At 29.1% G+C, this 60,948-nt stretch overlaps 2 protein-coding genes across 3 annotated transcripts; one reads left to right on the top strand and one right to left on the bottom strand.

Moving 5' to 3' along the window:
• Positions 1 to 245: 245 nt before the first annotated feature.
• Positions 246 to 42,222, bottom strand: LOC122511275 (proto-oncogene tyrosine-protein kinase ROS). 2 transcript variants are annotated; one of them, XM_043626425.1, is made up of 20 exons: positions 41,855 to 42,222; positions 35,678 to 35,734; positions 20,656 to 20,715; positions 18,026 to 18,116; positions 14,067 to 14,296; positions 13,435 to 13,674; positions 13,203 to 13,350; positions 12,594 to 13,087; positions 12,178 to 12,464; positions 11,667 to 12,032; positions 9,642 to 9,945; positions 9,184 to 9,507; positions 8,475 to 9,073; positions 7,729 to 8,370; positions 6,279 to 7,660; positions 3,006 to 3,431; positions 2,609 to 2,838; positions 2,066 to 2,536; positions 1,544 to 1,907; positions 246 to 1,410 (listed from the first exon to the last, which is right to left on the bottom strand). In XM_043626425.1, exons 1-20 carry the CDS (start codon positions 41,984 to 41,986, stop codon positions 548 to 550), a joined length of 7,710 nt encoding a protein of 2,569 aa, XP_043482360.1. In that variant the 5' UTR covers positions 41,987 to 42,222; the 3' UTR covers positions 246 to 547. The 2 variants fall into 2 exon arrangements, with proteins under 2 accessions (XP_043482360.1, XP_043482361.1); XM_043626426.1 differs by lacking the exon at positions 35,678 to 35,734.
• LOC122511219 (cAMP-dependent protein kinase catalytic subunit 1-like) lies at positions 16,885 to 17,949 on the top strand. Its single transcript, XM_043626350.1, has one exon. The coding sequence runs from the start codon at positions 16,885 to 16,887 to the stop codon at positions 17,947 to 17,949; it is 1,065 nt and encodes a 354-aa protein (XP_043482285.1).
• Positions 42,223 to 60,948: the final 18,726 nt, after the last annotated feature.

Here is a 60,948-nt window from a genome sequence, read left to right as displayed (position 1 = left end):
TTAATATATATCGTTCTCATTGAATAAAAAAAACTACTAATTATAATTTAACTAGTAATGATCACGAGTTTTACTCATTCAATTTGTAACAATTTTTTATGATCCTGAAGTTCTGAATGTTCAAATGAACGAAAATTGATTTCTTTTTCAAATTCAATTTTTATTGCAATAATATGTAAAATTTGATTTTATTTGAATTTTAATAAAATTTTTTTTTATTATTTATTTTTAATTTTTTATGAAAAAAATTTAATAAAAAATACTTCCTTCATTTAAACAATCAGAATTTGTGAATCATCAATTTATAATTTTACAGTATAAAAATATCATTTGGCATACATTCACTAATATTAATGACTTTTAAGACTTTTAAGATTTTTTCTCATTAAAAATGGCAGTTAAAGTGGCACCTTTGCAATTTCTTGAAAAAGAAATATTTTTACAATGTATTTTAATAGATTATTCCTAACTTTTAATTCAAATCAATAGATCAGTCTGAATTTGCAACTTCATACAATAAATTGACTTTTTCTCAATTTTATTATTTTTAAGATCCATTTACCCTAAGTGCATCAGTATTTACAATTGTATAGGTAATGATTCTCTCATTATCATCAATATCAGGTGTCTGTTGCAGTAAGTTTAATAAGGCATTATTTATCATTAGAGGAATTTTCGCTTTCTGTAAATTGCTTTTTGGAATTTTCGATAAATTTAGAATCTTATTATTTTTACTGTCTAAATTATATTGACTAATTTTGCTCGAAACTTTCGTGAATGTTTCGGAATTAATTATCGAAGAACTCGGTCTCGTAATATCTAGACTTGCATTTGATTCTCTAGAACTGTTTATATTTTCCTTTAGACTTGTTTTCAATTGACTTGAACAATTCTCAATTGAACCTGCTTTTGTTTCTTTCCTTTCATTTCGAAAATATTTGGTAAATGCTACAGAATCTTTATAATTACCGGAAATATTTCTTGACTTACGATTGTCAAGGGATCGGGATTTTTTTCGATAATTTACCAAAGAGTTTCTCTTTTTTTCCGGAATGTTCAAACTCGTTACAGAGAGTCTTCTTTGTTGGGATTTTTTCTGTAGGATTTTATTTACAACTTGTTTGTCTACTATTTGACTCTCTAGATTCGATAATTCTTCGTCTTTTGTATCCGTTTGTTTTATGTGTCTTGAATTTTCGGATGATTGGAAATTTTCATTTGCATTTTTATGAATTACGGTCGATTTTGGCACTTCGTAGGCACATAGGGGATTTTTTGGGGAAATAGACCATTCGTCTGGATTTGATAGTAATTCTAAATATTTTGGGGCTAGTGCTGGTGAAATTATACTTTCCTGAACGATGGACTGTAGTTGTTGGCTTCCTTCTGAATTGTTTGATTTTTTAGAACCTACAATATTAAAATTAGAAATCATGTAATTTTAATTGTAATTTGGCTTTCTCATAGAGGAAGGATTGTATTTTATAATTTTTAATGTAAAATATATTTATTTTTGTACCTATCACGTAAAAGAAACACTGACCGATTTGTGACAAGTAACGACTCGAGAAGACTTGAAGTAAACATGAGTCTTCAGTGGTAACTCTCAAGTTGATAATTTCTTCAAGACATGTTTTGAAAGATGGCCTCCTCTCAATACAGCTCCAGCAACTCAGCATTAATTGGTGCAAAGAGTTCGGGCAATTAAGAGGTTTCTGCAACCTTCCGCCACTTCTCACGTAATGAAGAACTTCTTGATTCGTTCTGGCCGGATATGGTTGTTGCCCCAATGATGTTATCTCCCACATAAGGACACCAAATGCCCAGACGTCGCTCTGAGACGTAAATACTCCATCCACGAGTGATTCCGGAGCCATCCAACGCACTGGTAATAATCCTTCTCCTTCCTAATTAAAATTTATTTTGCCTTAAGAATTTATTTTTTTGTTCTGATGTAATGAATTTAATGAATAATTTTTTCCATTAATGAATATTAATCGAAAATTAGATTGGTCTACTTAATTCAATTATTAGAGTAATTAATTAGATTTGGAGGGAAACGCACCTTACGATAATAGTCATTTTTATAAATATCTCGAGCGAGACCAAAATCGCCAATTTTCACGACCCGGAGTTGACGATCATTGGATGATACCAAACAATTTCTACAAGCGAGATCGCGATGGACAAAATGAAGTTCTTCGAGATAGCGACAACCTCTGGCTACATCTTCACATATTGATAATAAATCCTGGAGAGTAAGAGCACTGGGACATGAAGACTGAATAGCACGATTAGATCTCAAATAACTTAACAAATCGCCAGCTTCCATTAATTCTAGGACCAGCAAAGGCGAATCCGTTTCCAAACAAACGCCTAATAACAAGAGAACGTGTTTGTGTCGAAAATGACTCATTAGTCTGGCCTCTTGAATGAATTCACTTTTCTCTTGAGACGATGCTCCTTTTCTTAAGGTTTTTATTGCAACTGGCGTAAATCCCGGTCCATTCAAATCCTTCGCAGTTCCTTGAAAAACCTTGAGAAAGAAAATCCATTTTTAAATACAATTCAAAAATTGTATATATTTTCTAATTCGAAAATGACAAACCTCTCCGAAAGCACCACTCCCCAAAAATCTGCTCAATATTATTTCATCTCTTTTTAATTTAGGTAACATCTCATCATCTTGACCAACTTGCAGCGTTGATGGTCCATACAAAGCATTCGATTGAATAAAATTCCCTCGAGGAATTTCTCTCAGAGTGGCCAATTCCATGTCACCAGGTATTCTCGGTGATAAAATTGCCTTCTTATCTTCTTTACGCTGCTTATAACTTCCTAAAAGGATTCGAATACAATAAATTATCTGCTTTCATAATTAAAATTGATTATAATTTTTGTACTTTTTAATGCAATTGTACAAATAAAAAATGTTATATTGTTATAAATTAAAATATCAAATTTTCGATTTGTTAAAATAAAAAGATGAATAAAATAAAACTTACTACAGATTAGAAAACAGAAGCTGAATAATATGACGCTAATGACAACAGAGGAACTCATGATCAGAATCGATCCAACAGTTGGCTGTGAAGTCACTAGATCATTATTACTATAAGTTAAATCTATTTCTTCACTTGATTCACTCCAATTGCCGAAACCGTGAACGTTATTAGCTTGAACTCGAAAATAATATCTATAAACCAATTCCGAATCAATTGTCCAGCAGTTATCAGTTCCATTGTAATACAACTTCCATTTATTAATTCTATGACTCTGTCCAAAATTATTGAGATCATTCACTATTCTTCCCTCGAGACGATAAAATATTACTGTCGAACCATGAGGTTTTGCTGGTTCCCAATTTAATTTATATACCGATTTTCTCAGTCTTGAAATTGTTGGTTTTCCTGGAGCACTTGGTACATCGCCTAAAATAAAAAAAGTTTTAATGTTTGTTTCAGTTTTAATGTAATATAACAGGCTTCGCACTCATCTACTAAAACCAACTATTTATTACATTTTACGATTTTCTAATATTTGGATACTTTTTTTTTAGATTTGTGACACTAAAAACCTCTTTTTTTGAGAATTTGCACTATTTTAAATGGACTAATAGTTGAAATAAAAAATTTTTAACCAAACTCTTTGAAGTGACTCAATTATTTTCAATATATCTACTATTTTTAATAAAGTTGACCAAAAAGAATCAATTATTTAAAAAAAAATGTTGAAACTATTCTTTGCAAACAATCAATAATTTTCATAAATAATCAAATTTTCAATTACAGTGGAACTTCGATTTTCCGTCTCTCGGTCTATCGTCACCGCGGTTATCCGTCACTATTTGAGTTCAATTTTTTTTTATTTTTATGAAATAACATTCAAAAATTTATTGATTGGTTTGTGCAACAAAACGATTCAAATTGTACATACGACCATGAAGTAAACAAAAAAACAAAAATCAGACTTTTTGTTCAGAAATTACTTTTTAAAGAAGAAAATATAAGATATTACGTTTTTTTAATAAAAATTTTAAAGTAATTAAGTAGTCTTTTTGTAAAATTGTTTGTTTGTTTGTATGAAGGTGTTGGTCCAATGCCTGACAGAAAATCAAAGTTCAACTATATCTATTTAAAATTTTTTAATAAAATTTATAAAATTCTTCGCAGAATTTCAGTTATTATTTTCAAAAATAATAAAATGTTTCACAAAAATTCAATTATTCTAAAAAATTCTTATAAAATTCGTTGCAAAAATTAAATTAGTCTTCTTAAAAATTGCAATTAAAATTTTTTGAAGATAGTTATATTCTTGTGAATAATTTAAAGAGATTAGGTTAAATTTCCAATTGTTTAAAAAAATTTTTTTTAAATTCTTCGCCAGAATTCAATTATTTTTACAAATAACACAACTCATAGCAGGATTCGAACAATTTAAAATAAATTCCTCGAAAAATTTAATTTATTCTTAACAATTTTATTAAAATTCGTCAAAAGAATTTAATTTTAAGAAATATTTAATTATTCAATAAATTATTTAATTTTGTATTTAAATAATTGAATTCTCGCATAGAATTTTCTAAAAAAAATTGATTTAAAAATGAATTTTAGTTAAAATTCTAAATAATAATTGAATTTCACAAGCGTTATAGAACAAATTTGTTAGAAATTACTTAAATTAAGTAAAAAATTACTTAAATTTCAAAAAAATTTTAAATTCTGTAAAACTCTAATGATATTTAAATTTTTATTTTAAAAAATTATTAATTTATTATTTTATTCAAAACAAGTATGTAATCCCCGCTTTCTCGGCGCGTTTTTGAGACGCAAAGTATGCCTTTACTTCAAGCAGCAGTTTTACGGTCCTAGGACCGTAAAACTACTACTTGAAGCAAAGCCATTAGAGGTGTGCAAAAAGCTCGAAACCCGAAGCTCGAGCGGGTATTTTCGAGCTTTTCATTTTTCGAGCCGAGCCGAGCCTATTCAGTTCGAGCTCGAGCCGAGCTCGGGCCGAGCCGAGCTTTATAAAAAGCTCGAATAATTTCGGGTACTCGAATTTTTCGGGTACCCGAAACTTTCGGGTACTCGAAATTTTCGAGTACTCGATTTGATTCGAGCCCTTGAGAAAATCCAAAATTTTCTACATTAATTTTTAATTAAATTTTTTTTTTTCAAAAAAAAAATTTTTAATTTAAAAGCTCGAATTAAATCGAGTACTCGAAAATTTCGGTTACCCGAATTCATTCGAGTACCCGAAATATTCGAGTACTCGAGTGAATTCGGGTACCCGAATGTTTCGGGTACTCGAAAATTTCGGGTACCCGATACATCGAGCTCGGCTCGGCTCGACTCGAAAAAATTGCGGCCCGGCTCGGCTCGGCTTTTCGAGCTTTTTGCACACCTCTAAAAGCCATGCTTTACCTCTCAAAACGCACCGAGTAACCGCGGATTACATTCTCGTTTTGTATAAAATGTCGTGTGTACCTCGGACGCACGCATTTCTTTTCCTCGCTTGTTTACAGTACTCGGCTTCGCCTCGTACTGCAAAATCAAGCTCGGACGAGAAACTTGCGCTTTGCGTCCTCGTTGCACAATGTACTATTTTATAAAAAATTATTAAAGTTTTGAATAATTTAATTTAAAAAATTCGACAAAAAAATAATTGAATTTTGTAAGAATTACAGTTGTAATATTTTTACAAATAGTGAAATTTAGAAAAGGTTTCACATTAAAATCGTTTAAAACATTTTAATTCCTGTAGACTAATAATTAAGTATTTAAATATTCATTTTAAAAAATTATTCAAGTTTTGAATGTAATTTAACTTAGAAATTATTATGAGAAATATTAGTCTTTTGAAAAGTTGTAATAAATTTTTTTAAATATATAACTATATTCCAGTGAATAATTTGAAAAAATTAAATTAAATGTCCAATTTTTTTGGAAATTTTGTTAGATTTAACTGAAAAAGAATTTTAAATTATCGTATTATAAGAATTTAAAATTAAAATTTAGAAAAGTAATTGAATTTGGCAAAAAATTTGAATTGAAGTTATAGTGTAGAATAAGAAAGAACTAAATTATTTTCGATGAAAATTAGAAAAAGTCGGTGAAATAAAATATAGAATTAAATTTTTCTGATAGCTACTTTTTTACTACTGTTTTCAGTCTTAAAGCTACTTTTTACTACTTTTTTATAATTAATTATCGAGTGCAAATAATTTTTTTTTATTTTAAATTAAAAATTTGTAATTCTTTCTTAAATTCTTTTCTTACCAAGTGTTTCAAAGATGAATCGATCATCACTCGGCCAAGTAAATATATTACTATCGAGATATTTTATATTCAATCGAAATTTATAGGAGTTTTTAGGTTCCAATTCGATAATTTGAAATTCTGCTGTATTGTTAATAATTTTGGAAATGTTGGCAATTTGCCATTCTGCTGAAGACACTGACGAGAATTCGAGAGAATAATTAACAGTCAAGTTAATGGCAGGAGACCAAAATATCCTTAGTGCTCTGGTGAATTGTTTGACAGTTAAATTACTTGGCTCGGGATACATTTTCAGATGTTGATCGAAACTTTGATTGTAATAATCCCTAAAGGTTGGATTATACGCAAGAACGGAAATTTTGTATTCTTCATTGGGAACTAAATGATCTAAGATGACTTTTTTTTCTTTTTCCTTCGGTGTTCCTTCGGTTATATTGTCTGTGCACTGAACAACTTGAGTTGTTGTTTTTCTAAAGAAATTAACAATTTTAATGGCTGTATAATGAATTTCGTAATAAAGTTTATCGGCATTTAACGTTTCTGGAGGTAACCAGTAAACTGCAGCAGTTGTTGGTGTTAAAGATTTTACAGTCACATTTCTTGGTCTTGACGGAATTCCACTTCCGGTTTTTAAAATAACACCAAGACTAAAATTTCCATTTTCACCATAATAGTTGCTTAAAGCTAATTTAAATCTATATTTTGCAAAACTTTTCAAGTTTTCAATTTCTATTTCTGTATCGTAGGTTTGTAATTGTTTTTCCTCTTTGCTATTTTCTTCTAAAAACTCGGAAAAAACGATGGTATACAGTGTGGAAGGTAAGTTGTAATTTTCACAAATTTCACGAACTGCTTTGGGCATTTTGATTCTGATGCTACTTTTAGTTTTGGAAATTTCTTCAATATTATAAATAGTTTGAGCTGGTGTCAAACATTTAACATCAGGATATGGTTGCAATGATTTTCCGATGGTTTTTATTCGTTTTGCATTCACTAGTTGATGTTGTTTCACTGCTTCATTGTCGGGATATACTTTATCGACGAAATATAGTTTTTTACTTTCTGTATTTGACCAGTAAATATTCTTTTTGTCCACGGTTAGAGAAGTTGGAGAAGGTAATTCTTCACTACTGATGACTAAATTACAGAAACATCCGTCAATCTCCGATTCGTAAAGATGTCCTTCCAATGATACCCAATAAATTATCGGATTATGAGGATTTATATTGTCAATTGTGAAAACAGGTCGAACTATTGGTCTGAAAGGACAAGAGCAATCTTTGACTTTATTGAAAAAAGGTTTCACATTCTCTCCGGCTATATCAGAGTACATCATTACTCCACGATCTTGTTTGCTGTTCAATTCCACCCAGAACAATTTTCTGAAAAGAAAATTTATATTTAAAATTAAAAAATATAAAATATTTACTATTCTGATTATAATATTTACCCTTTTGAGGGGGAAATATCCAAATTTACAATTCTGTTATTTCTCAGGATTATTTTTTTATATTTCAAAATTCCAGAAGACCAAGCTGATAAATCCAATTTCATAACGTAACTTCCATTTGATTTCTTATAACTCGATTCGATCCAGAATAAATTTCTTGAAATCCAGTCGACACAAATACTGTTCGCCGGATTATTCAAGGAGAGAATCTTTGTCGTATTTTCTCCATTTATATTCATTGTGACCAACTCTTGCATTTCGTTTATCAGAAATATTTTCTCATCAGCGGCCAGGTATGTTAATTCTCTAATAGAATGTCGATTAATTGAATAATTAATTTGTTGATCCAAATCCGAAATTTGCACCATATCCGTAGTTACAATTAATAATTGAAGCAAGGGATTTTCATTTTCAGTCGATATGCTTATTACATCCGTATTCGGTCCAACGCCAACTTCCGTATAGGCCTCCACTTGGAAATAATAAGTCATTTTTGGTAAAACATTATGCAATCTGTATTCAAGTGTTGAAGCTGGAATATTAATTGAATCGCAAAGAAGAATTTCGGCCTCATTCATAATATACCAACATTTGACGATGAAACCCAAAATAACTCCGTTTGAAAATTGTGGCGAATCCCACCTGAAAAAAATACAATTTGTATTGGTAATTCGAAAAAAAACTTCAAATTTGATATTTTGAATTTTGATTTCATGTAATTTAATGTAATTTTTATTTCAATTTACCTGAAGATGACGTCAATTTCCTTCACATTATTCAAATGACCAGATTGAAATTCTACAAAACCTCTTGAATTGAGTGGCTGACTTGGAGTACTCTGGGGTGATCTCAACGTTTTTCTGGTGTAACGAGCACTTTCCCAGTAGGTGAATACTTTTATCTTGATATCCATTAAGCTGTACGGTTGAATATTTGGTAAATTATTGTAAGCAATCGATGATTCCGTTGTTATCTCTACAATCGAATTTTTGCCCACATCGACAAATTTTACTTTATAAAAGACAATTCCATAATTTGTATTATTAACAGGATCCCAGGATATGTTGAAATTTGTCCAATTGCCCTCGATTTTTATGCTCCGATAATTAACCGAATTCGGCAAGACTGTTATATTTTCGGAATCCAAAAACTTTGGGAACTGATGAAGAAGTGGATTTAAGATTGAAGTCATATGAAGACCAGATAATGTTATTCCATTGATTACTGCCGTATTTTGTCCTTTCATATCTCCGATTATTGCATTTCTATCGTCTTGAAGCCATAATAAATGTTGAGAGAAGTAACATAGAGGACCTTGGATATTTGTGTACTCCAGAATCGAAATCTAAAATTTAGTAAATTCTTTAATTCAAATTCTTTAACTTAGATTTTTTGATTGAAATTCTTTAATTTAATAATTAAATTAAAGAATTATTCTTAGATTTGGATACGAACCTTTTCTGGTACAATTTTCTGGTTCATGGGCAACTTTTCAGAAGTGGGAGCTCGATACAAAATTGATACATTTTCATAGCTTCTGATAATCCAATAGAGAAATCGATTCTCCAAGTCTAAGGACAAGCCTGTGACTTGTTTGTCACTGAATATTTCATCCGAATAGTAATATCTTCTTTCTTGGCCATTCAATCTGGCGACTTGGATGGTAAAGTCAGTCGACCAGTATAAATAAGCTTCTAAGGAATCTATTACTAATTCTTTGACATTGGCCAGAATGGATATAGGTTCTTGATCAGATCCATTCATATTTGACCTCATTATCTAAAATTAGATTTTTATTTATTTATTAATCAATTGTTTCCCTTGCAATGAAGAAATAGAATTTTGTCTCGTTAAGAAAAAAAATAAAGATAGAGAAAAAAGCTGAAGGAAAATTGAATTATTCGTAATCTTACAATTTGTTGCTTGGGATTTGTCCAATAGAGTTTTTTCGATATCCAATCAACTGCAATACAACTGACGGAATTAATATTCAACGATGATTTCTGACGACTAGTCATGTTGTATTGATAAAGAAGAGAATTATTTCCCACAAAGTACAATAAATCTTTGTACCAACTCACATCCAAAATGTAATATTCAATTCCTTCTTCTGTTAAATTTGTATCGTGAATCAAAATATCTAAATTCTCTCCAGTTATATCGCTTATTAAAAATCCTTCATTTGTGGACCACAAGATTGAGGCTTGGAATTCATCCCTGGAAAGATAGTGAAAAATTAGCACAAACAAAATTTCATCTATAGAATTTATTTTTAAGAATTATTATCAAAAATTTTTTTAATTTAACTTAGAATTTTAATTTTTAAGTTGAGTTGCACAAAGAAAAGGATAGATTGTCAGCTAAGAAAATCTAATAAAAAAGCATGGATATAATTTAGATAATACAAATTTCTGGATTGGTACATATTTGTTAAAAATGAGCTAATTTACTTGTATAAATAGATTATTATTCATTTTAAAACTTAACTATGAAATGTCATAAGTCACTATATTTTATTATTACATTTTTCTAAAAAGTTTATATATATTAAAAATTTATTACTACTTAATGTAAAGTATACTTTCAATGTACTTTCATATTATGTGCTAACTTTTTAATTTTATAATATAGAAATATGAAAAATTTTACCTTCAATATTGAGTTTCATATGATTTTCAGTGATTTTAAGCACTTATTTCTTTTTAGGTGCAAGACGAAAAAATCCAATTTTGGTCTTAATATTTAAGTTTGAACGTCTTTTCCATTCTATTAAATTTTGGTGATGGAGAACGAGCTACTTTGTAGTTTTATTAATGTTTAAAAAATCTGCTTACAAAAGCGAGTTTGTTGGTTAAAATTCAAGTAATTTTATAACACTGAAGTTGGCTTGTCTCAATAAGTCTTGCAAAAATCTACTTGCATTTTAACCAATAAATTCGTTTTTGTAGCTGATTTTTTAAAGTAAATTTATAGTAAAAAGTAGCTCGTTCTCCATCGCAAAAATTTAACAGTATGTAAAACAAAGTCAAATTTAAATATTAAGACCAAAATTGGATTTTTTCGTCTTGCACCTGAGAAGAAATAAGTGGTTAAAATCACAGATTAGTAGAATAGGCGTAGCGCTTTTGAGACTAAGGAGAGCAGAAAGGCACGAAAAGAGGAGTTTATTAGCCTTATATGCTACTTATGAAGCATATGAAGGGATATGTATAGTGCTGGAATAGCTGATTAAAATGTAAGCACTTTAAATAATTTTTTGGTATAAATTTCAATTTTTTGATATATATACTTTTTTTTCAAACGCGTTTTTCTCAAAACAGGATTTTTGAAATTGCCGTGCAATGTAGCTTAAAAAGTTATTGACCGATTTCAAAACGAAAAATTGGAAATTGTTCGTTATTAAATTTATTATTAAGTGAACTAAACTTGAAAAGAAAAAAAAGTTTTAGGTACCTTTTTTTAAATAAAAAAGTTGCAAAAAAGTAGGCAAAAAAATCGAAGATTTTTTTAAAAGTAGTGTCAATTTTTCAATTTTCAATATTTTCACTTAAAAGTTAGTTCACTTAATAATAAAATATTTATAAAATGTGAATAAACTTGTTTTTTGCTTTCGGGCAAAATTTGTGGGCTCAGGACTGCACGGCAGTCATGAACTCCGGCGGAGCGCTCTATATGCAATAGCTCCCAATTTGGAAGATGTTTTATATAAACGCTTAAAAAAATATGAGTTACAGTTAAATATATGAACAACATGATGGAAATATTTTATTTAATTAAAAAAAAATTCGCGAAAAACAGCTAAAAAACAGCGTTCTAATGTGGTTTCCCCCCTTAATCAATATTTCACATTATTTTTATTGTTTAAAATTAATATTTCATCTTATTTTAATGTTTTATTTTAAATTTAGAAATGTGTAATTTGTTTTGCTCATCTCGACCTTAAGGTTTGTCCTTTAAATTCCTTGGACCATGGACTCTTCCCAGCAATCGAGTAGGCAGCAGCCTTGATCGAATAATTGGACTTCTCTTTTAAATTGAAGATTGATTGTGTCAAATCAGAAATTCCTATTTGATGAATAGTTTCCCCGGAGAAATCGTCTTTAATTTCCAATTCGTACATCCAATTTTGCCAAGCCCCTCGTCCTTGTTCTGCAAGCAAATAAGGCGCCTGCCAAGATATTTTTGCCCTCTCCGAACCCAAAATTGCTTGAACATTCGTCGGAGGATTCACCGGAACAGGAATCGGTTGACTCGTACTCATTAACGCATGAACACTTAGATACATTTCTGAAAACTTAATATATCTGAAAGTAAGAATCGTTAGACTTTTATTATCTGCGTATAGAATTTTTTATCAAATTTTTTAACATTTTTTTTTCATTTTAGTTAAATTTTTCTTTGATTTAATTTTAATTTTTAAATTCAATTAATTAATTCAGTTTTTTTTACCTGGGAAAAACATTGTGAAAGTATTTGTCCTGTCCAGAGTGGTAGCCTTCAGTTAAAACTTGATATCCGTTCGTCCAGTAAAATAGATTATTAATCACAGTCAAGGACGAGACATTTTTAAATTTTGCTTGTTGTGTATTTGCTCTGAGATCGATGACTTCCTTTCCATCCAAAGAGACAGATTTCACTGTATTTTCAGAATGATAAGAAACAAGGAGGCGGAAATTTATATGGTCAACAATGAAGGCTCCTAAATTTGAATGTTCGAGAATCAGGAATGGTTGAACCTGATTCCAAATAGAATCATGAATAATAAATTGACTGATTAATTAAAATTAACTAACAATAAGAATAAATTAACTAATAATTTTTTCATTTATTCATAAATTCTTTAAAATCTTCAAGACAAAAATTACCTTTCTATTGCCACTATTATCAATATCGGCCAAATCGAGTCTATAAAAACCTCGACGAGTGATCCAGAATAAATATCCATTGTAAGGATCAACTTCAACGTGAGATGGTTTCGTGAGGAAATTCGGCACAACAACAGTCAGATCATTGCCAACAAAATCACATCTTGCTATTTGCCATAGAGACATATTTTTCATTTGTCCGACAATGTAGAGCCGCAAATTGAGCCAATCAACAGACATGCTTAACGGTTTGAAATTAATTTCATCTGAATTTAGTAAAATTGTCGATTTTGAAATGTCAGAAATTGTTTTTCGATATATAAAGCCCATTGAATCGGAGATGAAGATTTGCTCCAAAACGACGTGAATTGCAATTCCTTGAATAATTGAACTGGTTTCATAAATTATACTCGGTTCGTCAAAAATATCGGATCCTTGTTTCATTATTGAATGCTGACTTCCGAGAATAAGGAGAGGTTTCTCTGTGTCCTTAACTGAAAATTGGAAATTTTTTTGAAATTTTCAAAATATTCTTCCAAAAACACAGTTATGTAAAAATAAAATTAAGAAAAATTTCTTTTGCTTTCAAATAAGTGATTAATTAATTACCAACGGACTCTGATGATGTGGAGACGTGAATAATTGCAGAAGGACCATCGCCTTCGGCATTTCTCATTGAAACACTCACTGAATAATTTCTGCTCGGTTCCAAATTCCGAAATACGTAATAATTCAAAATTTCCGTAGCTGGTACTTCCTGAAATGAAAATACATTTTTAGTAAAATTCTACTTGGAAAGTATTTAGTAGAAATAAGAAGAAATTAATTAGTTAAAAAGAACCTTTGACTGCAATTCTGAATCTTCATAAAGTTTCAAAACGTATGATAAAAGTGGTCCATTGGAGAATGGACCAGCTTCCCAGGAAATAGAAATCCGATGGCTGTCAATAGCATTGGCTCTTAAAATTCTAGGAGCAGAAATTGGAACTCCAGCAGGTTTTGTTGATATCACAATGCTTGGAGTGGAGACAATCATTTCAGCATTATGCTCAATTGATCTCAATAGCAGAGCGATTCGAAACTGAAATTAAAAACTAATTAAATTAAAAGATATTCTAATTGTTCATAAAATTAATGATCCACAGGATTTTAACTTTTAAATTAACGAATTTAAAAAAAAAATATTTCCATAAATTACTAACTGGAATAAAAATTAAAAATTTACATTTACATTAAATTTACATTTAGAAACTTTATAAATAATTTCTTTTACACGTGAGGCAAAATTATGTATTGTAATAAAATTTTAATCTGAAGAAGAAACATTAAAATTACCATAATTAATTTAAATTAATCGGAAATTTGTATGAAAATATTTCCTTCGTTTGAATTTTTAAAAATTTTGGATCACGCTATGAAGATGATTATTTAATTAAAAAATTGAAAATTAGAGTAAAATTTGAATTAACTTACTCTATATTTTGTGTACGATTGTAAATTGTAAACAAGAATTTGATCATCCCTCCAGGATTGATTTCTACAAAACTGCCAAGTTTCTGCCAAATCCTGATATTTCCACTGAACAAAGTAGGATATCCCACTGCCAATTCTCTTGATCTCATTTCCATTCCATTCAAGTCTGAGCGATGTGGCAGTCAATGAATCTCCAACGAGAGTTGGCGCAGATAATACTCCAATCCTGGCTAAAAATTAAAATCATTTTAAAAATTAAAATCAAATTTGAAAATTAAAATCAATTTCAAAATGAAAAAATTTATTCTAAAATTTAATTATTTAAACTAACATTAATAATTAGGTATTTTATGGAAATAAGAAAAAAAGAAGATATGGTTTTAAAATTCATTGTGATTGAAAATTTTGTAGAAGAAAAATTTGAAGAAGAATTCAAAGTTTTTAAATTTTTCAAAAATTTTTAAACATCAAAAACCTGAATTTTTGCATTAATTCTAGAAATTAATTTATTTTTCAATTTTTATACTAAAATACTTTGAAAAATCGATTTTTTTCAAATTTCTAATGACATTCTTTAACAAATTTAATTAATTTTTTTTAAGAAGTATTTTTTAAAATTCAAATAACTTTAAAACATTGAATTACAACTAATTTTCTCTGATTTAAAAAAAATTATTAAAAAATTGAATATAATTTAAATATTTCAAAATTTTTTTTTAAAACCTTCTTAAGTTCAATTAATTCTGAAAATTACAACTGTCTTCATCTCAAAGTCTTTTATTTTAATTATTAACATAAAAAATAATTATTAACAAAAATTTTATTTTAAAAACTTCTTAAATTCAATTAATTCTGAAGATACGTAACTGTCTTCATAACAAATCATTTAATTTTAATTATTAACACGAAGAAATTTATTCTAAACTTTATTTATCGAAATAAAAAAAAACTTATTTTTTAAAATTTATTGTGATTCAAATTTTTTAAAGTAGGAAAAATTTTAATGATAATTCAAGTTTTTTAATTAAATTTTTCAATAATATTTTTTAAACAGCAAAAATAAAAAGTTTTTTATTAATTCTAGAAATTAATCTATTTTTCAATTTTTAAATTAAAATACTTTGAAAAATTGATTTTTTCCAAATTTAATTTTATTTTTTAATAAAGCGTTTTTTAAAATTCAAGTAACTTTATAATATTAAATTACAACTAATTTTTTCCGGATTTAAATATAAAAATTATTAAAAAATTAAATATAATTTAAATATTTCAAAATTTTTGTTTTAAAACCTTCTTAAATTCAATTAATTCTAAAAATTACAACTTTCTTCATCTCAGAACTTTTAATTTGAATTATGAACATGAACATAAAAAATAATTATTAAAAATTTTATTTTAAAAACTTCTTAAATTCAATTAATTCTGAAATTACAACACTGTCTTCATGTTAAATCATATAATTTTAATTATGAACACAAAGAAATGTATTTTAAACTTTATTTATTTTTATTTATTTTATTATATTACAAAAAAAATATAGATATGGGGCATTCCAGGCCAAGTCGGAAATCATTTTGCTTTTGCATCTCAAATTTTTTTTAAATATTTTTTTTCTTTTAGCTTTTAGTACTCTTTGAAATGAGCTACCTTCATTTTTTTCAAAATTTTTTCATAAAGCGGTTCAGGAGATACAGATTTTTGAAAAATGATGTTTTTTATACGTAAATTTTTTTTAAATGCTTATAACTCTGTCAAAAATTGATGAAATTAAACGTTTTTATAATGAAAAGTTTTGTTTTCACGCGTAGTTTTTAATAAAAAGTATTTTCAAAAAATTTTAAAATAATTTACGATAAGATTTTAAAATTTTTAAAATAAAATTTCATTTTTAACAATGTATGTATCGATCAATTTCTTTCAAAATTTTTTGTAAGAAACTAGCATTAAATTAACAATTTTTAAGCCTTGTCCGATCGTGGACAAACGATGGGATCTATTTACTTTAAAATTTTTAATTTTTTAATACGCAGTGAAAACGGTAGGCCTAACTTGCCATTTGACCAAATCACAATTTTACACAGAAAGAAGGTTAATTTTGGAGAGACTCAGTCTAAAAACACATTTGCTGTGAAAAATTTGTGTGATTTTGTCAAATGGCAAGTTAGGCATTTGGCCACCACTGTGTACCTATATAAAAATTAAAAATTTCAAAATAAATAGATCCCATCGTTTGCCCACAATCGGACAAGGCTTAAAAATTGTTAATTTAGTGCTAGTTTCTTACAAAAAATTTTGAAAAAAATTGATTGATACTTACATTGTTAAAAATGAAATTTTATTTAAAAAATTTTAAAATCTTATCGTAAATTATTTAAAAATTTTTTGAAAATACTTTTTATTAAAAGCTACGCGTGAAAACAAAACTTCTCATTATAAAAACGTCTAATTTGATCAATTTTTGACCGAGTTATAAGCATTAAAAAAAATTTACGTAAAAGACGTCATTTTTTAAAAATCTGTATCTCCTGAACCGCTTTGTGAAAAAATTTGAAAAAATCAAAGTAGGAGCTCATTTCAAAGAGTACTAAAAGAAAAAAAATGTTTAAAAAAAATTTGAGATGCAAAAGCAAAATGATTTCCGACTTGGCGTGGAATGCCCCATATATAAAAATCATGATTAGAGAAAACATAATTTAAAAAAACGAAACAATGACGAATCGCTCTGAAGTGTTTTGAAAATAAAGAGAATCAGTCAAAAAACGAGTCGTCGATTAAAGAACAAAAACAATTAAAGAAACAAACCAATAAAAATAATATAATGAATGATGAAACAAGGGAGCATGGCTTCAAAGAATACAAATCAATTTTGGACAGTTTGAAGAATTCTTTTGAAAATAAATGGAAAGTGGATTCCACGTCATCAAAAAACGAACCAACAGAATCTTCATTAAACGATTTTGAACGAATCAGAACTCTTGGCACTGGAGCTTTTGGCCGTGTAATGTTAGTCAAGCAAAAACAATCATCACGTTATTACGCAATGAAAATTTTAGAAAAATCCAAAATCATCGAACTCAGTCAAGTAACTCACACATACAACGAAAAAAGAATTCTCCAATGTCTCAAATTTCCCTTCGTCATTTACATGGAATATTTTTTCAAAGACAATTCATACATTTACATGATCCTTCCGTTTGTGAGTGGCGGTGAAATGTTCAATTATTTGAAGCAAATGGGAAAATTCGATGAGAATACTGCAAAATTTTACGCCGCTCAGGTAACATTAGCTTTAGAATATTTGCACTTTTGCGATGTCGTTTATCGTGATTTAAAACCCGAAAATATTCTAATCGAAAGAAATGGATATTTGAAATTAACAGATTTTGGTTTCGCAAAAATAATTGAGGGAAGAACGTGGACATTGTGCGGAACACCAGAATATTTGGCACCGGAAATTATTCTCTCCAAAGGTTATGGAAAAGCTGTTGACTGGTGGAGTTTTGGTGTTTTACTCTATGAGATGAATATTGGCTATTCACCGTTTTATTCATCGAGACCAATGAAAATTTACGAGAAAATTGTCATTGGAAAGTATAAAGTTCCAACTATATTCAGCAACGATTTAAAGGATCTTTTAAAGAATATTTTACAAGTTGATTTAACGAGACGATATGGGAATTTGAGGAATGGTTCGATGGATATTAAAAGACACTCTTGGTTTAAATCAATCAATTGGATTCAAATTTACAATCAGGATGTTCAGGCTCCTTACAAGCCAGTTTGCAGTCATTTGGGCGATTCCAGTAATTTTGAGCACTATCAGGAAGAATCTCTCAAGATTGAAAGTGTTGATCGTTTTCCTCAAGAATTTGCCAATTTTTGAAAATTAATTTAGAAAAATTCATTTGGAAAATTTATTTGAAAAATTTATTTACCACTAAAAAGAAAAATTAACTTACCTTTCAATTGATGATAATATCGATTTAGGGCTTCGTTGCATCCTGCAATGCAGAAAAGTTCTTTGGGCGATAGCAATTCCTGGGTTCCATTCTTAAATAAAAATAGATAATAATAGAAATCATAGAAATAGATCAAAAATAAAAATGTATTTAGAATTTAATTTTAAGAAACTTTTTTGTTATAAATAAAAGATTTATAGTTCCTACTATATTTAATATTAATTATGATCCTAAGATTCTGAATGTTCAATGTGAACGGAAATTTATTTCTTCTTCAAAATAAATTTTTATTGCTGCCAGTAATGAAAATAATTGGAAAACATCAATAAATTTTTTTTTAATAAATATTAAATCATTATTATTATTCCATAGGAATTAAGATTTTTTTTTAAATTCCAAATTCAAACCTTTATGAAATTCCATAAAATTTTTCAAAAAAATAAATAAATTATTTAAAAAATTTTAATAAAATCCTTCGTAAGAATTAAATTATTTTCATAAATAATAAAATAATTGTTCATAAGATTTCAATTATTTTTAATACAATTTTAAATAAATTCCTCGAAAAATGTAAGTAATTATTTTCAAAAGTTTTTGCAAGAATTCAATTACATTTCACAAATAATGAAATTCAAATATTTTCAAAATCTACTCCTTCAATAAAATTTCTCAAAAAAATTCAATTATTTAAAAAAAATGTTATAAAATTCGTTGCAGGAATTCAATTATTTTCATAAATAATACCTACAATTCTTCTCAGAATTACAATTATTTTTAATACAATTTTTAAGTTAAATTCTTCAAAAAATGTAATTATATTTTCAAAAATATCATTAAAATTATTCGAAAAGAATTCAATTATCAATTATTTTTCATACTTTTTGCAAAAGTTCCTTGAGAATTTTCAAATCCATTTGTTTACAATTTAATTTTACGAAATTTCGATAATTCAGAAATTCTTTGATTAAATATTTTGAAAATAACTTGAAATAATTTTTGAAAAAATTCAATTAAACTTTTTCAAAAAAAATTAATATTCTGCAAAATTGTCAGTTAAAAGTATGAAAAACTCAAAATTTTCAAAGATTTTAATTTAAAACCTTTTCAAAATCCAATTATTTTTGAAAATTCATGCTGTAATGCTTTTAATATTCAATTATAATCTAAAATTTTAACTGAAATTCATTTTTAAATCAATTTTTATTAGAAAATTTTACGAGAATTCAATTATTTAAATACAAAAATAAATAATTTACTGAATAAATGAATGTTTTTTTAATTCTCATAAAGAAATTTTATCAACAAATTTTTTAATAATTGGATTTTTTCGACCAATTTTAATAAAATTTTCAAGAATATTTAAATTTTTTGAGGAATTCAATTAAAATTTTATTAAAAATAGTTGAAATCCTGATTTCCCTCATCTCCCAGTAAGAAGCGAGGAATTGAAAAGGATTGAAATAATTCAAACTCTGTATGGTGTAGTAGAAATTATCCAATACTTTTGAATGCCATTTCTGTCCAATACTTTTCTATACCATGATATAGGACCACGTTTCGTCTAAAAATGAATGCAATTCAATTCTGTTTGTAATTGTTAACAAAGACAAAATTTTTTTCTGAATGCTTTCCAATCCCATCCGAAATTATTACAGCCTGTCATTACATCACTTTTCAATTTTTCATTGGAACCGCGTTTCTATGCATGCATTCAAGCGCAATCTTCTGGATTTTTGTAATTTATAAGATACATACATTGGCAGATTTTGTAAAAAGTGTTTGTGTTCAAAGAAAAACTTGCTGAAAAATTGATTGTTTACCAATTTTACGTCATTTAAACGAGTCAGGGCCGTTATTCTATAAGACAATAAATCATAACCTAAAAATTTCAGAGACCTTTAAACACTTTTAACCCTCTTAACTGATAAATTAATAATTATTCCTTTTTAAAATAGCAAATAAAGTCATGAGTGCAGTTATTTGAAAGTAATTGAACATTCTATGCAATGTCAACAATATTAGTATTATATTATTATACTATATTTGTATGAGTATTTGAAAGGATTGAAATTGTAAAGTTTTCAACTACTGTCGCGGAATTTAGAAGCATAGGACAGAAATGGTATTCAAAAGGATAGAATTTTTTTAATGCTTCTTTGCTTTCTTAAGGGCATTTGAACCTTGATGACGTTACAGATTGTGCAAAGCATGTGTGACGTCATCAAGGTTCAAATGCCCTTAATGGGTATTCAAGAGGATTGATATCGTTACTTTTCATATTGCTCTCACTGGATAGAAAAGTATTGGACAGAAATGGCATTCAAAAGAATAGAATCTTTTTAATACTTTTCAATTTCTCGTTTCTTACTGGGCTGTGGCAACCCTGGACAAAAAACGAATCAAAAGTTTTCAACTTTTGGTTCGTTTTTTTATCAATTTGATATCCTTAGAAAAACTGTGCAAGTAAGTTAATTAGTATTGAAATAAATAAATTAATTAATATTGAAGTAAATTAATGTATTAATATTGAAGTAAATTAATTAATTAATTTTGAAGTAAATTAATTGATATAAAGCATATATATTATAAAATTTTATAAAAAATTATTACTAATTTAAAAAAGAACTTACACAAATGGATTTACAATCTGCATCGAGGGCTTGATGCCAAGAATTACAACCTTTAGTCCACTGAAAAACAGATTTTTAGTATTTTTCATTTAACAAATATTAAAAAAAAGAAATACTTTAAGCGTAAGGAAAAATGCTTTTGTTAGAAAATAATTTTTCGCCTGCAATAGAGTTTGTAATTTATAAAATAAAATCGTAATTTTTCGTGTCATCACTTTGCCATGTGCTTCTAACAATTATAACATCCAGGTTGACAGTATTATCTCTATTATTGCATATATTTGCTAGTGTCTTCAACACCATTGAATTTATAAAGATGCAAAAAAAATGCATTTCTTTTCGCTGAGCAAGATGAAAATTTCCAATTGACTAAATAAAATTGTTTTCCTCAATAAATTTAATCAACAAATTATTTCTTTCCATACAAGAAACAACCGGAAAAATGTTTGATAATTTTTTTTTTTTAAACAAATTTTCTGAATGAGAATTGAAAAGAAATATAAGTGATCAAGTACAGTGAAGTGATTCACTACTCAATTTCAATCAATCACTTGATCCAAAAGATACTTCTTGGCACGGGCGATACTCGAGGCGCCGCACGCAAATTAGACTAAAATAATAATAAGCAAATTCGATCGTACATGAGCTTAATGCAATAAAGGATTCATTGATAGATTTGTAATTTTCTAATTTATTTACAAATCTATTTAAAATATTATCTTTCAAAGAATTTTAATTAACTTAAATAAAAATTATTTGATTCAAGTAAAAATTTATTTGATAATAGACAACTAATTGGTTATTTGAATCAAATAATTTTTTTGTATTGTATAAAAAGGTTTCTTTTCTTAAATCGTTCTGTAAACTCGTTCTGAAATAATTCTTTGTAAACTTTGGAGAGAAGATGGAAAATAATTGCAATTAGATTACAAAACTTTAAAATATAGAATCGACAAGGAGGATAATAATTTTCTTTAATTTTACTTCTCTATTAAAAGAGAGATAAACTACTGTGAGGATTAAAATCAAGATTCTAATTTGTTTGGACATGGTTGAAATTTATTATAAAAATTGTTGGAGCCGTCGCAAATAATGAAAAAGACTACACTAAAAGCGGAGACTCGGCTAATTTTTCTCTTCCTCATTAAACCCTCAACATTAAATGTTTGAGGCAGAGGCTCTCGACTCCCCGTAGATTGTAGAATATTTTTCATCCTGCCTAATTGGTTCCACTCTTTTGCTCTCATCCTATAGGTTTTTGCACAAACCCCTTTTTCTAAATTGCATTTAGGGTTGAAAACAGGAAGTTGCAAATTTTTTACTTTGCACTTTCCGTCTCTCTATCTCTTCCTCTATTTTTCTCTCTTTCCCTTTCTCAATTTTTCTCCTTTCTTTATTTTTCTTTTTTTCTCTTCTTCAAGAAAGAGAGAAAAATATTTCTCTCTTACTGTTTTTCGAGAAAGAGGGAAAAATATTTTTCTCTTTATGTTTTTCGAGAAAGACACAAAAATATTTCTCTTTCTGTTTTTCGAGAAAGAGACAAAAATATTTCTCTCTTTCTGTTTTTCGAAAAAGAAACAAAAAAATATTAGAAAATGGAAATTTTGAATATTAATTCAAGTGCGGCTGTTTTTTCAGACTCTATTAGATACACTTTCACTTTAGATTTTTGCATTAATTATATCAGGGGTCACACGACAATTTGGCGACACTGGTCGCGCACTTGTACGCAATTCAATTTAAAACGTGCGTCATTCACTGTTCATTCTTTTATTCATTCATTGTGTCCATGAGCCACAAAAAAAAATTTTTTTTTCTTCATCGTCCCTTGTGTAACATTTATGTTACGCCATGGGTCCCGAGACGACCGGAAGTTACTTTATATTGTACGAAAGGGTCCGAAAAATGGACAGAAAGAACCTTTCACACAAAAGTTGTTTTCAATTTTGTTCTCGAAAAAAAATTGTTATTTTTTAAAAATTCCGACTCAAGGCTCGAATTAGAGAAATGAAAGAACATTTTACTTAAAACTATAAATTAAATTTTAGTATTCTTTTTTAAATAGAATTTATTTTAAATCGATTACTTTTAATAATTTTCGATGTTAGAGTCGAATTTGAAAAATTAAATTGATTAATTTAATAATATCAATTTTTAAATAAACTTTAACTTAACGTGTCCTTCGGACAAAGAAATTGTAAAGGTAGTGGATTCCCCCTCTACTTAGTTATTGTTTCAACTAAGAGGTTGAGAACCCTACTCCTTGAATTTAGAGAAGATAGGATAGTTTTAGGAATAATTAAATTATAAGCAAAAATAAGATTAAACAAATAAGATATATTTTACCCAAAGAAATCCCTAATACAAGTAACTCTAAATTGGTGTGAGTAAAGAGTAATTCTATACTTGTGTATGAAAGAATAGTATGTGTGTGTGTAGTGATGAGTAAGATTTCTATACTCACTGTCTGGTAATTCAATCCTTTGAAATGTTATTCCAATGACTTATTCTGTTCTTTTAGTATTACAGAATTTAGGTTGTTTATTTAAAAAAACGAGGAAATACCTGATCTAGGTTCACTAGATTGATATTTCGTTTTCCAATTTAATATTCCTTGGCTCGCGCAAATTTGAAGACTCAAACCCCGTAATTAAAGGTCGTCTTTAAAAGTATTTCAAAAATCAATATTCTTTTTTAAGATATGCTTGGTTTATTTCTGCTGATGCTAGATTTTTAAATACACTCTTTTAATTCTTTACGTTTATGCTTTTTTTTTAAATTCGCTTTATTTTATTAATACTATTTCAATTCTTTCTTTTAATCTTTAGCTCTTTTACAAATTCTTTATTTTTATTTCTTTTTCACTTTATTTTCAATATCTTTTAATTCTTTACTTTTTTAAATTATTTTTCACTTGTCACTTTATTGTATTCTTTATTTCGATATATTCTTTTAAAAATCAACCTTTGTTTACTCTTTATTTATTTTCTTTTATTCTCAATTAAATTCACTTTCTTTAAACAAACTTTTATTCAACTGTTAGACTTTCAATACGATTAACACGGCTAATTGCCAGGCCTAAACTGCCGGCTACAACTACAGGTAACTACGACCTGGACTAAACTGCGGGCCCAAACTGCCTGGGCTAACTGCCGGCTACAACGCCTGGCTTAAACTGCCCAGATTTCCCAGTGTCAATCAATGTTATTGAAAGACAATTTAGTGGGGAAATCGTATGTTAAGTTCATTGTACTTGACTGTTGTCAAGTCAATTTCTGCAACCTTGCAGATTTAAGCAGTGGTGTGATCCGAGTTCAGTGACTTGGATGCACCACTCCTTATATTGAGCAATTTAACTTTGATATTTTCTAACTAATTTTCAAAAGGGTCAATAAACTGTTTTTCAAGAAAAAGGAATTCATTAAGAAACACTTTACTATATTGTCAGGTTTTTCACCTCGAAATTGCGAAACCTAAAGGAATGTTAAATTCAATTAAATCTTATATTTATATAGAATTAGAATTTCTATGTCATTAAAAGGCCCTGGATTAAAATATTCAAAAGAGGGAATGTCCTTTTGTGAGATTACATAGGGTTATTTTGTGTAAGCGTTTTATTACGTGTTAACAAAATATTGTGTTGTGTGTAATTTGGTTTTTAAAGTATTATAAATAATCATTTATAATATAAAAGTTACGGAGTTCGGCCGTAACATTCGAAAACGTTCTTTGAAAATTTTCAAATCCATTTGTTTACAATATTCAATTTTACGAAATTTCAATTATTTGTAAATTCTTCAATTAAATATATATATTAAAAAATACAAACTTAAAATAATACAAAAAAAAATTCAATTAAATTATTTCAAAATTCAATTATTTCTGAAAACATAATATTATAATATTAAATTATAATCTAAAATTGTAACTGTACCTAATCCATTCTTTGATCAATTTTTATTAGAAAATTCTACTGGAATTCAATTATTTAAATACAAAAATGAATAATTTATTGAATAATTGAATGTTTCTTAAAATTCAATTCCCATGAAGAATTTTATCAACAAATTTTTAAATAGTTGAATTCATTCGACGAATTTTAATAAAATTTGTAAAAATAATTACATTTTTCGAGAAATTTGATTAAAATAATTGTATTAAAAATAATTGAAATTCTGCGATGAGTTTTATTATTTGTAAAAATAATTGAACCCCTAAGAAGAATTTTATTATTTTTGAACAATATTTAATTTTTGCTAAGAATATTATTGCTTTTGAAAATAATTGAATTTTTGTAATAATTTGTAACTTTTTCAAAATTAAATTTTTTTTCGTGTTTTTAACTAAAATTCTTCTATAAATGTATTATTTTTAATAATTTTTGAAAAAGTTCTGTGACAAAAAAATTATTTCTAAAAATTCACGCTCTAATGTTTTTAATATTTAATTATAATCAAAAATTTTAACTGAAATTCATTTTTAAATGAATTTTTATTAGAAAATTCTACGAGTATTCAATTATTTAAATACACAAAAATAAATAATTTACTGAATAATTAAATGTTTCTTAAAATTAAATTCTGATAAAGAATTTTATCAATAAATGTGACGCGCTCCCAAGAAAGGTACCTAAGAAGCAAATGAATTCTAGGGTAGGTTCGTGTTACATTTATCTTGATTAAAAGTTTATTTCTAATTATTTGAATTTGAAACCAATTTTCGTAGGATATTTATTGGATATAATAAAGACTTGAAGATCAATAATTTTTAATTAATAATTGATTTTCTTTCTGTATCTCTTCGGAGCGCGACACAAATTTTTAAATAATTGAATTCTTTCTACGAATTTTAATAAAATTTTTAAGAATAATTACATTTTTCGAGAAATTTGATTAAAATTGTATTAAAAATAATTGAAATTCTGCAATGAGTTTTATTATTTATGAAAATAATTTAATTCCTAAAAAGAATTTTACAATTTTTACAAAATTTTTGAAAATAATTGAATTTTTTGAAGAATTTCATTAAACGTAAAAATAAAGAAATTTTTTTAAATAATTTTAATTGAAAAGTTTGAAAAGAATTGAAATTTACAAAGAATTTTATTAAAAACTTTGAAGAACAATTAAATTATTTAGAAAAAAATTTAATTCAAATTTTTAAAAATAATTGAATTTGTTAAAGAAATTTTATACAAATAAATTGTATTAAAAAGAATTGAATTTCTCCGAAAGATTTTATTATTTATGAAAATAATTGAATTCCTTTGAAGAATTTTATTATTTACGAAAATAATTGAATTCCTGTGAAATTTTTATTATTTTTTTTTATAAAAATAATAAAAGGTTTGTGTAGAATTTAAAAAATTTTTTTTAAATAATTGAATTCTTTTAAAAAAAATTTTTAAAATAGTAGGTTTTTAAAATCATTGAATTGAGAAAAGTTATTAAAAATAATTGAAATTTATTAAAATTTTTAAAAATAATTGAATTTTAGAGAAGAATTTAATTATTTATAAAAATAATTGAAATATTGACGAGAATATTTAAAATTTTTTGAAAATAAATTGCATTTTTAGAAGAATTTCATTAAATTTCGGAAAAATAATGAAATTTTTTTAAATAATTTTAATTGAAAAGTTCGAAAATAATTAAAATTTACAAAGAATTTTATTAAAAATTTTTGAGATGAATAAATTGAATTATTTAGAAAAAATTATATTACAATTTTTAAAAAGAATGGAACTTGCCCAGATAGCACAACATTTTGCAGAAAGTTTGCAGCAAGTTTGCATTGCAAACTTTGCAAATTTGCATGCAAGTTTGCAACAAATTTGTGGCAAATTGGCAATCGTCCGCCTTGTGTAAAGTTTACGGAGCAAACTTGCTACAAGTTTTCACAGAAAACTTGCAGAAAAGTTGTAACAAACTTACAGCAAACTTTCTGAAAACTTTAAAAATTTTCAAAAAAACCATTTTGTATTCAAAATGTACATATTTTGTCAAATGTTGCCTTCCCTCTAAGGTATAAAATCACACTAGAATTTACTATTTTCACATTGCAGCCACCGGAAATAAGGGGACTTTTTGTATTTTTTAGTATTTTCTACACTAAGTCACTAATCCGACAAATGTTCACCAAATTAGCAAAGTTTCTTACTATTTCGTCGAATAGTTCCAAACAACTGTAGTAAACTCAGAAATATTGTGTACGAAAAATTACTATAGTCGTTTGTAAATGCAGAAAGAAAGAGTGAAAGAAAAAATACGGATTTTTATCGCCGGTTTCCCGCCAATTTTTGACTAATGGAGATAGACTGATGGAAGGATTTTTACATACACAGACACACACACACACTTATATATTTGTTGGATAAATATTTGAAGACACACACATGTTTATTTCACTTATATGTATAGACGCGGTTAATTAATACACTAATACAGCAACTGCACACACGACAACGAATTTCACTGAAAGTATACATGTTTGTTTTCTTATAATATATTGAATGATGAAAATTTACAGCACTTAAGAGAAAGCAGTTTACTTTTAACAACATATTATAAGACATAGTTCTTAGGACAGGAATAAATGCAAAATTTATTAATTTATAATGGTCAATTTCTGAGATAACGAACGACCTACGTTTCACTTTATATTTAATTATTGTAGATAATATCCAAATTTATTTTGCATACGCGAAACATAGGAACCCAAATTCAAGTTCAGGATTGCTCTAAACGAGGTTAGAAAAAAAATTCAAATTCACATATAATAAAACTTGAAATCTCCTATTTAAAAGTAGACCAAGTAGCTTAAAAAATACTAAGAGGTTTCAAAGATATTAGAGATTTTAAAAAGGTCTGCACGATCGAAAAGCAAACCATCATTCAAGCAAAACAATCACACCGCGCCACGTATCCAAGGCCGAATAGGACGCTTCATCGAAAACGGGCTTTATTATTATAAATTAATTATAAATTATTATTAATTATTATGGGGCGGTATCAATTGCCCTCAATTCAACTGTATACAGGAAAACTGCCCACAATAAACTGCATACTGGAAAACTGCATACAAGCAAATTTTAATAATAAAATTATTAAATTTAATTTGAAAACTGTATAAATCTAAACTGCATACCGTTAAACTGCACATAGGTAAACTGCACACAAGTCTAATTTTCTATTAAATTCATAAATAATTAATATTAAAAAACTCTACACAGTTAAAGTGTACATTGGTAAACTGCATACAAACTAAATTAAAAAAATTAAATTAAAAATTTATTTATTGTTCAATTGCACACCGTTAAACTGAACATTGCTCAACTGCATACAAAATAAATAAATAAATTAAAAAAATTTAATGTATCGTCAAATTGCACATCGGTAAACTGCATACATATCAACTGTATACAGCTAAGTTCTCTTCTATAAAGTTGACAGTTGCGAATATATTCATAAAAGAGAACTTAGCTGTATACAGTTGATATATATGTATGCAGTTTACCGATGTGCAATTTGACGATACATTAAATTTTTTAAATTTATTTATTTATTTTGTATGCAGTTGAGCAATGTTCAGTTTAACGGTGTGCAATTGAACAATAAATAAATTTGTAATTTAATTTTTTAAATTTAGTTTGTATGCAGTTTACCAATGTACACTTTAACTGTGTAGAGTTTTTTAATATTAATTATTTATAAATTTAATAGAAAATTAGACTTGTGTGCAGTTTACCTATGTGCAGTTTAACGGTATGCAGTTTAGATTTATACAGTTTTCAAATTAAATTTAATAATTTTATTATTAAAATTTGCTTGTATGCAGTTTTCCAGTATGCAGTTTATTGTGGGCAGTTTTCCTGTATACAGTTGAATTGAGGGCAATTGATACCGCCCCAATTATTATTCATTATTATTATTATTAATTATAATTAATTATAAACGAGATTCTTTAAATAAAACAAAAAATTTAGACAAATTTTATAGTTATTTTTTATTAAAAACTATTATTTTAAATTTAATTTAGTATAATTAACATTTAATAATTTTTCAAGAATTTCTTCAATTTTTTATATTATATTTTAAAATATATCACATATTAGTTGAGTTTTGAAACAATCCAACTTGACATATTATTTTGAAATATCATCTAATTAAAGTTCATGAAATTTATTTAATCGGTAATATTATAAATCAATAAATCACTCTAAATTAAAAATTCTATATAATATGTAAATAAAAACGTAACTCTTTAAAAGTTAATTTTTAAATATTTGCATATGTGAGATTTTTTTATACTTTTTATTTATTTTTAATTAATAAATATTTTTAAATATATAAAATTATATAAATATATAAAAAAACAAGCGCGGACACATTCTCATCGCGCGGGGGCTCGCAAGTTGCAGCGCGCCTCGGGGCGCGCGAATATTGATCGTCACGCTTCGCGCTCCGTGTGTTGTTGCGCGCTTCGCGCGCAAATGGCTCGCTTCGCTTGCGGTGGTTGCAATTATTGTGCATTATTATATTGTGTTCTTGTTCCCTATTATATGTTTCATAAAACATTTTTTTTCTTAACCCCTTGACAGTCGATGACGTGTATACACGTCATGATGCAGGTGGGCTCAAACTGTCGATGACGTGTATAGACGCAAGCAGATTTTTGGCTACAAAAACACACAGATTTGTCCACAAATTTATACTCGGGGGTTTTCGGGGTCGCTGATTACGAATCCATTTTCAGATTTGAAAAATTCAAAATGGCGGATCTAATATGGCGGACGACATTTTCAAAAACTCGTCCGATTCATTTAAAACTCGTTACTCGGGGGTTTTCGGGGTCGCTTATTACAAATCTGATATCAGATTATGAAAATTCAAAATGGCGGACCCAATATGGCGGACATTTTCTGAAATTCATCGGATTCACTTGAAACAATTTACTCGGGGGTTTTCAGGGTCGCTGATTACGAATCCGATTTCAGATTTCAAATACAATAGTATGCTCGTTTGCGCAAATTTTAGTTTTCTAAAAGTTTGTCGACATTTTGAGCCCACTTATGAGATTTTGGTCTTGACTGCGAAGGGGTTAAAGTTACTACGACTTTAAGGATTACATTCTCATCACATGTTTTTGTTTGCTGATGATTGCGAGATTAAGTGGATTTAAATGTATATTTTTGGTCTTGATGATTAAAATTGTGAAGTTATTTTTAATTCTACTAACTCTCTTAGCAGAAACATGATTTGCAGAAGCAGCTAAAATATTTTTAAACTATTAGTATTATTATAAGTTTTTTGTGTAGTGTAGACCGGAGCGTATTGGCTAACTTTTCACTCTTTGTTGATTTACTCGGACATCTTTTAGGAAAGTCCCTATTGAAAATCCCCATATGGGAAACCACATGGGATCCTATGTCAAAAACCATGTAAAACCCTACTTCCATGAAAGAAACCACGTGGTTTACCATGTGGTTTCTCATGTCAAACCATATGGGAAATTGAGACAGGATTTTAGTTAGGAATAGACATAGGAAATTTGAACTGTTCATCTATGCATAAAACCATATCAAATCCCACATGTTTTTCCTAGTCAAATCCTAAACCGAATCCCAAGTGAAAAACAGTATCATTTATTTATAATTATTTTCCCATGTCAAATCCTAAACCAAATCCCATGTGAAAAACATTATCCGCCTTATTGAATATCCCTACATGGGAATCCACTTGGAATTTTACAAGGGATTTCACATAGGATTTTATATGGGAATTGACATAGGATTTCATGCCAGATTTCACTTAGGATTTAATATGAGATATCACATAGTATTTTATTAAAGATCAAATGAAGAAATCACTTAAATCAAATCTCAATGAGAGAAGTCACTTTCGCCACCTAGCGGTGAAAGTATAGGAGCGACAGTAATCATTTGACATGGGAAAATAATTATAAATAAATGATACTGTTTTTCACATGGGATTTGGTTTAGGATTTGACTGGGAAAAACATGTGGGATTTGATATGGTTTTATGCATAGATGAACTGTTCAAATTTCCTATGTCTATTCCTAACTAAAATCCTGTCTCAATTTCCCATATGGTTTGACATGGAAAACCACATGGTAAACCACGTGGTTTCCTTCATGGAAGTAGGGTTTTACATGGTTTTTGACATAGGATCCCATGTGGTTTCCCATGTGGTTTCCCATATGGGGATTTTCAATAGGGGTTACTCTGGTATCTCAGCTTTCTTTTAAAAAAACGAATGTCCCTATATTACTCTTACATTTGTTTCTACAATGAACGTACACTTCGTAGGTATCGTAGGTTGCTCTTTATGCATAGCGTGTTGCATTAGCCAACACGCCCTAGGGGTACTTGGAAAATATTTTGTAATTTTTATCAATACAGTAAGTGTGAATCAAAAATCTCAAATTGACCCTCAAAATATGTTTCAAGCTTAAAACGCGATTTTAGTTTCTTTTTTAAAGTTATTTTAAAAGAATTAGAACGAAAAAATGGAAATTTTGAAAAGTTTCTTTCATATGTAAAATACAGTTTTTCTACTATATTTCTTACAATAGTCATTGAATAATAAATAATCAAACTTTGTAGAAACTGGCAGTACATCAAGTTGTGTTTGGAGCGAAATCATTTCGATTTACGATTTTTAAATAAATTACATTTATTCATAACGCCCCTTAGCCATTATGTCCCGTTCCCCCGATATACGTGATTTGTAAATAGAAATGTATGATTAAAAACATGTAAATCCGGATACAGTAGATGTGATAGTTTAATTCTTATAAGAAAAACGTTAAATTTACTGAAGATTTAAAAATGAACAATTAGATAAATTTTCTGCATGATTTTTTTAAGAGAACGTCCAAGCGCCTAAACTTTCGGAAGGGCCTTTGGCAGGACGCGCCCCCAGGCGGAAATTTCCAACCGGCGCGGATCCTAGCCCGTACTGACGCCGGTGTAGCTGTACTGGCTCGGAACCGCCTGCCAACCGAATGTGAACGGGCATTCTACCGAATAGTGACTAGGCCAGGAGCGCGCTGGCAACCGGCTCGGAACTGGCATTCTACCGCCCGCTGACCGGCCGGGAGAAGCCGTTCCGTGTATAATTCAACCGGCTGGGATCTGGCACTCTACCGACCGTGGATTTTTCATTTAATAGCCAGCCGAGCGCTGGCATTCTACCGACTGACAACCGGATCGGATCCAAATGATAATTTCAACAAATATCAATAAAAAAATAATAATTAATTGCAAAAGATAAATACTGATGACAATTCATTGACAGTTCACTTTACACATTTTTTTTATTTTTTTATATACTTAAACGCAATTTTTTATTACATACACATTTGAAAAATCCTAACGCTTGGAGGTACGAACCTACGCCTAACCGAATATTTACGCACCGAAATCTCGCACGCTAACCACTATGCTACGCTCGCATGGGACTCTCAAATCTTAAATACTCTCAAGTGTCACAAGCTGAAATGAAACTTGTCGAATAACTACGCGTCAATGCTACAGCTATATTTTTATTATTATATAATATATTAAATAATTGTATCTCAATATAATAATATTGAACATAATAATATTAATAATTTTAATTAATATCACAATAATAATAAATTTATTATTATTGAGATATTATTAATTAACATTAATATTATTGAGAATTAATAATAAATTATTAACATGAATATTAATATTTATTAATATTTATTAATATTAATAATTTATTATTAATTCTCAATAATATTAATTAATAATATCTCAATAATAATAAATTTATATTAATAGTATAAATTTATTTATAATAATTATAAACTATAAGTGCACAACAAATTTTTTTAATTGTTTAATTTTGAAAAAACTCTTAATAAATAATTACTTAATATTTTGATTAAATTCATTTATTAATTAATCATTATTTTCTAAAATAATGCAATTAATTATTGTAATAATTATTTAGTTATGACACATTTATTAAAAATAAATTTATAATGTGATTTATAATGTGACAATAAATGACGACATCCGCAGTCGGATCCGGCCCAGCACCGAGCCAGTACAGACTTAACATATCCGTCATTCTTCCGACGCCGCAGAAGAATAAGATCCGCCGGCGGAAGAAATCCAGTACCGAGCCGGTACTGACAATAGTGGGAAGACGGATCCGACAGTCGGAGCATAATCTGTACCGCGCCGGTTGCTTTTTCAGATCCGAATCGGTACAGACCGTCGGTACTTGCGGTCTGTACGGGCGCGGATCCCAGCCGGTTGTAAATTCCGACATTCGTCCGACTTTTCCGCCTGGGGGCCTCTGCACATTACGGCGTCTTGCCGGCAGTACGGCAAGCGTCCTTCAGAAAGGACGAAATTTATTTTTGTAAAGAAATATTTAAATTTTATAGAATATTATAATATATTATTTTATACATAATTTATTAAATTTATTAACAAATATTGTTATTATATGTTATTTTGAGCTTAAACAAGAAATTCACTTAGAGATTTTGAAAAAAATCACCATTTTTAATGCTATACAAATATTTGAATAACTTACAATATAGTAAACGTTTTCTAATACTTCTCTTATTATTTTAAAGGTCATTTTCAAAAGTATGAGAATTACTTCAGGTATTAACGTGTATTATTTGCTTAAAAAATTGTAACCAAAGCAAAGGTAGGATACCCAAATTAGAAAAAAATAATAAAAAATAGCACAGAATTTCAAAAAAAATTTGAACTAAGAAAATAAAAACAATCCTCCAAAATTTACACGTCGTTTCAACAAGAAAAAATAAATCACCTACACTGAGATAAGACAAAAAGTCAAAAATTCGAAAAAACTTTTTAAAAAAATTAAGTTTTTCAAAAGTTATCGTCGGAACAAAGTTTTTGTCTACGGACTTTTTGTCTACAGGCTTCAAGACAGACGTAATCGCCGGACCATGTTTTTTGAATTCAGGGAACCTCAAAACGCAAAGATTTCATACAATTAGCAAAAGTCAGTTTTCCACCAAATCTAATATCTTCTTATGTGATGAGAATGTAAAAAACCATTTCCAACAACATACGACCAAAAATTGAAATGTAAAAAGGGTCAGACCAGCCCAACTGTGTTAATTTCATGAGATTTCATAAAATTAGCGAAAATCAATTTTCGACCAAAACTAATACTTTCTCATGTGATAAGAATGTAAAAATATTTTGATTTAAAAATAAAATTTTTTGGTTCTAGATAAACCGTTTGGCTATACCTGACCCAAAAACTTAAAAAATAAAACTGGCCCAAAAACTTAAAAAAAAAAAAATTCATAACTTTTTTGTTTTTTGATGTACAAAAAAGTATCTAAAGGAAAAGTTATTTGTTTTTGCACAAATTTTAAGGAAAAAATTAGAAAAAAATATTTTTTTAAAAATTGTAAAAAATACAAAATTTTAAAAATTTAAAAGTTTTGTATTTTTGTCGTTATTTGACGAAATGAGCTGTCCAACGAACTCAGGCTTCATTTTAATAGACTGAAAAATCACCCCAAATTGCAAGTCGATTTATTAAAATTTATTCGAGTTATCGTCGAGACAAAATTTTCTACAGACAGAGAGACAGACAGATCGACAGACAGACACTTCTCTGAAAACATTTTTTTAGAATCAGGGGGTCATAAAACGTGAAGATTTATCAAAATTAGAAATTTCTCAAAATCGCACAAATCCAAGACTTTCTCATTTTTGATGAGAATATAATATATAAAAATTATATATAAATAAAAATGTAACTTCTTTAAAAATTAATTTTTAAATATTTGCATAATATGTGAGCATTTTTTAATACTTTTTATTTATTTTTAATTAATAATTAATAACAATTAATAATAATAATAATAATAATAATAATGAATAATAATTAATAATAATTTATAATTAATTTATAAAAATAAAGTCCGTTTTCGATGAAGCGTCCTATTCGACCTTGGATACGTGGCGCGATGTGATTGTTTTGCTTGAATGATGGTTTGCTTTTCGATCGTGCAGACCTTTTTAAAATCTCTAATATCTTTGAAACCTCTTAATATTTTTTAAGCTACTTGGTCTACTTTTAAATAGGAGATTTCAAGTTTTATTATATGTGAATTTGAATTTTTTTCTAACCTCGTTTAGAGCAATCCTGAACTTGAAGTTGGGTGATGGAATTTCCAAAAATCAGAAAATTAGACGCTATTTCTCACACTCTAACTCCTAGTTTTGAACTTTAGCTCATTTTACGCGAAATTCTATAAGCTTTCTAATGGTTATTTTAAAAATGTTTTAGACTTACTTTTAAGTGAAATATAATAGAAAAATGAGAGGCATGCTTTTAATACGAATTTTGTAAGTGGACTGACAATTCTGGCCTGTACTGTCATTATTAAATAATAATTTATTTTTTATTAGTTTATTAATTTTTTTATTCCCTAAATATTCTTTAATAACTAAATCTATTGTTGATTAATTATAAAATTTTAATATAATTAATTAATGTTATTATTATAATTATTAATTATTCTCTTTCTGTTTTTCGAGAAAGAGACAAAAATATTTCTCTCTTTCTGTTTTTCGAGAAAGAAACAAAAAAATATTAGAAAATGGAAATTTTGAATATTAATTCAAGTGCGGCTGTTTTTTCAGACTCTATTAGATACACTTTCACTTTAGATTTTTGCATTAATTATATCAGGGGTCACACGACAATTTGGCGACACTGGTCGCGCACTTGTACGCAATTCAATTTAAAACGTGCTTTAAAAAGTTACTCTATATTGTATGAAAGGGTCCGAAAGGAACGAAAAAACCTTTCTCACAAGGGTTGTTTTTGTTTTCAATTTTGTTTCCAAAAAAATTGTTAATTTTCAAAATTACGACTCAAACAACAAATAAGCAGAGATCTATAAGCAAAGATTCATAAGTATATTAGAGTTCTATAATTTATTCATAACTTATCATACCTGATCAATCGTACATTGCGTATCATAATCAATTTTAGAATTGTCATCATTTTGATTCTGTAAAAGAAAAAAAAACTAGGGTTTCAATTGAACCGGACGAAACAATTTATATAGTGTTTTAAAATCACCAAGCGATTCAATTTAGTATTTTATAAGCCTTCTCACACGAGGAAGATCCGTAACTTTTTCTTCCTCTCGCACAGGAACTTTTATAAATCAGATGCGGTATGAAGTTTGATTTTTATATATTCATTGAGATAATTCGGAAGTGGGGTCAATTAAATTCTAACTAAATAAATGCCGAATAAAACTTTCAAAGTCTGACGCTTTTGTTATAATTTGAAACGAGAATTTAAAAATTGTTTTTTCTATACTTTCTAAATTTCATTCAGTTAAAAATTATAGATTCAACTGACAATCAGTGGCTGACTTTCTGCTTCTAAATTTAGACAGTGTTATTTTTTCTATTGTATTATTTTTTACACTGAAAAAAATTGATTTGTTTCAAATAAAGAATTAGTTGTCTATATTATCAAATAAATATTTACTTGAAACAAATAATTTTTTTTTGAATTAATTAAATGATATTTGCTTCAAATATTGAACTTATTGGTTCAAATATACAATTAAATTGGTTTATAAGGGGACATTCCAGTTTAAAATATAAAAAAATCGATTTTTTATTTTCGGATTTCTTATAGTGTCAAGAATACTCTCCTAAAATTTTATTGCAAAATTCGAAGTAAAACAAAAGTTATACATACTAATAACTTATTCTTCGCCATGTCAAAGATGTTTTTATATGCGGATAAGCAGAATCCAATCAAATGATTCAAATGTTTCTTATTTGCATTTTGTAAAAAAGACAAACAAAAATGTATTTGGTATTGCTGATCACAAATTAGATATCAAAATTTCAAAATTCAAAATGGCAGAAGAGAAAATTAAAAATCAAGTGGATTTGCTTGAAAATCGTTGCTCGGGAGTTTTTAGGGTCGCTGATTACGAATATGATATCAGATTTTTAAAATTCAAAATGGCGGATCCAATATGGCGACCAATATTTTTAAAAAATCATCGGATTTGCTTAAAAATCGTTACTCGAGGGTTTTCGGGGTTATTGTTTACGAATCTGACATCAGTTTTTAAAAATTCAAAATGTTGGATTCAATATGGCGGGTAATTTTTTAAAATTAATCAATTTTGAATTTAAAAAATCTAATATCATATTCGTAATCTACGACCCCAAATACCCCAAAGTAACGATTTTCAAGCAAATCCGATGATTTAAAAAAAAATTGTCCGCCATATTGGATCTGCCATTTGGAATTTTAAAAATCTGATACGATATTCGTAATTAGCGACCCTAAAAACCCTCGAGTAATGATTTTCAAGCAAATCCAATGATTTTTTTTTAAATTGTCCAAACTTATCAATCAAAACTTTAAGTGCGTTTATCTCAAAATTGCTTTTTTTGATCTGGTAAGAGTGATATCTGAGTTCTTATAAAGTGATTTTGAAAAATCAAAGGGCATTTTATTTATTGTCATCTTGTCTATAAGTGGAACCTCAAAAACTGGAAAATTTCCAACTCCCTTTTTATTTATAGGAGAAATTCTGAATAAAAACATGTGTTTTTTTCCCTTTTTTGAGGTTCCACACCTAAAGAAATATCTAACGAAGAGAATGTCACTTCGTTTTTGGTTTTATTCGTTTTAGAAAGTTTGGAATCGATCTTACCATAAGAAATGGACTTTTTTGAAAATAGCGTATATCGCCGCCATTTTGAAGTAAAAATGAACAAAATTTTTTTGTGCATATTCTTAAATAAATTATTTGTCACATGTAAAAGGAATTTCATAAATAAATGTTATAGTTATTTTAAATATATATATTAAAAAGGTCTTGTTTTTTCCTGTTTTGAAGTGTAATGTCCCCTTTAATAAAAATTATTAGAGATGCAAGTAAATATTTATTTGCTAATAAATAAGGAATCGGTTATTTGCATAAAATAAAATTTTTTTCAGTGTACAAAATTATTATTTTCAATTTCTAGTTTTTAATTATATATTTGAGGGATTCTTTCTCAAGTGGGCCACCCCCCCAGTAAGAAGCGAGGAATTGAAAAGGATTGAAATAATTCAAACTCTGTATGGTGTAGTAGAAATTATCCAATACTTTTGAATGCCATTTCTGTCCAATACTTTTCTATACCATGATATAGGACCACGTTTCGTCTAAAAATGAATGCAATTCAATTCTGTTTGTAATTGTTAACAAAGACAAAATTTTTTTCTGAATGCTTTCCAATCCCATCCGAAATTATTACAGCCTGTCATTACATCACTTTTCAATTTTTCATTGGAACCGCGTTTCTATGCATGCATTCAAGCGCAATCTTCTGGATTTTTGTAATTTATAAGATACATATACATTGGCAGATTTTGTAAAAAATGTTTGTGTTCAAAGAAAAACTTGCTGAAAAATTGATTGTTTACCAATTTTACGTCATTTAAACGAGTCAGGGCCGTTATTCTGTTAGACAATAAATCATAACCTAAAAATTTCAGAGACTTTTAAACACTTTTAACCCTCTTAACTGATAATAATTTAATAATTATTCCTTTCTAAAATAGCAAATAAAGTCATGAGTGCAGTTATTTGAAAGTAATTGAAATTGAAAACTTTTTGAAGTTGAATTGAAATTGTAAACTTTTCAACTACTGTCGCGGAATTCAGAAGCATAGGACAGAAATGGTATTCAAAAGGATAGAATTTTTTTAATGCTTCTTAATCTTTGCTTTCTTACTAGGTATTCAAGAAGATTGATATCGTTACTTTTCATATTGCTCTCACTGGATAGAAAAGTATTGGACAGAAATGGCATTCAAAAGAATAGAATCTTTTTAATACTTTTCAATTTTTCGTTTCTTACTGGGCCTTCTCTCCATTTCAAATTTAATTCAAAAATCTTTTATAATAGCTCAAATTAAAGGTAAAAATGTCAATGCCGTTGGTCAATGCCGTTGGTCCCTTTTTGAAATATTAATTTTCAAATAAACTATAGAGAATTTAATGACAAAAAACACTATGACCAATTCTTTTTCATGTTAAAAAACGAAGAAAAACCCAATTTTAAAAATTCTACAGGGATCTACAATATTAAAGTATATGAGAAATTTGCAAAATTTCATATTATTTCCTAAAATTAAAGATGGCGAATCCAATATGGCGCCCAAAATTTAAAAAATTTATAATTTTTGTTCAAACTTACCATAAAGGGGTTTTTGGGATCGCTGATGACGAATTTGGTGTAAGTTTTTCAAAATTCAAAATGGCGAATCCAAAATGTCGGACTTAAAAATTAAAAATCAATCGGATTTGCCTAAAATTTGTTAATTGGGGGTTTTTGAGATCGCTGATTACGAATTTGATGTCAGATTCTCAAAATTCAAAATGGCGAATTCAAAATGTCGGACTCAGAAATTAAAAATTAAACGGCTTTATTGAAAATTTGTCATTCCGGGGTTTTTAGGGTGTTTAATTACGAATTTTATGTTTATGATTAGGAATTTGATGACAGCTTTTCAGAATTCAATATAATAGATCTAATATAGTTAACGTAATATAAAAAATTAATCAGATTTGCTAAAAGTTCGTTACTGTGATATTTTTGGGATCGACGATTCTATATTGAGTATTAGAAATTCGAAATTTTGAATCCAATTACGCTGACAAAATTGATTGCCAGCTATGTGATTGCTGCTGATTTTTATGTTTTGTATAGAAATTATTATGAATAAAGCGATACTCAAATGACCCTAAAGAACTTAAATTTTTAAATAAATATAATTTGTCCAATTTGTATTTAATTCTGAAAAGCTGACATCAAATTCCTAATCAAAGACCCCAAATCCCACGAGTAACACATTTTAAGTGCATCCGATTAGTTCCTAATATTTTTATGTCCGCCGTATTGGATCCGCTATTTTGAGTTTTGATTATTTGTCTATGATTACGAATTTTATGTCAGCTTTTCAGAATTCAATATAAATTGAAAAAATTATCTTATTTTTTTAAATCTAAGTTCTTTAGGGTCATTTGAGCATAGCTTTATTAATAATAATTCCTTTACCAAACATAAAAAACTTGAGAAACAGCAGCAATCACATAGGAAACATCGCAAAAGGTAGATTCATATAGAAAGCACTCCAAATGACAAAGGCTAGGAGAACTCACATAAAGAATCCAATTGTTTAAAAAAATCTGTCAGCGTTATTGGATTGAAAATTTTGAATTTCTAACACTCAATATAGAATCGTCGATCCCAAAAATATCACAGTAACGAACTTTTAGCAAATCTGATTAACTTTTTATATTACGTTAACTATATTAGATCTATTATATTAAATTCTGAAAAGCTGTCATCGAATTCCTAATCATATAGACATCAAATTCGTTATCAGAGAACTCAAAAAACCCCAAATAACAAATTTTAGGCAAAGCCGATTGATTTTTAATTTTTAAATCCGCCATTTTGAATTCGACATTTTGAATTTTGAAACAAACACCAAATTCGTCAACAGCGATCCTAAAAACCCCTTTATGGTAAGTTTGAACAAAAATTATAAATTTTTTAAATTTTGGGCGCCATATTGGATTCGCCATCTTTAATTTTAGGAAGTAATATGAAATTTTGCAAATTTCTCATATACTTTAATGTTGTAAACCCTGTAGAATTTTTTAAATTGGGGTTTTCTTCGTTTTTTAACATAAAAAAGAATTGGTCATAGTGTTTTTTGTCATTAAATTCTCTATAGTTTATTTGAAAATTAATATTTCAAAAAGGGCCCAACGGCATTGAAAAGCTGACATTTTTACCTTTAATTTGAGCTATTATAAAAGATTTTTTGATTAAATTTGAAATGGAGAGAAGGAGTGGTCCACTTGAGAAAGAATGCCTCTTATATATTATTTATAATCCTTTAGATTGCAAACTTACTTAAAATTATTACACTAATAATTCTACTTCTCCCTTTTTCATTAAAGGAATGAATAATTTCTCTGCGAATTTCTGTTTTAGAAATTAAATCCCTAGAGTATTTTCAAATTAAGGACGATTAAAATTTATTTTAAAAAAATATTTTGATTGAAGTAAATAATAAAGAAGAAAATGAAGAAACAAAATTACTGAAGAAGATGATCTTTTTAGTGTTAATTTTTTAACTTTTAATTATTAATATTCATTTATTCACTGTATTGGAATTCACTCTGAAAAACTAAAATTGTGGCATTACCAACGATGTGTTACATATTCGAAAGGAAGTAACAAACAGGAAACATGAAATCGTAATTTCTCGTGTATACCTTTAAATCAGCCAAGCCTAAATTGTTTTGAAATTTATTTTGCACTCTCAATTGAATATTTTCCAAGAGCATTTATTTATAACAAAACATATTTTTTACTTTAATAAATAAATAAACAAAATTTAAGTTCAATTTAAATTTAAATTTGTGTTTAAATTTCAAATTAAATTTATGTTTTAATTTAAAATTAAAAATTATAATTTGATATTCTTTAAGAAGATGAACGATGCGCCGACATAGAAGTTAATTAATTAATGAGTTACACTCGGGTTTCAATTGATATGTCCTTTAGGTTCAAACACTTTTCATCCACTCTCCTTTTTCAAGTATTTTTATTTTATTTTATTTCCCATCATAGTCTATAGAAAATTCCTAAAATAGCAAATTTATATTCACGATTTCTCCAATAAGAAACAAAAAAAAAAATTAGCCACTCTTCCCAAAAACTGAATTAAAATCATTCTGTTTATGAATAAAATAAACTTTTGGAACTGTATAAAAACTGCATTGTTTTTGTTGGATTATTTAAAAATCTGTTAAAAAAATCCATTGAAAAAATATATACTGAAAAAAATCTATAAAAAAAAACTCTTTAGAAAAAACGAATTCTATTGGAATGCAAAAACTATAAACATTTTTAATACGATTAATGTATAACTTTAACATTTACAATTCGTGCCTAATAAGGATACGTCAATTTAAATGGTAATTCTAGGGAGTAAAATATCCAATAAAAAAAGGAAAAGATTAAAAATATCCAGAAAAATAGTAATAAAAATTGGTGAAGAAATAAAATGTAAAATTTCCCACCTGATTTATATTTAATTCCAAAAAACATTCTTCTTCAATATTTTTTTCCGTATTTTTTAAGTTTGATTCATTTAATCGAACTGCTTCCACTGTTGTCAATATTATCAAAATTAAACATGTTTGATCTAACATAATATCTATTACCAAATATCAAATCCACTCTATCGTTTCCAAACGGACTGAAACTGATATTTTGACGCTCAAAAACTATTTCATTCTTCACTTTTTCGGCACAAATTTTTACAAAAAATATCTTTTTAAAAAAATCATTCGTCAAGAAAAATTTTTTTTAAAACAAAAACCATTTGTCAGAAGCACTTTTTTCGATTTTCTCGAAAAAAAATTGCGGAACAGAAACACGGACTGTGATGCTACTGTGAACAAAAAGAGACTGACGCGAGAATCAACATACTCCCTCGAACCATTATCCTTATCTCTTCTTTTGCTCTTGAAACTAAGTAACTAATCAGTGGTCAATAATTGATCATCCTAATCATTCACAGGTATTAACTATTTTTTTTGTATATTCTTGAAAAAAATTCATCTCAATATTCTCAATTTAATTAAAAATTGTATTTTTTATTTAAAAATAAACTTTGCAATTTTTTTACTACTAAATTTACTACTGCTACTACTACTACCAAATTGTGTTTTAACCAAAAAATAGAATCTTTAATTTCAAAATTTCTAATTTCAACTTTTAAGCAATTTAAAAGAAAATCATTAAAGAAGAAAAGTTTCAAATAAAGAGAAAAAGTGCATTTTTTATTTACTGTATTTATTATTAACTCGAGAATTTTTCTTCTATCCATAAAAAACAATTTTTCTTCGTTTGAATATTTCATTCTACAAAAATGTAATTTTTAGAATCTATTCACGAGACTATGTACGAACTTTAAACTTCATTTTCTTTCCAAGAACTTATTTAATTTTTACAAAATAATATTGTAAAATAATTTAAATAAAAAAGTTTGATTACAAACTTTTATGCTACTTGTTGGCGTGTATAAATGTATAATTCATGTAGATACAATCTACATTTGTGTATGACTGGTTGCATAATTTTAGGTACACTGTAAAAAAAGGGAGTTGAATTTTAACTCCCCCGGGGGTCTATAAAAGTCGCACCCATTGGGGAGTTAATGCCAGGGGAGTTAAATAAAGAGAGTTAAAACTTCACACCCAAATGCTAACTCCCCAAGGAAAAAATAACTCGCGCGGGTGTTGAATGAAGGAAGTTAGAAATTAACTCTCTTTTGGAGTTGATTTTTAACTCGAAAAATTTCACTCCCAACTCCCGAGTTCGTTAACTCCCTAAATTTTTTACAGTGTAATACTTGTTTTTAAACTGTTAAATTAAATATTTCAATTAAAATATTAAAAACAAAATATCTATAAATTTAAATATTTAACTTCGATATTATAAACAATAACGCGGCGAATTAAATTTATTGTAAACATTATAGTAAATTAGTATTTTGTAAAACTGGGCATAACTCGTTCTTGTTCATTCATATTTATTTATTTATTTACAACATAAGATCCCGCGATCCAAAATAAATCATAAATGGGTAACGAGAAGTTGAAAAAATATTTATATTTAATATTTTGTTTATTTAAATTTATATTTAACACTAGCTGTCGGACCCGTCTTCGACGGGTTTTAATTTCTACTAATACATTTAAAAAGGTGTCAACAAACCAGGAAATAGACGGGAATTTAATTTTAATGGTAAAAACTAATAATTATAGTTACCATTAACTATTTCGTTAGGGAAATATGATTATTTCAATCAATGACAGTTGTTATCAGTTATTCAGGAACAGTATTTGTCAATTTGTAGTATTTTATGCGTTTGTAGTATTGCAATTAATGTATTAAAAATAAATCCTAAATTTCAATCAGTTTTTGGAGTATAATTCGAAATAATTGTGTCACAATTAGACCCTACGTTATGACGGCTAAAACTTAAATAAAACCTATATGTTTAGGCTTAAATTTTGACTCGGGTCTGTTGTCATAAATACTACATTAATAAAAATTAAAGTATATAAAGCAATTTTTAAAAACAAATTATAATATAATAAAACTTTTTTAACTTGGTAAGAAAATGCCCGGGTTTTCCCGGTCAAATTAAATTCCCGGCTATTTCTCAGTTTCCCCGCACAATTTGTAGACACTATGAAGGAGTTTACACCGTCAGCCTTAAATATAAGCCTCCGCGAGAATAAACGGATATGCCTCCATGAGCATATACTTGCGTCTGCGCAAAGTGTTTGCCTGCAGCTGTGTTGTGAAAAGGCCTAAGCACAATAGATTCGCGAAAGTCGTTCGCGAACGCAAAGCATGAGTTAGAAAAGGACAGAGATATATTTGTGTCCTTGTCTATCTCATGCGTCTCGTTCGCGAACGACTTTCGCGAACCTATTGTGCGTTGGACTAAAGAGTTTGCCTTGACCACGTGTTCGCGCAGGCGCAAATATATGCTCCTGGAGGTATATCCGTTTATGCGCGCGGAGGCTTATAATATTTAAGGCTTACGGTGTAAACTCCTTCTATGTCAAATGTATTATAGTATAGAAACTAAAACCCATCAGAGACTGTTACTGATACTGACCTTTGCAGATTTATTTATGGTTAAAATCAAGTAAATTTAAATTTGATTAAAATAAATAAACCGTGTAAACTTTGGATAAAGCCGGAAATTTTGTTAAACGAACATAGACACCCTGCTTAACTTTTGTCATTATATTTCTCAAAACATCTTTAAAAATTAAATCTTTAAGTAAAATAACAAAACTTTTTACCACTTAAGTTTTTACCCAGTAGCATAATGATAGTATCGTATCACAGGTGACTTACAATTCTTGACATCCTGCGATATCATTTTTATCATTATAGGCTTCGTCCATAAATTGCGTCACACGTTTTTAGCCCATTTTTTACCCCCTTCCCCCCTTTGTCACACTACGAAACATCTGAAGGAACCCCCTCCCTCTAAATTACGTCACAATTCGTAAACCCCCCTTTAATAAATTTTTTCAAAATGAATCACTGTCAATATCTAATTTTACATAAATAAAGTGGATTACTTCCGAATACGGGGAATTGATGTTCATGGTGAAAACCATAAAAATCCATAAAATTCTGGTTTTTTGTGTATAATTCGTTGGATTGGATTAATCATAATTTTTTGTGTTTAAAAATATTTGTAAATTTTTCTCTGCTTTTATATGGAGGAGAAAGGAGTCGTTCACCTTGGGTTGGAAATTTTTTTTTATCAAAATTTAATTGATTTCCTCCTCCATAACTATTTGTGTTTAAAAATATTTGTAAATTTTTTTTCTGCTTTTATTTCGAGAAGGAAGGAGGCTTGGATTTTTCAGAATATAAAAGCAGAGAAAAATTTACAAATATTTTTAAACACAAAAAATTATGATTAATCCAATCCAACGAGTTAAACGTAAAAAACCACAATTTTATGATGTTTCTTTATGGTTTTCACTATGAAGATGACCTAGTCGACAATTTTTACTATGATTTTCGTGATCAGGGCACAAAATTACGTAAGTAATCCAACTTTCATTAATATCGGAGGTATGCGCTTTTGCTTTTCGGAAGTATATCCTTCGTTTTTTACGAATTATACGCAAAAAACCACAATTTTATGGTTTTTTTATGATTTTCAACATGAACATCAAATTTGCGCCAATTTTCATTATCATTTTCGTAATCAGCGCATCAAAATACGTTGGCATACCAAGTTTTATTAAAATCGCAGGTCCCCCTTATTCGGAAGTACACCCAATAAAGTTACTTATATAATTAGTAGGTGCATTTTTTAATATTTTAAAAACAATAAATATATTTGATATTTTTATTTATTACAATTTTCTCATTATAATAAATAGAGTATAAAGTGTGACATAACAAAATAAAAAGTCCCCACCCTCCCTTTGTCACAATTAGTCACATTTTCATGGTCCCCCCTAAAAAGTGTGACGTAATTTATGGACGAAGCCATAGTGGTTAGTGTATTCGATTTCGGTGCGTTATAATGTTAGATAGGTGTAGGTTCGAATCTCCATGCGTTAGAAATTTTAAATTAATGTAAATAAAATTGCGATAGGTAAATCGAAAAATATGTTAAATGTACCCAGTAAAAAAAAGTATTCAAAATAGAGAAAAAGTATTGGTGGAGACGTTCGATGAATGCGTTTTCGCGACAAAACCGTATTGGTGGGTTACGGTGAATACATTTTGCTTACCGTGAATACTTTTTTTTTAAACTTTCGATTTAAAGATTCCTAGGCAAAGTTGAGAATATTTATAAAGAGCGTAACCCAGTAAAAAAAAACTAATTCAAATGAATTGAAACGAATTAACATTTTTGGTAGGCTCCAACCCAATGGGAAATTTACAACTGGCGTAGTACTGCGCCAGCACTGGCAGCACTGGCGGCAAGGCTGAGAGCCAGCACTGGCATGGCACTGGGATGATAACGCCGTCCGGCGCTGCCGAAGTACTGTCTGTAAGTGCTGCCAGACAGCGCTGGCGCAGCACTGGACCAGTGCTGGCTGAGAATATTGCCGCAATAAATGCCGTACTGTTATTAATTAGTTGTAAATTAATAATTATAAATAATTTAACAACAAAATGGTAAATAATATTAATAAATAGTTATTATTCATAAAATAAATCTCTTCCTAAAGAAATTGTATTAAAGATGGAGACTAACAATGGATATAGTAAATGAAGTAGAAAAAAATTGTTTATAACATTTAAAAATTAAATAATAAACAATTACAGTAAGTGTGCATTAGATTTTCATATTTTAGTACCTAACGATTGGAATCTAGAAATATCGCAAACCTATGAAAATAAACAAAATTGCTGACGAGGGGAATCGAACCTACGACCTACGGACTAACAGACTAACGCTCTAACCACTATGCTAACGACACATGTGTACAGTAAAGTATTAATATCTCAGTATCATTCAGACATACAATTATTGAGTCAAAGATGAGAAAAAAATAGGGATACGTTAGAAATAATAAATTGAAATAAAATAAATTAAACTAAATTTTTAATAATTAAATTAAATTACTTTACTTATTGCATTTAACATTTTACGTATTTCTTAAATTACGTGGTAATTTTTTAATAATTTTTTATTTATAGTAAGAAGTATAATTATAGTATTTTAATATTTATGTCAAAAAAGCAATGTTGGCAAAGAGCGTTGTGAATAATTTTTCTATACTCAGCCAGCACTTGCCACCGTGGCTTGTCCAAGCTTTGGCGAAACAAAAATTCTGTACTGCGCCAGCACTAATTGTCGAGGCTCGGCTAGACTACGCCGAACAATCGTCTGAGTACTAAGCCAGTGGTAAACATCGGCACTACACTGGCATTTCCCATTGGGAATTCGTATTTGTCACAAAGCGGGATTCACTCAAGCTCTTTGTATATTCAATTGAATTTAATTCAATATGTACCAATTTGTCCAAACGAATTCGCATTCGAAAGAAATGGCCAAGGAATGCATTGAATTCGTGCTAACGAATTGAAAAAAATTAAAGGCTCAAAACTTGTCCAGTGAATTGGTACGGATAGAAGGTTCGGAAGTTCAATACAGTTTCACGAATTCAGGAAAATTGCATCATGGCTCCAATTCGTATTTGTCACAAAGCGGGATTCACGAAAGCTCTTTGTGAATTCTTTTTAATTCATTTCAATTAGTTTTCGTTTACTGGGAAGTGACCTGAAGTATAAAAATGACGATTGCGAGAAGGAAATAAGAAATTTTGAGAAAAAACGAAAAATTAAATGTGATAAACAGATTTTCAAATGTTGATCAATTCCCATATGCTTTTCTGTGCCTACAACGTATGATGATTAAAAGGAACTTTGACGTTACCGACGGAACTTACTGTTTCACATACATTTACTTGGATTTCTCAAGTTTCTGTTGGTATCGTCAATGTTCCTTTTCATCATCATACGTTTTAATTTAATTATGGTCTTAAACATCCATTTTATCTTTTGGGGGTTGGGACTAAATTTTATATTTTTTAAATATTAATAATTTCTCCATTTTTTTTTATTTATTGTTTATACTCCTGCCCTATTGGCCTTACGCACTTCGACAAGAGTCCCCGAGAAATACTTTTTTTTTGGATTAAGCATAAGTACCATTCTACATAAATTTTCTATATATTAACCTAATTTGCGTCTACAGCCGACTTTTATTAGGAGTACTCGCATTGCGCCTGGACCACCCGTCAATGGGTTTTCTCGCCAGAGAAGAGGGAAACTGTAGAAAACCTCTCCTGAGTACACGGAGAAACTTTTTCTTCTAATATTGAATATATTTGGTTATCTTTATTCTAAAAGTACGTTAGAATGTGAGGATTTTTCGTGCGTTGTGCTAATAATTTCAACATTAATTCGAAAATATGATAAGTTCGTTATATATTAAGCAACCTTCGGTGTACAAAAATTACTATCTGCATTAGAAATAGTCTTATTTTTCTTTAGAAAAGAATAAAATGCTAGTTTTTGTTTGTGAAATAATACGGTAATTCTAACCTTTTTTCCACATATAGATAGAATATATAACAGACATTCTAACGTAACATACCAATTTTGGAAGGACTGCGGGCGGACTTAACCGATTTCGCCCGAGCATCAACGAGTCCATCACCTGACGTCGCGAACTAACCCTAATGTTTTCGAAGTTGAAATTCACACGTGTATGAAAGAAAAAAACCTTTTATTAATAAACGTGAATGTCTCCTCATGCCAAATTAAATTCAAGAACTGTTCCTCAATATAACATAATTTTTTTCACGACTTTTACTTATTTACATAATTTGATTAGTAAGTTATTTTAAAAAATGCTCTCTCTCGAAGGCACATATTTTTCCACTCGTTTAATATATAAGGACGATTCAGCTGTGTACTTCTAACGAATCGTGCGATCTTTCGGTTTCCGTAACCAATCGTCGTGTCTTTACTTGCGTGTGCGTGTGTGCGTTAATAATATAGGTTAGGTTCTTACGTCGTGTTAAATATATTTACCTACAGTTACAGTGACATACACTAATGCCATCTACCATCAGATCCAAGTATCACTATCGTCTCTATGAGTATCTATAGACAATTAATTTGTTGTGTTTCTTTTTAATTCATGGCTTTCCCAACTTTGCAAAAATTATTATTTTCTTTCTAAAACAACAACTAATTTTCGTTAGTTTCCTTATGAAGAACTGTAAAATATATACTGAATGAGTGTTTTTGATAGTCTCAATAGCAATTTCTATAACCTATGTCGTTTTTCCCTTGAATCTAACCTAACATACTAAAATGTCTCACCAGTTTTAAGAATTAGTGGTATTAAAAGTTTCTCCGTGTACAACCGGTTTATCGACAGTCGAGTTCTAATGGTGTGTACCGGACAATAATCGACGGTGCACATCATTATACCTCGACGTCAAACATCCCGCTCAGATTGTCTCACGTGCCGGAAAAATACCAAGCCAAGTGGGCGCGAACCAAGGATACTTATACCCTTGGTCCTTAAACGACCGCCAACGCCAGGCATCTATCCGACTGAGCTAATCTGTCGGTTAATTTCTCCATTTTGTTCTATTGAAGCCACAAATAAAAAATATTTTTCTTTAAGAAGGAGGAGTTTAAATTTTATTTTAATTGGTCTAAATCATCCATTTTTCTTTTTGGGGGTTGGAATTATATGATTTATTTTTTAAATATTAATTTTTTCTCCATTTTGTTTAACTCAACCAACAAATAGAAAAATTGATTTTGAAACTGGGAGGAGTTTGTTTATTATTTTTATTGGTCTAAATCATCAATTTTTTCTTTGGGGGTTGGTAATATATGTGTTATTTTTCAAATATTAATTACTTTCTCCATTTTCTTTAACTCAACCAACAAATAAAAAATTGCACTTTGAAAATAGGAGGAGCTTATTTTTATTGGCCAGAAGTCTTTTTTTTCTTAATGAGTTAAGACTAAATGTAACTTTTTAAAAATTAAATATGTGACGCGACCCGAAGAAAGGTACCTAAGAAGCAAACGAATTATAGGTTGGGTTCGAGTTAGATTTATCTTGATTAAAAGTTCATTTTTAATTATTTGAATTTTAAACCAATATTAATTGAATATTTTGAATATAATGAAAACTTGAAAACCAACAATTTTTAATTAATAATTGATTCTCTTTCTGTATTTTTACTCAAAAAATTTAAAACATAACCTCAAATTTTTTCCTTCTTAGGTATCTTTCTTGGGAACGCGTCACATATTTTCTCCCTTTTTGTACTGTTGAACCAACGAATAGAAAAATTGCTTTCTTAAAGTAGGAGGAGTTAGAATCTCATTTTAATTGGTCTGAAAAGTAAATTTTCTAATTATTTTAGAAAAACGGTAAAATATTGTCTATTTTATCTTTCTTAGTATAATTGATTGTAGCATTAATTCTATTTATTTTCTGCTTTTTTATTTTTTATATTCTACCAAATATAATAATAATTAATTTTCAATCAAAATTAATTGTTCATGTTATTTATTTTTTACATGAAATTGTTTAAAAAAATTTTATTCAAATTTATTTTTCTAAGTAAAATACTGATTTTTAGCTTTGAATAATATTTATTTAGATAAATTCATTTATTTTAATAATCGAAAAAGTTTTGCTAAATTTCTAATTTTTGATCACATTGTTTTAAAAAAACGTTTTTTAGAAGTAAAAGATATGATTTATTAGTAATATCTCTTAAATCAAAGAAAGCAATTTTTTCAATGTTTACTATATTTACACATCATTTTGAAACTTCGCGCGTTTATCCAAATCAGTCCCTTCGTTCCGCCGTTCAGAATATGATCGTAGTGAATCGTAGTCTGCTACAAGAATCACGCATGTTACCAATACATTGACAGGTCTCACAGTTCGCATATTTATCATTAATAATTGAACAATTTACGATTTAATTCAACTTAAATAATGGATAAATCGACTATAGAATAGTTAATTTATTAATTATAAGAGCTTTTTCTAACATTTTTAGTTTTTTATGAACTTTTTTCCACTACTTAAAGTCTAACCACCTATGTACATTTATTTTTATCGAATCTGTCAGGAATTTCAAGTAATTATTAATTATTTAGAGATTTATTTATTGCAATATTTGCTAAAATCTATTCTCTATACATCCATTTTACATATTTAACACTTCCTTTTGCTATCAAACATCTTCTAAATAGTTTATTTCCACTTTTACCGTATGTCTACTATATGTCTACCATTTGTCCACTTTAAAAGTGGACATATAGTAAATCCAAATCTGGCAGGGTACACGACGCTTCTACAGGGCAGATTCAATCTGCTCTCAACAGTGACATGATCGAGGAAGATATGGACACCGAAAACGCAGCAAGCCTTTTAATGGAGTTACAAAAGGGTTCCAAAAAATTTAAAACGAACACAGAAGATAAGAATAAATTTCCCGACGCTGTGACAGATGGCTCTACTGTCCTACCTGGTGGTCCCACAGATCGAACAAAAAAACAGGGTCCTAACACGTCCTTTAGATACCCTTTGACTGAAAAAAGCCATTGTAAGGTAGTCCTAGTTCAACTTTACCCTCAAAGAAAAAATTCCAAAGAAGGTGACCGATTGAACAAAGTTTCATTTGGACGTCTTTTACACGCAAGAGACTCAATTCACAACAAAGCTGTTGTGGATATTAAATCCAATGGTATTGGCAAATTGTGCATACTCATGAAATCAGCCGTTGATGCTAACAATCTACTAAATGATGATCAAGTAAAGAATAAGGGCTATTTAGCCTTTATTCCAGCTAATTTTTGCAGATGCCAAGGAGTCATTCGTGATGTGCCGGTAAATGTATCAAACGACGAAATTAAACAAAACCTAGAAGTTCTAGGACACATGAGAGGAAAAACATCTGTAGCAGATGTTAGACGACTCAATAAAAAATTCAGAAACAGTGAAACTGGTTCTTTCGAATATAAAGAATCTCTCTCAGTTCTTGTTACCTTTAATGGTACTGAATTACCTGACAAAGTTGCGCTATATAAAGCCTCATCTACGGTTTCCCCATATACACAACAAGTGCGAATGTGCCTTAAATGCTTACGTTACGGACACATTGCTTCTCAGTGCCGTTCTAGTAAACGTTGCGTCCATTGTTCTGAACAACACTCTCACTCTATTTCAACACCTTGTCCTCGCATTAATGAGGATCCAAAATGCGTCCACTGCCCCAACGAATCTCATTGATCAGATTCCAAAGATTGTCCAGAACTCATCTTTCAAAAACAGTTTAGATCTTATGCAGCTGCTAATAGCGTTACTTTTGCAGAGGCCAAAGCAGCCGTTAGACCAAGAAAAACACACTCGAATAATGTTCAACCACATTTCAACTTTTCTCAGGAAACATCTCCCATCACTACTTTACATCAATCATCAAGCGCCCCTTATCAATTCACACCGGCCGATCATCGTCCAAGAATCAAACAATCGTTTTCTAATGTCACCAGATCATTAAAAGAACAATCTGACAGTACATCCCAATCTCTAAGCAAACGAAAACACTTGAGTAACAACAATAGTTTAATCTCAAGTCATTTCGATAATGGTAGATGAGAAATCGACCTTCCCAACGGATTTGCTCTAAATCCGAAAGGAATAACTTCTAACCTTGACTCAAATCTCTCTCAAGACACAGGTACTCCTGACATGTTTAATAACACAGACCTATCCTCAATGATAACGTTCTTAATTTCAACGTTATCGACTAGTTCTCAAACGGCTATTAATGAAATCAGCCTCAACCTGTTTAGTAACCTCTCATCTGTCATAGCATCCCTTTCTACTTCAACTCAAACTTCCAATCAAAACGGATCTAACGAAGAAAATTACACGGAAAAACATTTCTTATAGAAAACACAAACTTTTTCGTAAAACATACAAATAGGTTAAGTTGTGCTTTATGCAGGCGAGTTTTTTGTTTCCAACAAGCTGGTTTGTGTGTACCACAAACCAATCTGTTATAACACCAAAAAATCCACGCATGCGCAAGAAAATTCAAGTGAACGTCTGCTTGTCGTCTGCTGCGTGACTGTTTAAGCTGTTGAATCATAAACTGAAGTTTGTGACAAGACTCATTCTGGTTTGTGTATTTCCCAAACTCAGCCGTTTGTGGATACTACAACCGCCGTTCATAGATGGCACAGGAAATCTTGTAATTTTCACAGGAAATTTTTTTCCGTGTAGAATTATACAGTGGAATTGCCAAGGCATTCCTAGTAAATCTGGAGAATAACGCAACTTGTCAAATCACTTTAACATCTTGCTTTTATCAGAAACTCTCCTTAAACCTACACACAGACTATATCTTAAAAATTTCAATATCATAAGAGCAGACAGAACAATAAACAAAGGAGGCGGATTAGCAATTTTAATCAGACAAGGCATAAGATTTTCAAGGATTACTTCTGTGTTAAATATCGATAATAGTTTAGAAACACTTTCTATCTCTATTCAGTCAACTATGGGAGACATCCTAATTACCACATTATATAGAGTTCCTTCTAGAGACAATAATATTTCGAAAGTAACTTGGTCTAACCTATTTACTTCTATATTTAACATTAATGAAAATAATGTTTTTATTGCAGGTGACATTAATTGTCATCATTCTTTATGGGGAAGCGCAACCAATTGTCACAATGGTTTGGAATTATGTGACTCGCTTGACTCAGTGAATCTTATATGTCTAAATAAATGGTTCCCCTACTTATCGTCATCGTCCCAATAACAAATTATCCATGCTAGATCTTACTTTTTTATCACCAAGATTATTCACATCTACAACTTAGAAAGTGTGGGATGATAATTTAGGTAGTGAACAATTTCCAGTGATTTCTACAATTGGCGCTGATGTCCCTATTTCACTACAGTATAAATCACATAAATATAACTTAAAAAATATCTCATGGCCAGTCTTCTCTAATACAGTATCGAAATTCGTCGAAGAAAATAATACTCGATTGATTTCAGATGATTCTACCGCCATAGAATCTTACGATTTATTTGTCCATGGACTAGATGAAGCAGTTAGAGCCTCATCTCCACAACCCAAAAGCAATCCGAATGATCTAAATAACCATCGATTAACAAAATAAAATAGAAAGAAGTTCATTCCAGCACCTTGGTGGAACGATGCTTGTGACAATGCGGTTGCCGATCGCAGAAAAGCACTAAGGCAATACAGATTAACCTGTAACTATGAAAATTACATTGAACTGAAAAGAATAGAAGCTTCTACTAAACGAACTTTAATAGAAGCTAGAAAAAACTCTTTTAAATCTTTTTGTGATTCACTAGACATACATACGCCAATTACCAAAGTTTGGAAAACCATAAAGTGTTTCAAAAACAGATTTTCGCAACCTGTTACGGCTTCATGCTCCTCTGATCAAAGTGTTATCAACAAGCTTCACGAACTTGTTTCCGAATCTTTTCCTCCAACAGCTTTCTATGACCATTTTCCTACCAACTTTCAACAAAATGATTTTTTCGATAACCCATTCTCAATAATAGAATTAAATATAGCCATCTCTTCTTTAAAAATTAAGTCTTCTCCTGGACTAAATAAAATTGATAATAACATCATCAAACATCTTCCCCAGGAAGCTAAGTTGATTGTTCTACATATTTTTAATAAAATATTTTCTACAGGCTCTTTTCCTTCATCATGGAATAACTTTTTAATTCTGTTTATACCAAAATCAAAACCAAATTCATATAGACCTATTTCTCTAGCTTCATGCTTATTTAAACTTCTCGAGAAACTAATTCATTCCAGATTTGTTTGGTTTATAGAACACAATTCCCTGTTGTCTCCATCACAGTTTGGATTCCGAAAAGGAAAATCATGCGCTGATAATTTAGCCATTCTTGCATCAGAGGTATGGACAGGTTTTGTCAATCATGAAGTCACAGCTGCCGCTTTTTTTAGATATTAAAGGTGCTTTTCCCAGTGTCTCACCCCATTTACTTATTGAAGACCTACGTGGTTTGGGTATCCCATGGATTATTGATAAATTCATTTATAACTCTACAGCGTGCAAAATATTATTTTTCAATATTGATGGCGAATTAATAGGACCTCGAATTAGTACAGTTGGTTTACCAAAAGGAAGTATTTTAAGCCCTGTTCTTTATTCGGTTTACACCAGAAAACTACAATCTTTTTTACCTCCAAACTGCATATTAATTGAATTTGCAGACGACTTGTGTGTCATCTGCAGGGGTATTGATCCCGTTTTATGTATTGAATCACTACAGGATTGTCTTAATATCTTCTCGGACTATTTAAGCAATAAAAACCTTGAATTATGCCCTCAAGAAACTCAACTCCTATTATTCACAAAAAGAAATCTTGATCTTGAAAATCGTCAATTTTCACTGTCACTCAATGACATCATTATTCATCCTTCCCGCTCAGCAGTATTTCTCGGAATCACCTTTGATGACAAATTTACTTTTGATGAACATTTTATTTACCTCGCAAAAAGAGCACGTAAAATTCTGAGCATTCTCAGAGTCCTTACCACCACTTGGTTTGGAGCAGATCCCTCCATCCTATTAAAAGTTTTTGATTCTATGATAAGAAGCCCCTTTGACTACGGATCTCACATTTACACATTTAAACGTCTCAAATTTTTTGACAAATTGGAAAAAATCAGAAATGAAGCCCTTAGAATATGTGTCGGCTATAGAAAAAGTACACCAATAAATGTCATGCTTGCGGAAACTTGTGAACCTCCTCTAAGAAAACGCTTTTGTTTCTTAGCAAAAAAATACATTATCAAAACATTCTCAAATATCAATCACCCTTTAACAAATACACTTAATAATCTTGAGAACATTATACAGGGAAAGAATCCTTATTTCATTCGTGACACATTTATCCTCATTATTGCGTTTGAAAAAGTTAAGAACTTCAAACTTCAGATTCGTAGTTCATCTCGACAACCCTTCTATGAATTCCCATACGAGGATCACATGTTTATCCCTGAAGTTGATATACAAACAGGAAAAATTATAAAAAATAGCCAAAACCCAAATATGGAATTCCAAGACCTAACAATCGAAAAATACTTTGATTATTCTCGTTTCTACACTGATGGTTCAAAAGACGAAAATAATGGTACAGCAGGTTGTTCATCTGTAAATACACAATCTGAACTAGAAATAAAAAGTTGGAAACTTTCACATCATGCTTCCATTTTTTCTATTGAAGCAATTGCCATTCTTCGTACATTGGATATTATTTTACAAAAAATATCAAGAAAAGTGTCATCTTCTCGGACTCGCTAAGTGTCATAACTAACATTGCTTCAAGAAATCCAAATTCTATTAAATCGTATCTAATATTTCTTATTAGAAACCGTCTTTTTACAATTTTCAACCTGAATCAAATAATATCGCTCGTATGGATTCCAGGACATAAGGGAATCGTGGGAAATGAATTAGCCGATGACGCAGCTAAAGAAGCAGCAATCAATGACGATCTCTCAAGAATTCCTTTACCCTGTTCAGATTATTTCTCAATACCAAGATTGGAACTGAATGTTAACTGCCAAGAATACTTCAAAGATATAGGACAAATAAAGGGAAAATATTATACAGACGTGTTCTATAAAAAACAAACAAAACCATGGTTTAGATCATTCACTGCAAGAAGACAATGGATAGTCTCCATTTGTAGAATGCGTAGTAACCACTACTCCCTTAACTGGAGTTTAGCAAGAAAAAACATTATCGCTTCATCCAGTTGCACATGTGATCCTAACGTCGATCAAGATCTTGACCAGATCCTCTGGGCGTACCCTTGTTATAATAAATACAGAAAACAATTATTAACATCATTATCAAGAGCGCTTAAATGCCGCCCACCGTTTAATAGTGTCCAATTTCTATCAAACCCGTCTCCAAGAATATGCTCTCATATTTTTCGTTTTCTCAAAAAGTGCAATTTAAAAATTTAATAACTGTTAAAATAAATAAATGAAAATAAATAAAATAACTAAATAAATTCAAACTTTACACCAGGTGATGGCTATATGTACACACCTTAATGGTCAGTACAGTGCCAATGTAAACCTTGTGCATGGAGCACAAGGAAACAAAAGTGAAGTGAAGTGTATTGTATTGTGAAAATATCTGCTTTTTCCAGTCTGTTGTCGCATCTTGAGCAAATTTCGATGATTCGAAATTTGGAATGTGTTGTTTCAATATTAGACCTTCGTTGATATAGTTGAGTTTATTTCCAAATTTATATTTTTTGGAAATTCTTAAAATTTATACGTTGCAAATTGATGTATTATAAGGGTGCAGTCCCACACGGAGAAAAATGGGAAAATGATTTATGCAGTCAGTGTAGTACTCCTTTATAGAATAATATGTGACAGGTACACACTATAGTATTAGAAGTTTTATAGCTGAACACTTTGGGACTCAACACAAGTTATCCCATTCATCAGCTTAAACAAGACTGTTTATATAGTCTAAGAGGGAATAAGAGTATAAAAAATTGGAATGAGAAACTACTTTCTCATGTAATTGTTAAAAGAACGCAGCAGTGTACAAAACACAAGTCAATAATAAAACCGAATATTGAACAAATAGTACTCAGTCCAGTTCTTTCGGAAAATGAACGCCGTGCACATAAAGTAGATACCTACTCGAAAACCACAAGTTATTCTCTCTCTCTCTCACACTAATGGTCGTTCACTTATCTTACCGTTTCACTTACTCTTACTACTCTCAACTATTATGCAGTGCAGTTAAGTTCATTAAATTATTAAATATTGCTGTGAGAATAATTAATTATACATTTCATTCAAGGTCAATTCACTATTTTGTACACGGAAAAAAAAGAATAATCAAATTTACCATGAGGAGTGTCAAACTTGAAATAGGTTAAGAAAAAATTGTTGCTTTTTATTTATTTATTATTAAATTCTAATAACCGCGTATCAAATTTAAACTAGTTGACAATATTATTTATTCAATTTTATGAATATTGTTGACATCCATACTTACATTAATTACAAAGTAAAATCCACGCATGATCTAATTTATTTCATTGGTAAGGGATGTTTCTTAAATAGGAAATTTCCCCCATCGATTGCGTAGCCGAGAGGCTTAATGTAAAAGCGTGCGATTTATAAATATGCGTATATTTAGTTGTATGGTTAGGTAGGTGTTCAATTCCGTATGATTGTAAGATTTTCCGATGCACTTGGTTGTTAATTGTAAGTATGAAAATGTGGGAAGAATAAAACTTGTGAATTAATGAATATGAATATATAAAGAGTGCATTTAACATATTTTTCTTTTTTTTAATGATTGGTTATTGTTTTTTTTATATAAAATTGACGAAGTGAATAAAAGGAAACACTCGTTTCGCGTCGCGTCAGCCATTTATTTTGACAGGTTCCGCGCCTGCGTTCCTTTATTGTGAAAATTTCGAAGTAGAGGACTGAGTTCAGTTTCTCTACTATGCACACTGCAGCGCGCCTTATAATCTTCGCCTGTGTTTCAATGCTCTTTACAGTGAAATTTGGAACTAAGGCCCTCTATACACTATACGCAATACCCTAAGATGCTTGATGGAAATGAATTAATGTACTTTTACTGGACTGAGTCCTGTTTTTTCAATATTGACTCCCACTTTTTCAAACTCCATTTTTCTCCGTGTACTCTCTGTTCTAAACAGAAATGGTACCCCTTTTTATATCAAACTTTCCTCATTAGTCTAATGCTATTTAAATCTTTGCCTCTGTTGCGCGTTCCATTGCTTGAACGACCATGGGCCTCTTCTTGTGTGGCAAGCTTCCCCACTCGACTTTTCACTGTAAAAACAGTGTCTCAATGTAAGACGTTTCTGTCCCCACTTTTGAAACATTTGAGGTGTTTTACCTTAGTAATTTTGAGGTAAAAGACCTCAAATGTTTCAAAAGTGGGGACAAAACGTCTTACATTTAAACACTTGTTTTTACAGTGGCTATTTGACCTGTAGGGGCACAAGGCCAACAACCAAAACCAACCAACCAACCAACCAGTGTTGTTGAGTTTCCTAAGTTTCCTTACTGCTTTGTGACTTAATTCGCAGAACATGTATGTGTTATCTTTAATATTGATATATTTTGCTGTTTTCTATTCTTCCGCGTGTCAAAGGTTGTCGAAGATCGTTGAACTGGTGCACAATTATTATTCTGTTTACGTGATACTATATTACTTTTCTTCTTTCATGTAGTTAAGCTTGTGGTAGGTCGTCTAATTGATGCACGATCGTTATTTCTTTTACATGGTTCAAAATATTACTCTTCTTTCTTTAATTTGTTATAATTTATAAATTTGTTTAAATAAATATAAGATACAGTGCCGCTCAAAAGGATTTGCCCACCCTACGGCATGCAAGGGCATTACAAAAAGTTTTGTATCTTCAATAATAATAAAGATAAAATCTTAATCAAATATTTATTATAAAGCTTAAGTATTTGACTTCAAACGATGCAAAAAAGAAATTAAAAAAATTTTTTTTATTGTCTAATTGCTGAAAATAAAAAAAATTTTTTTTCACTTTTTTTGAAATATTTCAAATTGATACAATTTTTGAAGAAATCATCACATTTAAAATCTAGAAATGTCATTTGAAAGCATTTTTTGTCACCATTTAAACGATTTTTTAAAAATTGCTCTACGATAATTTTTAAGAAAGATATGATCATTTCTTTATAAAAATAGCTTATTTTTTCAATTGTTGGTAACTTGAGAACAATTGATTTTTGAAAAAAATTGTTAAGGAAAAAAATGTGCCTTTTTGTGCGTAGAAGTAGAAAAAAAACATTTAACCATTAAAAAAAAATTTTTTTTTCATTTTTTCCTTCTGTATATATTTTTAAGACGATAAGTATGTTACTTATCAATACATATCGATAAAAACGAGACGCATGCTTATTCCCGAAATCTTTTTTAACCAAATAGTTATTTGATATAAAACTACTTAACTCTTTAATGGCCAGTGGTACACATACGTACCACCTACTTCAATAAATCATAACTTTATTAAAACTTAACAGATCAACTTCGCTAAGGTCTCATTTTGAAGGGGTGAGCGAGAGTAACAAATACATATGAATGACATTTTCCAAAATACTAACCTTTATGAAATACACCCCTTCAAAAAACGCAAAAAATGACAAAAATTTAAAAAAAGGTATAAATTCAAGAAAAATTTTTTTTTCGGCTTTCAAAGTAACATATGTTTTAAAATATTATAAACTTTGTAAAAAAAATTAATAAGAAAATTTTACCTCAGGGTAAAAAAATAAATGAAAACTACCCCAAAAAAACGAAAAAATTTAAAAATCTGCTAAATTCGCCTAAAATTAGTTACTCGGGGGTTTTCGGGATCGCTGTTTACGAATCCAATGTTAGTTTTCAAAAATTCAAAATGGCGGATCCAATATGGCGGACAAAAAAAAATTTATCAGATTCGCCTGAATCTTGTTATGCAGTATGGGTGGTTTCGAGGGGTGTGCTTATTAATATTATCCACATCTGTGTCACTTAGAAACCTTTTTTATAATTTAGAAGCATTTAGAAGCTATAGATTTTTTTTATCATTCACAAAAACTTTTATCAACAAGGGGTGGTTATTTGACCATGGGGTTGTTTTTAGAGGCTGGTTTACATTTACTAGCATTACCTAGTCATCATACAAATATTTTTTTGTATTTTCGAAACGTATAGAATCTATAAAAATTATTTTCTTAATTGTTCAAAACTATTGACAGTATGTAAGAATAATTATGAAATAGGGGTGGGTTCCAAGGGGGGTGTTTAACATTATTATCTATATTTGTGTCACTTACAAATATTTTTTTTATAATTTAGATGCATTTAGAATCTATAGATTTTTTAAAAATATTTATAAAAACTATTATCGTCAAGGCATGGCTATTT

Source organism: Leptopilina heterotoma, unplaced genomic scaffold (assembly GCF_015476425.1).
Source record: "Leptopilina heterotoma isolate Lh14 unplaced genomic scaffold, ASM1547642v1 Lhet_81, whole genome shotgun sequence".
NCBI classification, from domain to species: domain Eukaryota; kingdom Metazoa; phylum Arthropoda; class Insecta; order Hymenoptera; family Figitidae; genus Leptopilina; species Leptopilina heterotoma.
The sequence above is the reverse complement of the archived record's forward strand: the minus strand, read 5'-3'. Positions and strand labels throughout refer to the sequence as shown.

Coding starts and splice junctions, on each gene's coding strand:
- LOC122511275 (XM_043626425.1), bottom strand. CDS start 41,986: ATGTTAGATCAAACATGTTTAATTTTGATAATATTGACAACAGTGGAA. Junction 13,351..13,434: donor ATTCAGAATTGCAGTCAAAG/GTTCTTTTTAAC, acceptor TTTTCATTTCAG/GAAGTACCAGCTACGGAAAT. Junction 9,508..9,641: donor CAAATCCCAAGCAACAAATT/GTAAGATTACGA, acceptor ATCTAATTTTAG/ATAATGAGGTCAAATATGAA.
- LOC122511219 (XM_043626350.1), top strand. CDS start 16,885: ATGAATGATGAAACAAGGGAGCATGGCTTCAAAGAATACAAATCAATT.